The sequence below is a fragment of the Ambystoma mexicanum genome, chromosome 1p (assembly GCF_040938575.1).
Source record: "Ambystoma mexicanum isolate Mex_15411 chromosome 1p, UKY_AmexF1_1, whole genome shotgun sequence".
Lineage (NCBI taxonomy): Eukaryota > Metazoa > Chordata > Amphibia > Caudata > Ambystomatidae > Ambystoma > Ambystoma mexicanum.
Window position 1 is genome coordinate 1,429,204,572 of NC_090921.1, and position 72,089 is coordinate 1,429,276,660.

The window sequence follows — 72,089 nt, forward strand, 5'->3', positions numbered from 1 at the left end:
TCACTGGGAACCCTGATGTGTTCTATCCAATCAGTGACACCAGACACTCACTAGGAACCAAAGGTGGATGACGTTATAGGGGATACAGAATATTCCTTCTTAGTTGACACAGGTGCAACACGCTCGTGTATACGTGAAGGCAAGTTTTCCTTGTCCGGCGATGCTATAAACACTCAGGGCTTTACAGGAGCAACAAGTTGTGTTCCTTTTACAGATACACTTCCAGTCTCTATAGGAGAAAGTGATATGAATGTACCACTGTTATATTTGAGACAAACCCCAGTAAATATATTAGGACGAGACCTAATGACAAAGTTACACATGACAATCTTGTTCACGGAGAAGGGCATAATAAGTTCAACTCTAGGAATGCACTATTTGAACATATGCGAGATGGTTAGAGCACACACAGGACACACAGCTATGAGAGCTATCCTATTAGAGCCAGAAATATTTGTGTATGGAGTATGTGTGCTAATGGTGGGGCTACCAGGCCGTGCAGACAAAACCATGAGGACCCCAGATTAATTCCTATTTAGGCCAATAATACCTATGCACGAGGAAAAGGGACAAGTATTTCCCTTGACAATATACACAGCTATAGTGCGAGGGAAAATGACTTTGATCGATGGTTGCGATGATGAAGGCTGACAATGGTGCACAGTAATCGCCATTGAAGAAGGGTACAGATTGACTGACGTCACTGATGATGATCTGTTTGACGAGCAAGCAGATGGAGAAGAAACAACAGCTGAAGTAAATCTCAGTAAAATATTCAAAAGAGAAGTGCCTCAGAGAATGATGTTAGCACAGAAATCTCCTGAATATTTTGGGGACGACATGGCCCAGGTGCCTGTCTCAGTATGGACCACAGGCCCCTATGACGTAGGCTTATTGAAACGAGTCGGAGAAGTAAGAATTAAATTGAAACCAGGAGCAATTTTACCCAAAGTACGACAGTATCCCATGTCTAGGGAAGCAGATGAAGGAATTTTCAAGACAATTTCGGGTATGATGGAACAGGGCATCTCAGTGACATCAGAGTCGTCATGTAATACCGCAGTTTACCCTATCAAAAAATCAAAGGGAGGGTCTTGGAGACTAATTCAAGATTTATGCCTGATAAACGATATTGTAGAGGCCGAGTTCCCTTTAGTCCCTAACCCGGCCACAATCCTATGTAATATTCCTGTTGAGGCAAAATGTTTCACTGTAATTGACTTGAAAAATGCATTTTTCTCAATCCCATTGCACCAAGACTCACAGGATTTGATGTCATTTACATTCAGACAGATGCGTCTGAAAAGCAAGAGGTTGCCCCAGGGGTACTGTGAGTCTCCTTCAATTTTTAACAGAGTCCTGCAGATGGACTTAAGCAATATTGCATTAGAGAGTGTTGTCTTGCAATATGTGGATGACATCCTAATTTGCTGCACGACAGAGAAAAGATGCAGACGCAATTCTGTTCAGCTTTTGACCATATTGGCTGAGAAAGGATATAAAGTTGACAAAGAAAAGTTACAATATTGTCAGCGAGAAGTGCTGTACATAGGCCAACTGATCTCACATGAGGGAAAAAGGGTTACCCCGGAAAGGGCTGAAGCCATACTAAACACAGCTAAGCCACACACGATAAAGGAAATGCTTTCATAGGTCTTTGCAATTATGTCAGAGCTTGGGTCTTTGACTACAGCTCATATACCAAGCCCTTGCTACAGGCTCTAAAGAAGGCATAGGTGACAAAAGGAAAAATTTAATGGTCTGAAGCCATGGAAGAAGGGTTTACTGAACTCAAGAGAGCCATTTGCACAGCACCAGTTTTAGGGATTCCCAATTATGCAGAGGAATTCTACTCGTTTTCACACACAAATGGCAGCGTTATGACGGCAGTGCTCACACAGAGAACCACATTGGGCTACAAGCCTCTGGAATATTACAGTGGGAATTTGGACCCAGTGATGAGAGGCCACTTCCCCTGTGAACAAAGTTTAGCTGCAGCAGCGTTCACCATAGAGAAGGCTACAACCATTGTGATCGGATTCTCCATGATATTGTACGTCGAGCACGTGCTATTTGCCATTCTAGAGAAATCGAAACCACATTGACATCTCAGAGAGCTTCTGCTTATGAAGTGATCATATCAAAATCATCGATTAAGATAATTCGATCTAAGATAGTGAACCCAGCTATGTTTATAGCAGAGCCAGTCACTGAAGGAGAGCCAATACATGACTGCGTGAACTATGAAGAATTTTATGATGAGATTCCCAGAGCGAAAGAGAACACATTGGCAGAAGAAGAAATTGTCTTTCTTGACGGTTCCTCGAGAATCGATCAAAACGATGGGCAAAGATATACAGGCACTGCTGTGGTGAAGCACACAGCAAATGGAGAATTTTGAGTACTCATTAGTGCTCGATTACCATCTCATTATTCAGCACAAGCTGCAGAAATATTGGCGTTGATACTCGCGATTGAGAATCACGCAGACCAGGAAGTAACTGTGTACAGTCATTCCGCCTATGTGACGTCAACAGTGCACGCAGGCTTAGTGCACTGGAAAAGGAGGGGCTACCATCGAGCGGACGGCACGCCAGTGCAACACGCAGCCTTATTGGATAGACTCATTAAGGCACTAGAGCACCAAGTGGGCATAGCGGTTGTGAAATGCGCCACCCACACGAAGGAGACAGATTTTATCTCACGAGTTAATCAAGCAGAAGACACGGAGGCCAAGCGTATGGCATCCAAGGGCGAAACCATAATGGATGTGGAAATAACCGATGTAAATGAAAAAGATAGCTGCACGAAGTGAACCTGAGAGCTATATTAACATGGGGCAGACCCAGTTAATGGAACTCCAAGGGGAGGCACGACAGGAGGAGAAAAACCTCTGGAAGTGGCAAGGGTATTCTTTACACCCCTCCGAAAGCTTGCGGCGACAAGACAGAACTGCTAAACCAGTAATGCCTATAGCCCTGTTAAAATTACCCTTGGAACAGCTGCACTATCCAGCGCATATGACAAAAGAGAATCTTGCGGCAACGCTCGCTGAAGACTGGTTCATACCGAACTTAGCAGAGCACGTTGCATTTTTTATGGTGAACTGTATAATCTGCTAGCAGTTCACGACTGGGCATATACTAAAAGTAATTAGAGGAGTCATCCCAAGGCCCAATGGACCTTTTCAGCACTTGCATGTCGATTACGTCGATATGATTCAAGTATGTAACGGGTAAAGGTATCTAATTGTTGTGCTGTGTCCATTCTCTAGATGGATAGAAGCAGGTCCATGTATACACCCAGACTCTACCTGTGTGGCCACATTTCTGGTGAGAGAGCTGTTTCCCAGGTGGGGAGTATGCGAGGTTATCAGATCAGATAATGGGGCTCACTTTGTCAATGAAGTCTTTGAACAGATTAGCTTGCTGCTTGGTATAAAGCACAAGTTCTCGTCGGCGTATCACCTGCAAGGTAATAGGATATGTGAGAAGCTCAACGGCTTGTTAAAGAAAAGGATAGCCAAGTTGAAGCTTACTCTAAGAAAGGGATGCTTACACTGCCTTCCTTTGGCACTGTATGCATTCAGAAACCAGCCTGGTTCTGACCATCATCTAACGCTGCACGAAATAGCAACAGGCAGAAGGATGCACTCCCCTGGCACCCTGATACAGAGCTAGATGTGATGCCCAGCCAACAGGAGAAATCTTAGGGTCTAAAATGCAAAATTACTTGTATTGCATGACATCCAGTCTTACTGTAATTACAGGCCAGCTGCAGTGACGACGAAAAGGGTGCAGGGCAGCACAGAACACAGAAGGAAATACTACTGCACATAGTTCAGAGTTTGTGTTCCATCAATCTTCCCTGGAGACACGGTGCTGGTGAAGAATCATACAAGAAAGAAGTGGGAAGAGCCACGGTTTAACGGTCCCTTCACAGTAGAGAACGTCACTCCCTCTGCAGTCAAGCTGTCATGATCTCTGCTTCCAAAAGGTCAGGGTTTTCCCAACTCCCTTGGAAGCAGATCCATAACCCAGGTTCCGAGTGCCAACCAGTCCCAATTGGGACCTTTTGGACCCAGTCCTGGCGCCAGTGGCACCAGGCTCATAAATATGCCCAGTCCCAGCGCTGGAAGCGCCGGGCTCATAATGCTTGGGTGGACTTACCTTCAGCAGACCATGCTGCTTACTTGCCTGCCAGTTGAGCCTCTGATCCTCTTCTGTTTGGAACTACTTTTCCTGTTGGGTGGGGCTGGAGCCACTCCCTAGATTCAGAACACTGGAACTCTTCTGGAGGGCAGGAACTCTTTTCTTACCAGGAACTCTTTTCTTACTTAGGCGTGGCTGTGGAAGGAGACACCTAAGCACTACAGGAGGCTATTTAAACCACACCCGGTGGATGAATCTTGCTTTGCGTTATTCTGCAACCTCTGCAGCAGAACGCTCATCGTGTCTTCTGCATCCGGTCCTGGGCCTAAGGAAAAAGGCTTACCATCCTGAATCCAGTCTTCAGCAACACCTATAAAGACAAGAAAGAACAGGTTAGCATTCCGGCATCTGAAAGGCAAAGGCTTACCATCCTGAATCCAGTCTTCAGCAACACCTATAAAGACAAGAAAGAACAGGTTAGCATTCCGGCATCTGAAAGGCAAAGGCTTACCTACTCTTCGTGCGCTCCAGAGGTCTTCACACTGCATTCCGGCATCTGAAAGACAAAAGTTTACCAACTCTTCGCACGCTCCGGAGGCCTTCGGCGCTGCATCCCGCATCTGAAAGACAAAACAAGGTGCGTTTAAAGACATTGGGGAACTTTAATACTCACGTGCCATTACTCCTTTCCACATCTAATCCAGTGGGTATTCCGGCACCCTGCAGCCGCTCCGAACTCGTACCTGCAAAATAAAAAGACAGTTAGAGCGCATAGTGAAGCAGGCAACAAGCGCTTACTTACGTGCTTCCAGGCGCTTCTATTCATCACACGGGCTCCATCTTCAACTCACTTCAGCCCGTCATCCGCCATCGCCGGAACCCTGCAAAACAAGAGACATCATTACTAAAGACTTTAAAGACATTTGAATGACTCGAAACTTACAGTTCGTGCAGTAAACGACGGACAGCAGTCCTCTGAAGTCAAGAGGCCTGCGCTATCTATCCAGTGAAGAAACTGGTTACAGCACCCTGCCCCGAGGCAGATGGAGAGCTCGGCATTCACTTACCTAAGGTGAGAGCGTTAACCTTTGGGGGTCTACAGGAGAGGAGAAGAGGAAAGAGATAGGGACACCCCAATAACCCCAGTTCATTAACCCCATATTTTCTATCTGCAGACATCTTACTCTACACGTCAGGCATACAGTGCACAGAGGTCCAGCCCAAAGAGCCAACCGGGTGCTACACATCACCTTTGAAGATACGGTAGTCGCCCAGTCAAGACCGGCGCCTCTGCGAGAATCAGGTGAGCGTTACACAAGCTACAAGTAAGAAGAGCTTGGATCTTTTTGGGTGACATCAAGCCATACATTGGAGAAGGCCCCCGGCCCGCATCCCAATGCGTAGAGACTACAGACGACAGGGAAGAACCGCAGCACGTGCAGACGAGATCCATGATGAGGAAGAAGGACGCATGACCAGCAAGGACAAGAAACTTTTGTGCAAAGTTGTGGTTTAATTTTGGACATTTTCTCTGAGCCGAAAGGGGATAAGCACATAAAAATTGACACTCTGTGCATCCTAGTTTCAGGGTGAAGAAGGAAATTGCATGCACAAGCCACAACAGCGGTTATCAACTATGAACCTTGGACACTGAAGCCTTGATAAGAAAAGAATATGCCAAACTTTGATCGAGGACACACAAATTGGAAGAAAATACAGTATCCAGATTCTTTCCAAACGGAAATATTGTTCGGACTCACTTATGGTGTCCCACAGTAGCAACATCACCAAAGACGTCCTGATTTACTTTGACCTAGTCATAAGGTAACACCCGTCGTTGGTGGGAAGGCTCACCAGCGTAACTGAATTTCTTCAAGATCCTAAAAACAAAAAGACAATAAGGAGGCTGCTCACTGTGATCGCCAAGCAGTTCCTCCTGCTTCCGGAGTACAGAGAGGAAAAAAAACTGTCCCAAGCAGAGGAAGAAGTGAATAGGCTTATCAATGTACTTTCTCTTAATTGATGATTGTCAAGATCTTGTCGGGAGAAAAACAGACGTTTTCACATTTCTACGAGATCCAGCAAACACAAAACGTATGATCCTGAATGGAATTATCCAAAATGCTCTCCACACACATCGAGATTGCAGAAACTGCTCACAGTGGGTGATGGCCAAACAGTTCCAAACTCTAGTAAAGGCAGGACAAATGTCCCTGCCACCAGAAGATAGCAGATTGGCAATCAACGTCTTCTTTCGCCTAATTGAGGACTTTCCAGAACTCGTGGGGAGACCTGCCGATGTTGACGTCCTCACATTCATCAGAGACCCAGCTAACTCTACACAGATGGGCATGCTCTTGCATGGCATGGTGATGCAGGTTGAACTTTCCAACCATTAACAGAACTATCTGAAAAGATTTTAAACTTTCCGCTGAGGGACAGATCGAGAAGGTATTGCCAGAGACTTCACTCTTGTTATACTGACAAGGACAACATGTTGTCTGGAGTGAAACAGTTAAGAGGCATTGACTGGGAACTTGTGTACTTCGAACATGCATTACTTGGTTTTGACATTTTCTTATACAGAAAAGAGAACTATATTCAGAGACGATAGACAATCCAGTATCCAGGCAAAGAAGGACAAGAGTTTAATAACCTGCAACCCACAAGCAGAAACGGCAGCATCCAGAGATAATATTGTCTAAGAGTGTATTAAAAGTTAGTTTCTTTCCTCAGATGATCGAGATGGGAAGCCAAAGTAGTAATTTTACCGTCCCTCAGGAGGAGAGACACTCTCATTGCTCCAGAACTAAGTGTTGTAGATTAACCTATAGAGGAATCATGTACCTATGCATTGTATTCATCATTGTTTTACTGTCACTGATGATTAGAACTGCATTATTTTTTGGCGCACAAAGTGTTCCGATTCCAGTGCACCCACCTAATGATGTACGCATGAAAACCACAAAGACACCCAGACCTTACATAGTCATTCCAGTCCCTAGAAGGTCTGATAGCAGAATGAGTGAACTTGAGATGGATGTGATTAGCAATGACACACACACACACACGCTTGTGGTAACAAACAAATTGAAAAGCCGGAGACAGGGTTGGCAGAGTAAGAATGAAAGAAGGTTACTGACAACCACACGCATGCAAACGATGAATGCACACACACCAGTTCTAGTGTCAATAATTACAGAACAAATTGCCAAGGAAAACGGGAAGGTTGGACAGCCAACAATGAAAAGTTAAAAGCTAAATGAAGACAGCTGAGCTAGTGAAGAAACAAAAGGAGTTGGAGAAGAAACCAACTGAACCAACATTAATGAACACCCCTGATCCAGCACTGAAAGGGGTGAGTGCAAGCCCAGAGAAAATCTCACAAGCACAGATGATAGCAGAATCAATATGGTCGTTCATAACCAAAGCTAAGGAAAGACAAGAGGACAAGGAAAGAATTGACAGACTTTCATCTACTCGACTGGCACAGATGAAGATGCCTGCACCATGGATTGGGATACCTGAGAATCCTCTAGCAAGAAGAAGCCATACGGATGCATTCAAGGACGTAGTTATAGCAAACTACATGAAAACCTTAAGAATCAAGAGAAGCATACAAGGGGATGACAGTAAACTAAACAACTACTTGGACAGCAAAGCACATTTGGGAAATAACATACAGTACCAGCATATGAAAGAAGTTGGAAGACAGAGTTCAGAGGGGGAATGCTTTTTTGTGCACTCCTACCTTACAACATGGGGAAGTCAAAGATCTTTGTAGCTGTAGAAATTGATATCCAGACAGCACACTGTCTATCACACGTAGCAATGTGCAAGACCAGAGGTCTGTTCATGGGGAGTGATGCCTCACTGAAATGGGCAACTGAAGCCACTGATACAAACAAAGATGATTATGTCCGGGACATAAAGACAAGAAACAATGGAAAAACAAAACACATTGTGATCAGATACGAGAAGTCTAGAGTTAAAGGAGCAGAAATCAGAAGAGAAGTAAATCACCAACTAAACATTCAAGGGAAGACACCAGAAGAGGCTCGAAAGTGGAAGAACAGAGGCCAAATGCAAATTTGGGGAACAGTGTTTTCACCAGACAGATGGGAGAAAGGAGTAGTGATATGCAGAGCATGGATGGTCTTCGGTTACTACAAACCCACCATCAACATAGTGCGAAATGGATGCAAGCCATTGTGGCCAAAGCTTGCAAAACTGCTAACATGGGTCGAAGACAGAGGAGGACCCTTGCAGATTGTGCAATGGGAAAACCCAAAATTCTGCCTCAGGAATAATGGCACAAGGAAGATGGGAGAACTCTGTATGCGTTTTTGACGCTCCAGGAATGATACACGGTACTGCACTGATCATGGATCATTATTGGGCATGTGGATCGAAACATATATCAGACTGCTCAGAAACTGGGGAGGGATATGCACAATAGTGAATGTCCACATTCCAGCGTTGGTGATTCTGAAAAGTGACCTGAACATTGACAGTTTCCCGAAAGCAGATGCTCACCTGAGGAAGAAGAGATCTGTGGAAATGATGAACCGAATAAAGCGAGGGAACTACTTTTCTGCCAAATCCATAGAAGCTTTTGATGCTATCCCTTATGAACATAGGCTATGCAGCCAGACCTCATCAGTGTTCACAACGATCTTCATGCCGAGAATTCAAGTCGGAGCAAATACTGAATGGTTGCAGATAACCAGATGGGAGTTATTGCAGACCATCAACACAACCATAAAGGGATACAACGCAATCAAGGAAGAGTTAAGAGTGATACGACTAATGACTCTCCAGAATAGATCTGTCCTTGACATGATCACAGCTATGGATATAGGTGTTTGTGCAAAAATCTGAGAATCATGTTGCACATTTATACCTTCTCATGATGAGGTAAATGGAACTCTCACAGAGGCCATAGGTAAAAACTACAGAATCAAATGATTGATTAAACTGACGAAGTGGATGATGGCAGTTGGTTTGGAGCACTATTCTCATGGGTTCCGCAATGGATGGCAGACACATTCAAATTCCTAGGAGCCTTATTAGCGATGATATTGCTCGGATTCTGTGTTATCAAGATAATAATCTCTCAGTGTCAGAAAACTGCGAAAAAAGCCATAGGGATGAAGAGCATTATTGATGTCGAACCAGGGTGGAAGCTCAAAGACCTGATTGATGAAGAAATAAGAGACTTTGTGAAAGCCAGCGTTCATGCACCAGAAGGAACAAAGTTTTCGATATCCCAGATAGCATAGAATTTAAGTGGGAAGATGGATCTATTGCAGCCCAAATGGACAGTGTCAACTAATGATGTGGAACAAAGATTAACACGTAGGAACAGATGGAAGTCTACAAGGAGTCATAAAGATATGGACCACAGAGAGACATTTCTTCAGACCGTCATGTATAGACCCAGAAGATGAAGAGAAAATGGACCCAAAAGGTGCAGTAAAAGTAAATCGAAGGATCCAACGAAGATGGATACAAAGGAAGAATTTAAAGTGGTCGATGAATCGCCCAGAGCGGGGAGTGTAGTGGAGGTCCCAAGTACAGCCCACACTCCCAACCGTCCATTTTGAAGTACCAGGAACGTTCACGCTGAAGTATGTGACGTACAAGGAGCAAATAAACCAGCAGAGAGCTGCAGTGGGGCTCTGTCCAGTACCTATCAGAAGAACTGCACCCATTGAGGTACCTACACCTTAGAAAACTTGGACATTAAAGTACCCATTGAGAAAACCATATCAACAAATGAAACGGAATGAAGATTGTCTAAGTACAGTCCCTGAAGAAGCCAAAAAGGTCTTCATGGAATACGAATGGTGACGTCACAAGAACCCAGAATGACTCATATATAGAAGATATGGCAACCTGCGAGTGACAAGAGGAGACAAAACGCCATGGATAAGGGACATTGTGAACATAAAGTGAAAGGACAATGTCAAATGTAAGAAGCTTATGCCATGAGCACTGCAAAGAATTTCAGTTAGTTTATATGTGTACATCTGCTTGGAACCGCAATAAAGATAAGAAAATTGTGCGGCTTTCTATGCTTAGTAGTAAGATAGATTGCGGCAAGCGCCACCTATATATATCTACCTCAATAGAAGCACATTATATAAGTATACTTCCACTGTGTACAAGGAAGAATCAGCCAAAGGTTACTGGAGGCTGCATGAGGAGAATTTCAGAGTTAACAAATCAAGAATGAAAGACAGGGACAAATCATGCCAAGGTCGTATCAGCTAGAATAGACTTACAGTAGCTACAATTAATGAAGCAAGGAGCAGAATATCCTGCTCAGAAAGGCCAAGATAAGAAGCAGAAGGCGAGTGGTGGACAACACGAAAATCAAATAAACAAATTACATGGAGAATGAGGTGATTTTACGGTGTCTGAAACACGTGACCAGCCGAGCGAGAAGAAGGGGGACCTTCACACCTACGCATGGCGGAGTGCCATGCAAAGATATCAGAACTTTTCCAGACAGAGATGCAGTATGAAGGGCAACCACAGTGAAATAATTGACACATGACCACCAAAGTGATGATTGATTGTACCAATAATTGGAGAAAGGCTGGGGGAGCTGACATGCACCCTGCACCTGGCCGACCATTCTGCATGCTACTAGGCAAAGTGGAAAAGTATGAGTGGGGTTGGTGCCAACCCAATCATAGTGGACCAAGTAATCTAGGGTCCTATAGTTAGTAGAACCAATGGGATGTCGTACATTTAGTGATGTCTACAGTAGCCATTTTTAAAGTACGGCTTAGATGTGCCACCTGACAGTGTTTACCCAATCCCCTCACTCCGTTACCATATACAGATATAACACCTATATTAAAGTTACCTTCCTAGAACCAATAGAAGTGCATGCAACATTTTAAGAATTATACATCAGTGATGATGAGCTTTCAGTATAAATTATGTGTTTTTTATGATGTTTGTTGGAGTTGTGAAGTGAGAAGGAAGATCTAGCAACAGCTGATATTCATGAGACTTCCCGTTTTTTGTACTTGTCATTAAACAGACTCCCTTTGCCAAACCATTGAGTAGTCATTATTGATTTGATGCTATAGTATTAATCTGCATCCCCATCCATCTCACAGGTGCTGCTACTCATCTTAAAGTGCTATTGGGCAACCCACAGCTTTTATGGGCTCTTAGGGGTCCTAGTGCACACTATCATGGGAGTTTCTAAGAAAGGGCCTTCTGCACATTCCCAATGTTGTCTGTAATTAAATGTTCTAGCAGAATAGAGATCAACATATGTGAACAATTGCTCTAAAACCCCACCAGGAGCCCATCTGGCACAGGTGCTTTGCCTTTGGTGAAATTGTTAATGGCTGCAGCTATTTTCCTCGGGTAATATGGCATTTGAAATACTCAAAATGTCCATGGGAGAAGCAGGGTGGAGGACCTAAACAGTTTTAAGGAAATAAGAAGTTTTATAATTTGAAGATGACATTTCTGAGCTATGCAAGGACTTGTAGAAAGTGGCAAAGATGGTTGCAGCGTGGGAATCCAATGCTATAATGCTGGTGCTCCATTGTTAGTAGCAGACATTTTTGTTCTTTCTTTCCTGGCTTCCAATTAACACGCCAGTAGCTTGCCCCTTTCATTCCACCTACAATGGTACTTTGTATATCTATTTCTTATCAGAAATTGTAAATATTTAGTTAAAAGAGCATAAAGGTCAAACTTGGCTCTGTGTAAATTGGTAAGGATACCCTATCAGCTTTGGTAGCAAAGGACTTTACCAACGTTAATGTTATATTCTAAGTGAATTATTCATTTTTCCACCATCCTTTTGGAAGCCAATAACCCCTGCGCGCTGCTGCATTGTGCCTTAGGCTAACATTTCCAGAGGATATTTCAGAGAGTGTAGGTCAATAAAATGTGATGTGAAGGATTTCTTGCTCTGTGATTCCAACAATACCTTTGTATCAGAACACCACCCTCTACCTGAATTTTTTGAGGAGTGTTAAAAATGCAAGTTCGGCGCAGTAAAAAGGTGCAAACATATCAGCTGGGGGAGTAGCACCTTAGGAAGGGGGTTTCCTTGATAGCATCACAGTAATTTGCACTACGCTGGAGAATAACGTAAATAAGAGTGTTTCAAGTTAATAAAACATAGATGATAAAGATGGGTCAAAGGTAAGTATATAAGGTTTAGTATTAAGCTGAGGCACTGCGAATAGGCCTCCGAGCATCCTTTTAGAAACAAGTGCTAATTTCAATAATTTGCTTAGCAGCCGCAGCGGCTGGTACACATCGCAAATCTCATGTTCCCAGAATTGCACAGCACGAAGAGAACAATCTTTGTTAATTTCGAGGTCCTAAAACAGAGCTCATGGGTGCTGCAGGAAAACAATGATGCACAATCATATTATAATTCGGTATATTAAGCCTGATCTACTAAGCCTGATCTACTAATGGTTTCAGAAAGCCCATGGATGTTTCAAATTTTCCCTGCGTACATGTCTGCCTGGGAAGAAGGTCAAAGAGTTCCTAATATTCAACACTAAAGCAGTAACTTGTTCTTAGTTCAAGGCTCTGACAGTGTCATGGTAGAAGACTTTCTCATGAGAACATAGCTGGAGATTACCAGGGCAGTTGAATAAAGATCTACTGGTCATCTCAAATGTTTCAATGAATTGGCACTATGATGTTGGAATTAGGGGTTGGATTGGGATGTCACAAAGGAAAACTAGGGTCATGTGGTAAGGTTTTCGGAACCCAATCATAGAGCATAATGTATGCCCTTCTATAAGGGTATGATATGATTCGGCCAATCAGCTTTGTGTGGAGAGACATTTTGATGTTGCAAAGTGATTGATGCTAATTAGGTCTCAATGTTATAAAAGCTTTTGTTTTTGGGGTGTATCTTTGACAGCACATTTCATGCAGTTCTGTTCACATTCTGTTTGAATTGTGCTTTCCCAGCTGAGACTGGGTCCTGATTAAAGTTGTGTTACTTCTTGCCTGGCATACACACCGTTTTGGACTACTTTTGTAATTTCTAGGGATGAGTTCCGAGGCAACTACTGAACATTTTTGTGTCAGTGAGATTCATCAGCTTTCCTGACCAGGCGTGGGGATTCCAGCCGTATTCCTGGAGGAGAGTAAGATAGCGTTAGCTGACCAGTCCTAAGAGCTCAAACATCGAGAAGGCCTGCTGGCACGAGTTCCCAAAGGTACACCTGGTCAGAGTGCGGCCTTCTCTCCGAAGGGGTACTGACCTTTAAAGACCTAAAAAGAAATGGTGAGTGCACCCACGTATGACCATGCAAGGAGCGGACAGATTATTTTTAGGGTGTTTAGGATGCACCCTCAAGAGGTGTAGGGCCATTGGCTGCAGTAGTCTTAGATTTCAGGTCTACTCACCCGATAGGGAGAGGCAAGAGTTGCGCGTAGTGCAGGAAATTGATATAGTTGTGTCAATTTATTTTTAGTGGGTTAAGGATTATTGAGGGTTGTGAAGAAAAAGAGAAAAAGCATGTGCATTGATGTTGTGTTGGAGCAGTAGTAGTCCTAGTACGAATAGGTGTAGTTAGTATATGTTTAAGTTTATCGTGGCTGCAGAGGCTGTAGAAGAGCCAGGGCTGAATTAACTTGTAAATATTGGGAGAGCTGTAGCAGGTGCAAAGGGTGCTATTGAAGGGAGGAGGAGCAATCAAGCGTTATACATATTTACATAGAGGATATTTGTTACGCTGGTGGGCCTTTGGGGAGGGCCATTCAAGCATTAACTAAAACTAACAGTGTGGTCCTGTGGAGACGGCCATTGGGTGTCAGCAGTGTGAAAAGGCGGGCCTGTGGAGAAGGCCAATGCAAACCAGTTAGGGTGAATGAGTTAAAAGGATAAGTATGAGATTGAGTGGCTGTGTATGAGCAGGAATAGGGCTAAGTGTAACAGGAGGAATACTTAGGAGTAAGTTAGAGTAAAACCGGGTAGGAGAAGCATTTATAAAGGGAGGTTTTTTAAAAAGGGTATACAAATTTCAATCGGTTGCATGGATGCACCAATCATATGTGTAAAAAGTTGCCCCAATATCATGATAAAATAATAAAGTATCAATTCGAGTGGGTACACAATACAGTGGGGAAGTGTTAACAGGAATGACTCGGGGAGGCAACATTCGATAAGAGCATTATCAATAGTATGTATTCATACCTGTCAGTTACTTACAAAGGAGCCATGCTCAAAAAGAGGCAGGATATCTTTGGAATCTGGAAGCTGTACGAAGAAACTAAAAAAGAGACAGACAAGGGAGAAGGGGAAGAGGAGAAGTAGAGTGTGGCACCCCCTACCTATGCAATGTGCCCACCTTTGAAACCAGCTGCACGATATGCAAATCCTAGGTGAGTATCTCAAGACAAGGAGAGAATAAACAAAAAGAGGGACTAGTGTGAACCTTACTCTGGGAATAAGGATGAGAAGGGGAAAAGAAATATTTAGTGGACACTAAGAACAGCACACAACATCAACTTGACTTGTTGTTCAGAGAAGCAGAAAAAGCAATGGAAAGAGAGATAGAGAAAGAAGGGAATGAACAAGGAAAGACAGAAGACAAGCAGGGATGGACAGCGGGATGCATACAATCAAAAATTGATAATTGGGGACAGGACATGGACAACAGCAAATTAGATATGACAGAGGGTGATCACACTGTATCAGATTCGGAGGACAGCAGCGATGGCGACCATAAAGATGATGAATTCGACACATGCAATCTAACAAGTGTAAGCAGAGGGCGGAAAAGAAACGAAGGGGAAGAAGAGGAAAGAGAGGAATCATCTGGAGACTCTGGAAATAGGATTTGGAGCAGAAAGGCTAGAATTGCAGTAAGGAAAATACCACTGTGAAGGAATAAACACAGAACGCGAACGCAGATGCCCGCTTTACAAAAAGCAAAAGGTGAAATGCATTACGTACCTTGGCATACAATAGACAGGGATAATTTGGTCTACAGTTTACGTTTGCTAAAAGCGAGAGCGAATACGTGGATTTATGTTTTTGAGAAGGAGACAGCAGGGATTCCACTCGCCAAATGAGACATTACGGGTTTGCTGGCAGTATTGGTAGGGGAACAAAGTGACAACATTTGTCAACAAGCAGGATATGCTGGAGTACAGTTAAGCTCCAAAATACATGATGGAGCCACTTTAACAATTATCGAGCGCACATGTGGAAATCTCTGAGAGCGCTGTATCCAGATATGTCAGATATGGGTCAATATTGGCACGAAAAATGAAGCCAGATGAGGACCCCACAGAGTATATACGATCCATGCAAGAGATGTTGATGCAAGAAAATAAACAGTCCGGTGACGATAAAATACCTTTGTTATATCACATTTGGATGAGGGTACTCCCCACAGATGTGCCGGTCTCCCTAAAAGAAATTGTTGAGATAGAAGCAAAAGGATGGCCTGAGATACAGGCAACAATTGCGCACTATTGTAAAAGGAAGCAGGAGAAAGATAAAGAGACAGTAGATAACACAGTAAAAGCGGAAAAACAAATTAGTGCAGAAATAACTGGCCAAAATAAGCATGGAAGGAGCAGTGCTCACGGGACCAGTTGTCGTCCCACCCGCCCAACAAGGGGTCTTCCGGTACCAATGGTAACACAGCAAGGAGGATACACGCTGGTACCATATAATCAACAATGGGGGACAGTGCAGATGCAGCAAAAACATTTACAAACACACAACAGCCTGGGCTTTCATATACGGGAGGAGCAAACAATTAAATGGGACAGTATCAGACAGGAAGATGATATTACCCAAGGGGAAGGGGATTTGAGTCCAGGGGTATGGGGCTAACGTTTGGAGGGCATTGTTTTGTATGCAGCAACTTTGGTCATTTTGCCTGAAGGTGTCCACTTATTGCACAAGCAGGGCAGCAAAGAGTTCAGCAACAACAGGCAAATGTACAGGCACAGGGTATACATGCATTTCACTGCGGTATTTTTCATCGCGTGTTTCTACATCGCTGTTTTTATTTCGAAAAAAAACTCATTGTTTTTTTTTTTGGGGGGGTTAAAAAATGTAATATATGGTTGTGGGTGTAAGGGAATAACATTTTTTTTAAAAAGGTGGGCTTGGGGGGGTAACCCCACAAAAACAAAAAAAACAAGTTTTTCAAAAAAAAAAACAAGTTTTTCAAAAAAAAAAACGGCGATGAAAAAACCTGCAATGAAAAATACCGCAGCGAAATAACGTAGAACCAGGCACAGACACCCCAACAGATGCAAGTGATATCACAGCAGCAACTGCAATTGCTGCCCACACAAACACAGGTTGGACCAACACAAGGACACGTACAAGTGCAAGGAGGAGGCATGGCAAGAATGCATGATACTGTGAGCATACTTCAAGCACCAGCACAGACACAGGTACAAGAAAAAGTAACAATACTGGGACAGAATGCAGTGCCCCAATACACGGGAGTGACAATGGTGGGTGGCAATCCATTCATGTCTTCCGCTAACACATTTTCTCAATAGGGGAGCCCATAAGAAGTGCAAGTATGTCCTATCCTAGCAGTAACTGAAGACCCTGAAGACCCTGAAGAGGAGCATTAGGTAGCAGTTCAAATAGGACAAAGGGGATTTTTATTTCTCATGGATACTGGGGCGACCACATTATGTATAAAAGAAGAGGGATTCCCATTATCCAACAAAAAACTGGACACACACGTCTTTTAGGGGACACTTTTGAAGCATCCTCTGACTAAGGATTTGCCATTAACAATGGGGACGTAGCATATTGTAGCATCAATATTGTATTCAAAAGACACACCTATCAACATTCTCGGAAGAGCCCTGTTCAGAAAAAGAATGCCACAATTTCATCTTCAGAGAAGGGGATAGTGTGCACCACACCTGGGATCTACCCAGCCAGGATGGCAGTGTTGATACAGGCATTCAATGCACACAGCACAATGAGAGGGATACCTTGCACACACAGGTGTTTCTTTATGGGGTGCAGGTGCTCCTGGGATGGATCGCAGGAATTGAGGGGAAAGTGTTTTGATTGTCCATTGAATTCCTGTTCAGACCACGATGCTCCTCCACCATTACCTCAGACACACACACACTGCTGTACCTAGAGGAATAGTGGTGACAAAAGATGTGATTATATTAGTTGCTACAGATGACAACAACATGGAGTGGCGATCCATTTTATGTATCAATCCCATCCTGACCTTGACAGGAGTGACATAAACAGAGTTGTTCTCTACAAAAGACAATGAAGATGGAGAGGTAGTGTTTCAACTGAACATACCATGCCCAGTTCATATAAAAGAAAGAGCAGTGCCCCAGATGACACAATTGGTGAAGAAACAAATAAAATACATGACATAGAGATTGGAGGTGGGACCCATATTCTGGAGCTATTGGGAGTAGAAAGTTGAACTTGTGAGCTTTGCACCCCATGCAGGTGATTTGAGAGGGACAACATGGCAAACACCTATGCACCATCCTTTACCCAAATCCCTTTGTGAGCATTGGCTATACTTATATCTGTTGACTTATCAGTGATATGTAAGGGTGCAGAAGTAAGACTCTGACATGGAAGGATCTTGGTGATGGCTATAAACGTGTATTCAAAGGTAAGAAAAGAAAAGAATACCCTAACTTTCCCTAAAATGAGTTTCCCTGCCTCAACAGAAATAACTAGTGTCAGAATGTCCAAAGTAAAAGTCCCACTATCCAGTATCCTGTGTCAAAATACTGACTCTGTACCTTACAACTAAGCTAACTAAGCTAACTAAATTAAAGGTGATGTCTACTTGATCCAGAGGGCTGTATTCCCTTCCCTAGACAAAAGGCTTTTCTTGTCTACACCAGATTATCTTTATCTAACTACACCTACTTCTTGACTGTCAGAGAAATTACTTTCTTATCCCAGCCTTCCTCAGGCTTACCAATCAGTTCTTTGGGGTCCCAGAACCTGGTTGGTAACTTAAGCTTATCCTCACCAGCTATTGCACTGAAGAGGAACAGACTGAATACTCTTTCCAAGCTGTCATGTATCCTCAAACCTTGGGTGCAGACCTGATTCCCTCTCACCAAGTGCTGAGCTTCAAAAGCATTTCCTGGATGCTCTCTCCAAGCTGTGTGGGTCCCTGACCCTTGGATGCAGTCATGGTTCCCTCTCACCAAGTGTTGCACTGAAGAAGTGTTGCCTGAATGCTCTCTCCAAGCTGTAGGGGATCCTGACCGTTGGGTGTGGACGTGGGTCCCTCTCACCAAATGCTGCACTGACAAAGAGTTGACTGGATTCTCTCTTCAAGCTGTAGACTGGTTCACTCTTCTGGCAATCCTTGGTCAAATTCCATGTTCAATTGGATACGAGTCCCAGACTCACCTTTCAGGTTTTATTCTCTCTTTCTGAAGACCTGTTTCACTCTGCTGCCAAGCCTTGATACAGGTCATGTACGATTTGGATGTGAGCCCCAGTCTCACTGTCAAGGCGAGGTCCGTCCCAACGCAGAAGCAGCAAGAACTCCTACCTCCCCTTGACGGTCTTGGCGCCTGGATTAGACAAACACAGGACACCGCAACCCTCACAGGGAAAGAGGGTTAGGGTCCACGGATTGGATAGGTTCGGGGTGTAGGTAAACCGGATTGAGGATTAGGAAGTAGTTGTGGACAGGGAAGGGTTTGTGGGATAGGCATGCTCCTTGATTCCGACTGTTTCGAAGCACTTACAATATCTGAGTTTCTTACCATTCACTCAAACACACATGTTAATACATGCATTACCCAGGTTGACATTTGGCACTCTGTTTAACTTCTGCACAGAGTTATACTCCATAATGGTTTCATGCATGCATTACCCAGGTTGAGACTTGGCACTCTGTTTAACTTCTGCACAGAGTTATACTCCGTAATGGTTTCATGCCTGCATTACCCAGGTTGAGACTTGGCACTCTGTTTAACTTCTGCACAGAGTTATACTCCGTAATGGGTTATGCATGCATTACCCAGGTTGAGACTTGGCACTCTGTTTAACTTCTGCACAGAGTTATACTCCGTAATGGTTTCATGCATGCATTACCCAGGGTAGGATTTAGCACTCAGTTGAGACATTGAGTTTGTTCACTGATTGGCACTTCTTGTATACATTGCCCAAAGTACTCAATCTCGTTCTGACGAGAATCTTATGACTAGCTCAGTTAGCCTTCAAGGTTCTAAACTGTCACCGTACATAGCATTCAGCAAACGTTTTACATCTTAAGCATGCTTTTGACACTTAGCTCTGGTTTTCCAATGAGTTTTCGAATACATCTTCGCCCACCGGCTATGCCGTTTGTGGGCCCGTGAGTGACAGGTCCTGAATGCTGTCGGAATGCTCCTGACAAAAGAGGAAACAATTGGCCTTTGTTCGTGTGCTAATAGCACTCGCCGCCGGCGAGTATGCAGATACAAGCACCCACAACTGGCGAGTGTTAAGTTACAAACACCCGCAACAGACGAGCGTAATCACGGCATGCAGTTAGTACGAAGTTAGCCCAGGCCGTCTCCCCAGAACGTGGCTGACTCCGTTGGTTAATTCACTACAACCGGAGCCTCTGTACTCAGGTTACTGCCAAAAGGTACGTGACATGCTCCGTAACGTTAGAGTGAAAGAAAGCACTTATCTTTGGTGCCGCGGGGCAAGAGGATTATGTTTCAGCAGCGAGGGCGGCCCCGCGAGTGGCTTGGCCGGAGCTCAGACGAACGCGTCCTCTCGGTTGCAATGTAGAGCGCGAACAAGCATTCCAGGATCGCGCATGTGCAGTGCCCGCCTCGCGCATGCGCGTTGTTTTGGGCATTGGCTTCAGCGTTCCCTGAGCCGTTTGTAGGCTCCGTGTGCCTGATTTCTCTCCACACGAGATCCGGGCTGCCAGGGCTGTAGTCCAGGGGCATAAGGCTGCTGGGAGATGTAGTTTTCCTTGGGCCTTGCCTCCAGAATGTCTTTTCCCATTACACGTGGAGCATCTACAAAGAGGGCAGAGATGACACCTGCTCAGTGAAGTACCCCCACAGTACCTGCAACCACCTTACCCCTATTCCGTCCCTGAGGGCCTGGCTTTGGCTTTATGACACTCACCTTTCTGGCATTATTCTCTCTTTCTGTAGACTTGGTGCACTGTCCTGCAAGCATTAGTCTAAGTTCACGTACGACTTTGGTACAAATCCCTGACTCACCTTTCTGATTTTTGCAACAACCTCCTTGAGGTTTCTGAGCCCCTGTGGCTTCCTGCGTACCTTGTATTATGGCTTAGGTGAGTACGGGCTACCTCGAGTCAGCTGGGCTCACCTGCTGTACTCTGGTAACTTTCTCGATCTTCCTTCCCCCTGCAGCGGCTCTGCAGGATTCTTCTGCTCGGGGATGGTGTGCTGGTGTGCTTCCATGCCCCCTGGTCTGTGAGTCATCTGGATTCTTGGTCCACTTCTGGGCTGCATGGTCCCCACGTCTTGGACCAGCCCCGGACTCTATCTCCTTCTGCACAGCATCCTCATCAGTGCCCGTCTGTACGTTAGGCTTGTCTGGTCTCTCGCAGGTCCTCCTGGGAGGGCTTGAAAAACTGTCAAGTCCTTCTTTGGTTCTTATCTTACTTCTGCCTATCACTGTTTGTGAACCGCTATACTGTTGAAATTGGTTCCAATGGTTGCTCAGTATTTTATTTATTGTATTGTATCACGTTGTAGGCATTTTACTGGTGCTTTTATATCACTTAAAAAATCATTTTATTTACTTGCTTAGATTTTAGCTTGGTGCTGCATTTTACAGTGCTTTGCTTGATATTGGATTGACTGCCCTAGTAATCTGCTATACCCGGCAGAACTGTAGTTTTCTGATGCTACTTGTTTGCTAACCGGAGCGTGAGCGCCGGCACATGGCGCCAAGCCAGGTTTGTTCCGTATTTAAGGAAGGGCTTCAGCTAGCCTCCTTTTAGTGATTGTACTGTGTTTAATTGTGTTTTAACGTTGCTAGCTTGTTAACCAAATCTTTCCAGCAGTTAGCATTTGTTTTCTCAAATCATATTGTAGGCATTTTACTGGTGCTTTAATATTGATTGATCATATATCCGAGTCTATGTGCAAGTGCTAAAGGAATCATTACATCTCGGTCTAACTCCTTCTTTGTGCATAACGTGTGCCCAGTAATAATCTTTTTACTCACAAAACATTTTACTATACAAAATGCAACATATTCTACTATATGAAAAAACCCAACCAATCCTTTGCACTTGTTACAGTAAGGTTTTTTCCTAATGACGTGCACAAGGTAGTGTTGCTATTCCAAAGCCACCCTTAATAGGGCTACAGGCATCACTGGTTTACAAGTACTGTCTTGTCGCCACAATGTTTTAGAGGGGTTTAAAGAACACCCTCTCCGCGTCCACACATTTTTCTCCTTAAGTCTTTATTCATTTAAAATTTAAACATTTATCACAATAATTCAACATACTCAACATTATCATACTTCCATCCACTTCTAAATATTTCAACTAACCTACCTAGTTAAATACATACAACACATTCCCTTTCTTCTCTGCTTTCCTAATTTCCATAAAAACCAAAATCTACCCTTTTAATGTGAACTGCGCATGTTACAACTGCAATTGCTATTGGGAGTTGTAGTTCTCTAAGGAGTCTGCCCAATAAGAATACGTCCCGCACCAGAGAGCCGCCCTCTTAGAGATGGGCCCTTCTCTTTTTCCAATGTGCTAACCCTACATGCACCATCGACGTCATAAAGGCAGAGTCACTGTACACCGTTACTGCCTGGTCTGCATACTCTAGCGCGAAAATCAGCATCACTAATTCTGCAGCCTGTGCTGAAAAGTGAGACGGTAGTCTTACACTGGACACTAAATCAAACTTTCCATTGGCCATGCGCTTTACCCTAGTGGATCCCCAATATCTTTGCCCATTCATCAATTCTAAACGATTCTTCAAATAAAAAGCATGTTCCTCAGCTATCAATGCATTTCCTTTCACCCTTGGGATAAAGTTCCGAACTCTATCATATGAGTGGTCACCCTCTGCCGGTGATTTAAATACAAAGATGGCAGGGTCCATTATTCTACGGTCGATCTTTTTAATCACTAGACACAATATAACCTCCCCATAAGCAAAGCCTTCTGAGATGTCACCGCACCTTTAGGTTCTTCCTTCATGGCAAATAATACATATTCAATAATTAACGTCAAAAAAACATTCCATTACTGCACTTACAGTCCTAATGGCGAAGGCAGTGATCGTCAAAAATTGTTCAAGCTGAACATGACCCCATACTTCTGGATCTAAAATTCTTTCAAAAATATACAAAAACAATATAAATCCTTTATAATAAAACATTTTAATTATATCAATACTCCTCATATAGCCATCCTTATTAAACATACCATAATACATTCATTGGCCCTCATTAGGACCCTGGCGGTAAGGGGTTTATGCTAGCGTTAGCTGCGCCGACCCCTTACCGCCAATTCCGAGTTCCCAGAGCGCCATGGTCATTTTTCCGCCCGCTTTTTGCGGGCGTAAAAATCCATGGCGCTATGGGACCTTGGTGTTAATTACGCCACCGTAATTTACGGTGGCGTAATTAACTCCTTCCCCACTCCCATTATACCCTATGGGGCCGAAATGGGAATGGGGAAGGGTAAATGGGTCAATGGGGACTTACCGCCCCGCCGACCTCGGAATGGGGCGGTAAGTCCACCATCCGCCATGGCGTAAACGGACTTTACGCCATGGCGGAAAAGTCCGTCGATGGCGGAAAAAATCCGCCAGGGTCCTAATGAGGGCCATTGTCATTTAATCAATACATTCCTCATAAAACATTCTGTGCCTTTCTTCAATCACAAAAGAAATCGTCATACTTAATTTTGTCCTTTAATTTCACACCAATATATAAATCTTCATATGTCTTAAATACAACAAAAAATAACCCAAACATGTCTCTCTCCTATTCATGGGCATGTTAAATCTGTGTTTATGCTCTTTCATGTCTTCATAAGTGACTTATTGTGTATGAAAGTTTTTACTGCACTCTCAGCACTCGTCCACTGCACCTTCTGATTCTAGACAAACTCAGCTTCTTTTTACTGCTAATGCACAGGCGGGTTTTTCATTCCCCCCTCTGACCATGGGACTGCTATTTTTAAGGTCGATTTAGCTGTGTCACTACGTTTGACGCCCGAAATATTGGGAGGTCTAAATCCGACTGTCTTGCTTTCTTACTTGTTGAAAGCTTTCTACAAGGCTACATGTATTACCTATCTCCTCATAAATATGCTCTCTCTCCCCTTTTGCCATATTTTATTCTCATCATGCATAACCCTTTGTTTCATCATCTCTTAGTCAGAGTAAGTCTGTTTTGAAAGACAGCTGCTCAGGTTTTACACTGCGTGAGGCTTTCTTCATGCCATATACTTGTGTACTGTTGAATCAATCATCTTTACCCTTCCCCTATGGGACTTCCTTAGCTCTCGTGTAATGATAGACTTTGTCAGTCTCAACCCCAGTGCTTTTTGAGTCTACCTCATCCTCCAAATTTGTTCTAAACAGATCTACTTTTCAACTCATTTGTCAGGAAGAGCTCTTCTAAGCCGTCCCTTGTCACTGCTGAGTTTAGGATTCATTACTTCCTTTTCCATACAATCAGTGCCGTGTGCTCTCATGTCTTCAATGCTCTTATCATGAGTCTGTGAAAAACTCTGACCACCCATTAATTCGTTCTATATATGCAGTAGCCCATCAGTTTTGTCTTTTTCCTTCTTACTATCCCTTTTATATTTAAAGATATAATCAGCTATTGCTCCTTTGTCGTTGCTTCTCTCCTTGTCTTTTGGGACCTTAGAGATCACATCTTTCTCCCAGTATGTTTCTCCATGCCCTCATTGCTGCTTGCGCAGACGACTCATTATGCCGTTCTACTATATGCTATTACTGCCTTGAGCTCCCTTAATGGGTATAAGCCCATCCTTCTATTCGTTATCACCGTCTGTTTCAGGCGCAGCGGGTGGAGCAGATGGCTCCTCACCCCCCACTGTGCATATATTAACCATAAGATCGCTAGGAGGCGACTCATCTTTTACCTCTTGATCTATATATTGAAAAGGGCTAGCTCGCTAGTCACTTGTCTAACTTTTCTCTTGCATATGCGTCATGCAAATATGTCATCATGCACTGCAGAACTGCCTTTAAATGGCGATCCTTCTTGTGGTTATGACATGCATCTTTCGTCTGGAGTTCCTCTACCTTATTCCTCTGTGTACTATCTATGCTCAAATGTGTGCGTTTTCAGCAATGTATAAGCAGAGTAATATCCTCCATATGTTACACGTCACTCCTTGACTGTCCATACTCACCATTTACTCTTTGCAAAATGTCAACATTACTTTTTCAATGGAAAACAACATAACATGAGCTGCACCATCCTTGCAGGCACTAAACCCTCTATTTGGCACATTTTTTACTTTAATCTGCTAAAAGCATCATCAATACAAATACATTTTTTAAATACATGCTTAGTTCCTCAAGCTCTCACGCGTTTCTCCTCTTTATTTTTATCGACTTCATCTACTATTTCATCATCATTACACAATCACATAAAACAAACAAACAAACAGACATACTATGCCGGCCACATGCATTTTGTCTTCTCTCATAAGATTCATTTTACTCCTAAAAAATACCCCATACAGAGTGTCAACAGGCCTCATTAGGTTCGCCTTTAATCAAACACGTCTCCAATGGATTCCTCTATGGGATTTTAGGTGCTGTTTCTTCTGTTAGGCTCTTTAAAGTGCAGGCACTGGGTATACTGTTTACTGTGACTCCTCCTCACGATACTTCTTAAATTGCTTGGCCTCCCCTCATGTACATTTCTACTTTAATGCTAATCATTCCTCAAGTTACATCATCCCTACCTACCTACATTACATACTTTACCCTTATCGTTCTCTTTACCCACTGCCCATTCAATCTTTTGCCACCTCGCTCAATTTTTACTCACCATTCGTGTTTTTTTAACTTCCGATTCTAAGTATCGCACGCCTCTTCACTAGCCTCTTTTAACCTTCCGTACGTTCAGCCGAGAGGGGTTTTCGTGGAAACCGGGGAACCCATTTTACCCAGGCTTGTACAAGTCTTACCTTACTCTGCAGGGAGCTTCACATCCTTCCAGCCGAATGGCAGAGGTTGTGTGATATTGCCAGGACCCCAAAGCTTACTTTTCTCAATGGATATATATAACCATCCAATCTCTGCTATCACGTGAACTGAGGTTCCTTCCCAGCCCTTTAAGATGTGTTAGAAATACCTTAGAGACGGACGGTGGATGCAGAGTATACTCAAACATAAATAATAGAAACAACTCAGGTAGTTTGCAAAAGATACTGGGGGTCATTCCGAGTATCGCGGTAGGTGGTTAACAGCACCTGTAAGGATGCCAGTGCCTTTAACCCCCTACCACCGCATTCTGAGGTCCCTTATCGGGTCCCACTAGGGCCGGCTGGTTTTACCAGCCGCCCTTAGCGGGACCCATTAAGGGACCATGGAGCTAATAATGGGCCCGCAATTTGTGGGCCCATTATTAGCTCCTTCCCCATTCCAATTGAGCCCTATGGGGACTCAAATGGGAATTAGGAAGGGTTTTCGAAATGGGGATTTACCGGGTCCGCATAGGTCGGAATGTCCCGGTAAGTCCCCATTCTGACTACCCGGACCCGAGTTTGGAGGCAGCCATGGAATGACCACCACTGTTTTAATATCAATTATCTAAAACAGGGACTACAACGGATATCAACAGACATCCCTCATCATGATCTCTCTCGAGACTTCTCAAAGCATTTCATAAAAAATTACATCTTTATAGTAAAAAATCATCATAGGTGACGTTTTACCTGCATACTACTAACGTCATCCTACGTGGCAAAAAACCTAATGGTGAGTGTGATAGGTTCTACAAGGATCATCTAGATAAATGATCCATATTTGTTTAGAGCTGTGGAAGAAAATGATTTGTTTCTTAATAGCAGGTGGGGCAACTAAGCCCTTCCCTTAAAATATGTCACTATGAATGTCACTAAATATACAACGTCTAATTGGCTACAAAACTATAGGATCCTAAATCATGCGGTCCTCTATCATTGGTTACTTTCCAACCTCCATCAGTACCCTCCCAACCTACGTTGGCGGTACGCAGGCTGCACGTCCAGGTGCAGATGAGCTCATCTTCACCATAGCTTCCCACCAATTAGCATATCCATCATCACCACAGTGGTCTACTTTCAAGTAGGTATTTGAACTCAGCCTTGAACATGTTCTTTGCTCTGGGGAATTCAGGGGAGTGAAGGCACGCTCTGGCCTCATGAGTAGGTGTGACCATCATGCTCTTCCAACTTCATCTACCCACATGACTAAAGAACACAAAATTGAGCTTTCAGTGTATTAAAACACTATTCTTTAATAGACCTCTGATGTCTTCTTGTTTCCGTCCATGCCTTCTGAACAGGAGCTTAGGTCTTTCACACAATTTGTATCCAATGTCAGCTCATCCCAGTCAAATATGGCCTTGGCTCATCCATACTCACCTTTCTGAGTTTCACCCTTGTTAATTCACTTGTTTTCTAACTGCGCCACACTTGGAAACTGGAAAAAGCGGCCTTCCTTCTTTTGCTCAGTACTGCTATTGTACTTAATGAAAACATCATCTTCTACTAACTTCAATATATATATATCTAAGTGCGTGTTGGCGCATGCTGCAATCTATTCACTATTTAGCTAGCCTTTAAGAATACTTCATCTGCTTGCGTTTCTTTGCATGTGTATACACGTGAAATAGCTTGATCTCTTCATTATGTCTGCAGCATAAGTTTCTTCATCTTGATCCTAAGATGTCATTCATCTCGATACTTTCTTGATGCCTTATAGAATCGTCTACATTCTCTAGTCCCTGCATCTGTTCCCTATACATCAGCTTTGCTCTGTATGACGGTGATGGTGATGACATCACCATTCTTCTTTGTCATTCCACCGTCCTGTTTCTTCTGGAATTTCATTCAGATGACCATCGTATTGTCTCGTAGGCATATATGGTTTCCTCAATGGGAACCTTGCTTCCCAGATTCTCCTTGGTATCAGTATTTTCACTGGTACTGCACGTGTTTCACACTCCTGCATCCAACATACAGGTGCTGTGGGCAAGATGGTTGAGGTGACAGTACTTCGCTCCTTCTCTACAATCCCTTTGGTTTGCTGGCTGGCGCGCTGGTGGTTGCGCTCAACGTATTCACAGAAGAAGAAGGCTTAAGGTGCCAGGTAAGCATCCAACTCCAGTTACTTCACTGGGAGTAGTGGTCCAGTTCAGCTCTGACTCACAAGATGCCAAGGACGCTGAGGTAAGTCTTTGTATAGCATTGCTTTGTGTTCTGACTAGAGTTCTAGCAGCTTGCGATGCAAGGCGCAGCTTGTTTTGTATTGTTCGTTCTTGCCTGATGGCGCGATGCGCTTTATCAAGTCTCTTTCTTCTTGCAGGTGTGTATTATGCGAACAGCCATTTCTGGATCGGGCTGCTGCATGGAGAATGATTGGAGCGGCCACCAAGCAGGAATCCAGCCAGCTGACAGCTAGTTCTGGTAAGTACGTTTTCAATGGGGAATTCGCATGGGTCTTGTCTTGACACTTCAGGCTCTTACTGTAGTTTTCTCTGTTGCAGGAGCTGCTGTTGCCATGGGACCTAATTGGTGAAATCCAAGAACTGAAATGCTAGAGATCTCATTCGATTAAGTCTTCAGGTAATTATGGATGCAAAGACAGATTCCATCAAGCACAAATGAATTTGGGCGTGCACCGGCAAGGAAAGAGTCTCTGTGCACAATGAAACAGGAGCGGTACGCCTTACATTGCTCTGGAAGGGAGCAGAAGAAACACTATGCACAGGGTGTGGCCCGGGGTGTGGATTTATAGCCTCTGGCTGCACCCTGTAACACTAGATCCCCAGGGATGTCAGTCCTTTGGGTCTGCTGCAGGCCATCTTGAGTTCCACAGCAGGGCCTAACTTGGTGGCAGTGTTGGTGTGGGTAGTAGCAGCTCCTAATAAAATGCCTGCGCCAGCCAGCCATCCTACATGTCCTGTCTCTTTCTACACTACCATATGAGGGTGTGCCTTGTGTTCCCATGAATGTGCCTTGTGTTCTCACTGGATTCATGACAGTGACCTCCTTTCTCCTGGACTGTCCCTCCCAGGTCCAATGTGGTCCTTTCTCTCTGCCACCTCTCTCTCCACCTCTGGCATTCCCCAGGGCTCTGTCCTCTGACCCTGGTTCTTCAATTTGGCCCCTTTGGCCCACCTGATCTCAACCTTCCCATCTAACATTTTGTGTTATGCAGATGACACTCAGCTCGCCTTCAGACTCCCCTCAGCCTCCTTTCTTGCTCATTCCTGACTGTCTATCTGCGATTGAGCATTGGTGCACCTCCACTGATCTCTGCCTTAATGCCAGTAAGATGTAGATCCTCCTCATTGGGACTTCTGCTCTTGCTTTCCCTCTCTCACGCTGGTTGCCCTCCTTGGACCCTCTTCCATCCCTTCCTGTGAAGCTAAAAACCTTGGTGTCATCTTCAAACTCACTCTCTCCTACTCTGCTCACATCTCGGACCTTGCCAAGAGGGCCCACTACCAGATGCACCCCCTCAAAGGTTCTTGTAGAGGAGCAGATGTGTACATCCACAGGAGATCCCGCCTCCTACCTCCTTTGTATTGGATACATGAGACCGGATCTTCTCTGACGCCAGTTATCTTACCAATACTGAAGCGAGTATTTGGAAGGCGATATTCATTGAGACAACCCTATCGAATGCACCCTTGAGTTGATGACAGCCTACTGGAGGAACTCCCTGAAGGAATATGAGAAAGAGTTAAGAAAATTAAAATTAACTGATGATGTCATAAAAAAGTGTGTATGACATCCCGAGATACTGAAAAAAGATGATGTATGGATCCTAGAGGAGAAATGACATACAGAATCGAGTGGACTATCAAAGTGGAAAAGAAGATTACACGTTAACAAAGTGCTGCAGGAAACAGAAGTTCAATGAATGTACAGATGCTGAAACGCAAGGTAGATCAAGTAATCATATATGCCAGCTATGAGTAGTGAATGGAATGCAGGAGAAGCCGCCATTATACAGAAACTGGACATTGGTATCATGAAATAAATTAGCCAGAAACCATGAAGGGTTGAATGAAAAGCTGTGTCACAGTAGAATAACAGGTTGCTGAAGATGGGTGGCAAGGCTGGCAGGCCTGAAGTCAAGATCCTAGAAATCAAGGTCAGGTATGAGTTTGCAGAGGATGAATCTTCTCACGTTAAGGTACAAGAAAGAACACAACGAATGGGCAGTTTTAATTCATTTAAAGCATTTAAAACATTTGACCCCATCCCAAATTGACATCCCACGAAGCAATGAAACATGACCTTTCACCCCGTGACAAAACAGGAAGTGGCATCAAATAGCATTGTTCCTAAGTATACTAAATTACTGTTATTCCAAGCTACATTCCCTCCCCAGCCCCAATTTTCAGATGTCTGTAGCTGTCCAAAAGGTGCAAGCATGAAATAGATCATAGAGAAGTTAAAATGGCGAAGAGTAAATCAGAAGGCGCAGGTGCATCAAGAAACCTGTGAAAGGATACCCAAAGCCATAGAAGGGCAGGAACAAAATCTGTGTGCCAAAGGTACACACTGTTTCACAGCTATAAAGGTGTCCCGTAAAGATAACCATTCAGCCATCTTTCCAGAAACTTCTCAGTGCTAAGTAGGCAAATGGCATCCCTGCTGGGTTTATCATGTGTCATTGATGACATTCTGCTGCACGCTCAGTACTACCAGAAGAACCAACTGCAAAGTATGTCACCTATTGCAGAACTGTGATGCTTATTAGTAATCTTTACATTCATTATATTTTAAATACAAGGTAGTACTTTTACTGTGAAACAGTACTTCAAACAGACAGTGGGACATCTATATCTAGATCCATTATGTATTGTATAGCCCAACTAACTCTACAGAGTTAATAAACATTTTAAATTACCTTAAACACAAGCTGACAAGACAAAACCACCACCAAAAAGGTAATATTGTGCTGGAATGGTAGATACATTGCTAAATTTTACTCTTGGAGAGTTGAGTATTTTGAACAATTGCACAAACAGCAATGATGTAAACAGTATGTAGCACTCAATTTGGTATAACAGGTGCCTGTATTGTGCAGCTACGAGGAGAATGCTCAGCCAAAGATTCCAAGGACCTCCTTCAACTGTCTTTACTGTACTGTGGTGTGTATGCAAAGACAGATTTCTGCAGCTGGTAACTTGCTTCCTGTCCTTTTTACACCCTGCTAACACCAGAGCTTTAACCATGAGAAGGGGGTGTGAGCTCTTTTTATTGAACATTTTTATAAAATATGCCTGTACCACTTGCATATATTTAATATGTAAACGTTACCATTTGGCAAGACTGTATGCAGAAATGTAGTTATGTTCCATTAATATTACAGACCAGTCTTGGTGCTTCTCGTAGTGACAGCAGGCAATTTGTGAGAGAAACCAGATATTAGCATTGAATCCAAAATGCCTTCTCTCACTTGTGGTAGACAGCATATTTTCTTATCACTATGTTTTTTTGGACCTAACCGAAAGTAGACAATTAGCTCAAAAAATTACCTCTAGTGCACTCAAATATAGAGCACACTGCCATCTCCAAATCCTGGGCAGCAGAGACCTGATGACACTCTTTAAATTAACATAACATAGAAGAGGACAGGCTTGAATCAATAGAGACGAAGCAATAACTTTCTAATACCTGCAACCTCAAAAACATCCTTATAATGTTATGGAGCAATTAGGGGGGAACATGGAGGTGAAGGGGCATAGTTTGGACAACAGAGACAGAGTTTGTTGAAGGGGCAGAATCTGCCAGAGGTAAAGTAAAGTTGGGGGGAGAGCGCATGCACTTTTTTTGGTCTAGGGCAGCAGAAAGCCTAAATATATCACCGCCTAGAAACACTTGTGTACAGGGGCGTTATAAATGACTTATCATATCCTATCATACTGGATATCCCTGTGTATCACACTGTATAAAGACATACATTGGGAAGTTAAGGGCAACCTTCCTTTCATAATTTTTGGTATTCCCAATAAATGTGAATTCTTTGAGAAAAGCGATCTTTTGCTTGATTGCCCTACAACATTTGTCCTGTTTGATTTATTTTCCTGCTAGTGGATGCGGGCAGTACTGGTGGGTGGTTGCTCTCTCACCCACCTTAATGGTCCACAATTCTATTAGTACCTGCAGAAGTGTGCATTTCCAAAATAAACCAAAAAACAAACCAAAATAACATATGTTAGAATGTGTGGCAGAGTGCGCCATTATGGAAAGGGAATAGCATTGTCTGTACTCTGGAAGACATTAGGGGACCAATTCATGGAATAATCTGTTCGGGAAAAACAGCAGTTGCACAGGAAATCACATTCAACTCCCTGTTCATCGATTCATGTAAAACAATGCGCGGGGCTTACCCGGGACTTACGAGGAATCTGAGCCAGTCCACCACCTCACTGCGAGCCAATGACCGCTTTGCACGAGACTCCCAGAGAAGGGCCGGCCGGGCGTGCTCAGCCAGCTAAAAAGGGGGTGGAACACGTGGAATGAGGATGAACAAGCAAACATTTTGGCGTTACGAGGAATGTTACACCATCAAACAATCGCACCACCCATACGCGTGCAAAACTAACATATTCATGGAAATGAACAGAGAACTATGAGTTGCGAGAAAGCAAGCGCAAATCCAGAAACACCTACGCCACACGATAGCAGGCATAAACGTCAATGCGCACACTAACAAATGCATAAAAAGTACACATGCTCAACAAACGCTCGGATACAACCACGATGAATGCACCATTTGTTGCAGCAATCATCCTTGCACACTGCAGGAGGATGAGGACGCCAATGCCTGGATCTTCTACCCCAGGACCAGCCTTTTTGGGATGCCTGATGACCAGGTCTATGGCAGGTGTAGGCCCTCCTCCATATCATCCTAGACCTGGTCACGGAGTGGGAAGATGACCGCCCATCATCCACCATATGCTCCCAAGCACTGAGCCCCTTGCAAAAGTTGCTCCCTGCTCTGCATTTTGTGGCCACTGACTCATTCCAGCAGACCACCGCCATAGTAGGTGTCATCTCCCAGGTCACGCAGTCTTGCTGCTTACACCAGTTGTTGGCAATCATAACAGCACGTCCTTCTATTCACTGACATATCTATATGCCAGAACACCGGCAGAAAAGCAAGCAGTGGTCCAGGATTTGTATGGGCTGGCGCACTTCCCAAAAGTGCTAGGTGCTATTGATTACACCCATGTTGCTCTATGTCAAGCTAGAGCAACAGAGCACATCTACAGCAACCAGAAACATTGGGAATCCATCAATGTTCAGGTTGTGTCTGATGCCAAGGTCATCATTACTGAAGTGTATGCTGACCATCCTGGTAGCACACATGATAGTTACATCTTCAGGATGTCCCGCTACATCAGGCCCTGGAATTTGGGAAGTATGGCAACGCATGGCTCATTGGTGAGTATGAATGTCCATGCACATGCATGCATGTTGAGCACAGACCAATAGACACTGGCCCTCATTACAAGTCAGGCGTTAAGGGTTTAACGGCACCGTCGGCGCCGTTAACCCTTAACGCCTGATTCACACTTTAACGCCTGCTTTTTGCAGGCGTTAAAGTCCAAGGCGCTAAGCAACCTTGGTGCTAATTACGGCACCGTAATTTACGGTGCCGTAATTAGCGCCTTCCCCATCCCCACTATGCCCCATGGGGCAAAAATGGGAATGGGGAAGGACAAATGGTGAATGGGGAATTACCGCCCCACTCACCTTGGAATGGGGCGGTAATTCCGCCGTCCACCATGGCGGAATCCGGTATGGACCATGGTGCTAATAGCACCATGGTCCACCGCCTGACTTGTAATGAGGGCCACTGTCAACAAATTACAATGACAACCATTCTCACCTCTACACGGGACAGTGCATACCCTCTGAGCACAAACATGATCATACCGATACGCAACCCCAACACACATGTCGAGGTAAGGTACAAAACTGCCCACATTGCGACTCGGGGCATAGTGGAGAACACATTCAGAGTGCTCAAGTCACGTTTCCGCTCCTTTGACCAATCTGGTGGTGTATTGCTAGATGCATCACCAGTAGTCTGCAGGATCATTGTGGCAGCATGTGTCCTGCACAATGTTGTGACACAGTGTGGCGTCCTGGTGGACATGGTAGTGGCACACCATCCACACCCACAGGCACACTGCTTGCGTATGGCTGAGCAAAGGGCACATGGAGAGGCTGCAATTACCCAGCTTGTGCAATATTTTTTCACATAAAATCCTTCACCTGTGGAGTGCACACAATCCCACAAAATCTCAGGTGCCATTGAATGATAACACTGGGCCAAACCAACCTTTGAAAGTGGTCTTGGAAGTGCAAATTTGTGTGCATCCCTTAGAACGAACATGACATTTAATTTTGTGTTTTCAAAAGAAACACATTGAAGAGGGAGGACATCAATACCACCATGCCAACCATTTAATGAAATCACCCCTTTGGCACCTAAAACATCCCATATGACTAATTTACATACCTGTCAAATGTGTAAGCAGCGATAAATCCTGAAACATCATGTCTGAGCTGCAAGCCATACATGGCCTAAAAGATTTATATGGACAAAAAATACAAGAAGCACAATGGCATATAGCTGCATACATGTCTTAGAATGGGCATGATGCACACAAACATGTCCCTATTGTGGGGTGTAGAAAAGCAGCGCAGTAACGATACACAATTGACACAATCTGCCAACATGACCACAATAAACCCCATCCCAAAAACACACATTAACAAGAGCTAATTTACAATTGTGACAAAGAGGGCAACACGCCAGAATGGCCACATCCAGACATGAAGCAACTAATGTAGCCATTCCATAAAGATCAAGATAAATGCACATCTTGCCTCTCCCCTTGGCATACAGTCGACAGTCAAATTGTATCCCATGAAATTGCCATCATTTCCTGACAAAAGGATTGGCAGACAATTAACAGAATGAAACAGAGTGCAGCCAACACATCTATCACCCAAAAACTCAAGACCCACAGGCCCCCTCAGTGACATACAACACATGAAAACAACACCTCACAAGACCTCCATCAACATGTGTCCCAGCCCATATGCCGCAACACTGTCACACTGAATGCAAATCAAACACACAAAACACACACACTGAAAAACAACAACAACCCCCACACTGCCTGTTTCCCTGAATGACATGCAGCAAATGTGCATGTCACATATCCCCATTCCCAAGACGATGGCACATATACAAAGCACACATCAGTCAACATGTTGCATGAAAATTAGAAGACATCACATATCCCCCTCCAAAAAGCAGGGAAATCCCTGGAAGACTATCAATGACATGACAAGGCATGCCATTACATGTGTAATATTGGGACAGTGCAGTGAATAGGGTCATGGGAGACATAAGCGGACAAGACAAAGCTATATGATACTGAAAGCAACGATAAATGCATGCTAAACGTAGGATGCAAAGTAAAAGTGCAAGGTCAATGCAGACTTCATTGTGACAGCATACAAATGGTCCAATTGTTTATTCAGTTGAATGCAACAGTACCATGCAACCAGCTGCGGTCAACTTGAAGCTGCAAACACCATGGTCCAGCATGCATGGGAACAAAGTAATGTGCTAGTTCACAACATAGCATCCGAAAAATGTGCATCAATGGTTCCATGGTTGTGGATCATAACTGGGGGACATAATTGTGGATTTCTAAGCAAGAGAAGCCTAATGTGCCCTTGAACCATTACCCCACAAACATTACAAGGGATGTGAAGTGTACACATGGTTAAAATGCAATGAGACACACACCAGCACAACCATCAACAGCTGTCACAGGCCACAAACAGCCAGACCTGCCACTCACTCCCAACCACCCAAGAAAGGGCCACACAGTTGGAACTCCCACCATTTTCAATATGAAAGCAGTGGCCCCACTAATCCATAGAAACAACACCATGCCCATACCTATCGCCAGAACCACACCCTGTGAAACATGCACCCATGAAGTAGTACTGGGGTCCCACAAGACAAGTAAATCCAAAGTGATCACACACAGTGCAAGACTCCCAGCCAAACACCACACACATGTCTGCAAATGCCCTTCACTTACCTGCACATGGTACCCACCTGCCTTGCATACAATGCAACCCATTGCGAGACACATCCCCTAAATGCAATGACATGCATAGTAACAACAGAAAGAAAATGCACATCCATGACAACACATGAATGGACCCTGAAAATATACAGAGAGCACCCACTGCAGAAGCACCACAGGGTGCAAGAGGTGACAGGACATAGATAATGATCTGCCCATGAGTGCAGCGTAGCACAAGAGCGTCAGGGGACCACTCCAGTGGTGATAGTGCGTGGTACAAATATCCTTTAACATTGACATTAACATTAACAACAGAGAGAGGGAGAGAGAATAACAGTGAGAGGGAAGGCCAAGTCAAACACACATCAAGGAGGACACTGCCTGGATTTGAGATGGCCAATGACATGCACCATACCACAGTAGGTGCGGGTATAGATGAGTTGACCAAGGGAGGTTACATAGCGACACGGGTACTGCTTAAAAATAATTCTGGCATGGTAGCATGCAAAGCACATATAAGTAAAGTTACACATGCAGCAAACATGGGGAACAATGACGCATGCTCAACATGCAAGACAGTGCTCATGCTTACCCGCTGACTGCACCGGCATGGTGTGAATCCCGCATCAGCTTCACCAGGAACTGTGTCTCTGAATTAGTGACAGTAGGGCCAGTGCCTGGTGGCGGGCATGGGAAGCAGGGAGTCTCCCCAGGACAGTAGTCACTGCCACATCACGGATTACTGAAACAACATGGGAGAAGACATTACAACATTCATAGTGAAGTACCTTTCACACAGCACACACATGCAAATATACACTGGACCCATAGTTACCTGCACATGCCATCCTGCACACCACCATGCAAACATGCAAGTTGACCTCACTATGCATGCTTGCATGTCCACCACTGCAAATGTCGTGGCCTTGAGAGAACAACTGCACAACTCAAGGTAAAAATAAAAACAAACATTTTAAAAAAAACTGGAAAGGGCAACTCAAAAATAACATGCCACCATCTGTGCCTGGGGTCTACAAAAATAACCAATAAAATGAAGACAAAATAAATGTCCATCATGGAAAGGGGGGTGCTTGCGGGGGTCCACCCTGGAGGGGGGAGTGGCAGGGGGAGTGGCAGTGTTCATGTCAACATCCACAAGGGTGGACGTCCCGACAAAAAAAAAGAAATCCCCTCCATGGGCTCACGGACCACACATCTATGGTGGACCGGGAGGCATGTCTGTGCTGGCACCACATCATGCATTGAATAGGAAAGTGGAAGTGGTGCTGGAGGCTCACCACGCAGTGCCCTAGCCTGGTCTTCAATGGCAACCGCCATGTATGGCACTGATGAATGCACCAGCAGACTGAGGGCTTAGAGGTCACTATGCACATATAGAGATATAGAAGTAAACCCAGTTGACACTGTGTAAGCACCTGCTAATAGTGTCAGTTCTATCTGTTCCCGGAGGGAATAGACTTTGGGAGTAGGGAAATAGAACTTGAAGGGACAGGTTACAAGTACAAATATTATAACAACATCTGTCATCAAAAAGAATTGTTGCAACATATAGCCATTCAGTGGCTAACTTACAAAATGGAGCATAGAAAAAAGGCAGGAAATGATAAATCATTAATTGATGTTTTGAATGTATGTTAAATGATTTAATACTTGTTTTATGAATGTCTTAAATAATTACAAATTATATTTTTTGTTATAATATCTTTTTTTATTTTTGCACAGTAAAAATTAAATAGTGGGGAATCACGAGCTAGTGACTCTTTGTTGACAAACACTAGTGGACACCAAAATGGCAGAGGATAGAACTTTGACATACAGCCACGACTATGCGTCTGCAATCATGAAAGCCATCTCGATTCTTAAACACTCTGATATCGAGAACCTCACACCCCAACCTGACGAATGGGATGAGCTCATACAACTCAAGAAAAGATTAATACGCACAGAATTACACGGAGCAATAATGCTGGAGTATCTCACCGTACTAAATGAACCTTGTCTATTTTTAGATAATGAGAAATTCCGTGTACAGAGGAGCTACATTGCAAATCGATATGGGCGCGATGGTTGATCTTGATAAAAGACACGGCAAAAGAAACCTCTGAGAAAATCGAAATAGATCTAAAGAAAATACAAGATAGAATGAAACAACGTTTATCACTTTACAATTTCAAGAAAAGAATCGAAGAAATAGAAAAGGAGATCAAAGATTTCAAAATCAATAACACACAGGAACGGATCCAGAGGATGAAAAAAGATTTGGCCCGATTCACACATGAATGGCATTTCCTTATATCAATGCCTCATATCAAAATAGATCACTACAACAACAAGGCCCCTCCAAGACTAACACAAGGATCCGTTTTCGCAACACTTCGTACAGAACTAGCAATGACAGTAGTGATCCAGATGAAGTAAGTGAATGGACATCAGCAGCAGCACAACAAACTCCGGCCAGAGGTCGAGGACAATTCAATAAACGGAGAGGAAGTGGCGGACGCCGAGCTAATACCAGGCCTTTTTTATACCAAGGCCAGAACCGGAGCACCTGGAATACGGAACCAAACATCTAAGGTGTGGGAATCGCTCCTAGTTACCCTTTCAGACTATCACATTACCCAAATTGAAGAACAAGTACTAAATAAAGGTCTAGGGTTTGTCATTATTTCCAAGCAACACGATCCTTCGAATTTCATATTGATTCCAACAAATTCCTCAGAAAAATCCACCTCAAAGAGTTTTTCGAGTCAGAAGAAACTCGAACTACTGGCAAGATCAAAAATGCTACGGGCCTGTGCAATCCCTCCACTTTTTGCCCCCCTAGCTATAGCCACTCCCCAGAATCTCTGGTTTTCGAACGAAAAGTGTTGGCGGACATTGGGAAACTTGCAAAAACACAACTGAAACCTTTTCAAAACCTGAGCAGACTTGAACTGGATACAATTGCAATCTTTGGCGTTCAATCCTCAAATAGTGATTAAAAAGGCAGACAAGGGTGGTGCCATTTTCATGCTCAACAAGCCAGATTACATCGGGGAATGCGAGAGACAATTGGCGGATACTTGTCACTACATTCAACTTGTAGAAGACCCGACCAAACATCTACAACAGCTTATTGCTAATAAAGTCTCTAAAGCTGAAGGACACGGCTGGATATCCAAACAGGAAGCGGAATTCCTTATCAATACCAAACCCACTATCCCTACCTTTTACTGCCTCTCCAAAATTCACAAGACATTGGTGGACCCACCAGGAAGACCAATCGTGGCAGGGATGAATTTGGTCTTAGAACCGTTATCCAAGAATGCCGACCATTACTTGAAGGGATATGTGAAAAACATGCAGTCCTATCTTAAAGACTCCAGGGACACAATTAACCATTTTAAGAATACCCGGTTCAACACGGCTACATCTACACTACTTGGCCTGGATGTGATTTCGCTCTACACTAGCATTCGAAAACAGGCGACCCTAGAAACCATCAAAGAGATTCTCCTCGCCAGAAAAGATAGGGACCCAGTCCCGACTTCCTTTCTGATGTGGTGTATTGAACTAGCTTTGACGAAGAATTACTTCAAATTCAATGGTACATTTTACCAGCAGATCGAAGGGACGGCTGTGGGGGCTACCATGGCACCCAGCCTGGCAAATCTGTATGTGGACATTTTTGAGAAATCTACAGCAAAACCAATCCCTTCATACAACACATCATCAAATGGACATGTTATATTGATGACATTTTGGTTATCTGGACTGGCTCCCTTGAAACTGCCCAGCTTTTCTTTAACTGGCTCAACATCTTCAACAGACATTTACAATTCACGATGACTAGTGATCAATATACCACCAACTTTTTGGACCCTACTATTTTCCATCACCAAGGAGTTCTAAAGGTCAAACCATTTCACAAACCTACTGATAGGAATTCTCTCCTGGAGTATTCCAGCCACCACGTCAAGCACCTCAGGGACAATCTCCCGTTCGGGCAATTTTTACACCTCAAATGAAACAGCTCCAGTTAATAAATTTACGAAACAGAAGCTGCAGCCTTGACTATCATACAAAAAAAATGGAGAGTGTTTGAGACCACGGACACCTACATGCCACAACCTATTTTTGCTTTCAAGAAGAGTACCTCGATCGGAAATAGAGTAAGCAACAGTAGACTTAAAACTAATTGGACCCAACAACCCAGCCTTACCTCTGCTTGTGGGTTGAATCCAATTGTTGCCCACTACCTTTGCGGCTCCTGTGGTGTGTGCAAACTTACATCTAAGACTACAGAGGTGGACATTGGCATAGATAGACCATGGAAACCAAAAATGATGACGACTTGCAACACTGACCATGTGGTGTACCTCATTCTCTGTAAATGCGGGCTCCCGTACGTTGGAAAAACTATCAGAAAAGTTAAAAAAAGAATTATGGAGGATAGAAGATGCTTGAAGACTAGAACAGAAAACGCACCAATGATTCACCACTTTGGCCCTCATTCCGAGTAGGCCGATAAAGGATACCGGGCACCGGTAAGGAGATCGGTGCTGTTAATCCCTTACTGCCCTACTACGAGGTCCATTAGCGGGTCCCTTCCTTAACGCCTGGTCTGACCAGGTGTTAAGGACGGGACCCGTTAAGGGACCTGGGCGCAAATAACAGGCTTGGCATACACCGGCCCGTTATTTGCACCCTCCCCATTCCCATTGAGCCCTATGGGGGAATGGTTTGGTAAATGGGGACTTACCGGTCCCTCCAAGGTCGGAATGGACCGGTAAATCCCCATTGTAGTAGCAAATAGCGCCATGACTACCAACATGCTCTGAATGAGGGCCTTTATCTCCATGAAACATGGTCATGAAGATTTTGCACGGACAATTCTCCAGACACTCAAAAAGAGTCCTAACACTATGGCTGACTCCAAACTACTTAAACTGGAACAAGAAATGATCTTCAGAACGAGAAGTGATCTACATGGCCTCAACAAATCAATTGAGTGGAACAAAATAAGAAACTTGGGTTTCATGACTGCTTGAGGATTCTTGGGCGAGCACAGCAGCAAGCCTATTAACTTCTCTGCATCTGCACCCTCATACATGTATAGGTCAAAATAGGGCACCATTGGATTTGCTCCCTAGTCGTCACCAGGGTTCACCCTGAGCCCCTCAAGGTGGCACTATTGCACTACCTGTCACCTATGGGCAACCGAATTGGGTTACAATAGGCTTATGTAAACCACTATACTTGCAATTTGGCACAACACTGTGGCACTCTAAGCGGCACAACACTTTGGTACTCTAAGTAACAAATGGCAGCCATCACCCTACACTAGATGTGATAATGTATAGAGGGACTCTGTAAGAAATGTATCTCTAGTCTGTGTAACTATGGAATACCAGATACGTAACTGTGAGTAACCCAATGTTGTATACAAAATCGGTCACAATTAAGACATCCTAGGCATTATAACATCCCTAAGACCATATTGTAACTCTGAGTAATGAACTATGGGGTTTTCTTGCAAAATATGTCTGCTTTGCATGATACGTGTGTTTTTGAAAATAATCAAAAATGTTTTTTTAAATAATTGAATTTTTTGTTCAAAAGAAGGATGAGTAATTGTGAGACCTTTCTTGTAGTCCGGAGACCACGATGCGCAGGCATAGAGTCGTTAGGCACACCACCCCACACAGAGAGCAGGTCTGCTAGAAGACCTCACGGTTCTCATTGTCCCACTCCAACATGGCGCTCAGGATAGTTCCACTATGGCTAGGCGAGTGGCTGCCTACCAACAGAGAAGTAGGACTTGTTCCTGTGCATGGTAACCATAGTTACCTCCACGCTTCCTCTGCGGTATTTCCATCTGTAGTTGCGAGCCACTTGCGATCGAGACAGATACTCGAGAGTGCTGCAATAGTGGAGAGATAGGCTCTTCACCGTTCCAGTATATGGACGGCTTAGAGGTAAACGTACTCCATGTACCAGACAACACGGGGCGTAGGACAACGTGCATCAAGATGCCGTTCCCCCAAGGCCACATTGCAAGTACACTTAGATACATCAGTGTGTTTTTTCTCGACAGGAGGGTTCTTCGGCACAGTGTACTCTGACACCAGATTCCAATTTGGAAACTGGGTTACTAACTCGGAGAGCGTGTATGAGAAGTATCCAAAGGTACGTGTTCATTTTTTTACATTTAATTCATACATAGAAAAAAGGAGACGCCGATGGACTATTAGATTCCGGGTCCGGGCTCAGTGATGGTTATTTTCTTCGGTGTATACATATATATTTATATATTTATTCATATATGTATGTTTTTCTGAGCCTGCTCATACAACGAGCCTGTTAATGAAGATTTTATCGTACTCTTGATTATAGGCAGACACAGTGCCGTGTAGCACATATGAGACGAGGCCACGTAAGTGAATGGCTATATGTTACAACAATTCTTTTTGATGACAGATGTTTTGAATTTATGTTTAATGATTTAATACTTGTTTTATGAATGTCTTAAATAATTAAAAATTATATTTTTGTTATAATATTTGTACCTGTGACCTGTCCCCTCAAGTTCTATTTCCCTACTCCCAAGGTCACTATGCACAACCTCACGGGTTGCACAGAGTTCCTCCGAGATTATCGGCCTCAATGCTAACATCTCCTGACGAAACAGTCTTCTGCTGGCTGCATCTTCCTCATGGATTGTAGCTTTGTGAGCCAACAACTCATGCATCAGGGCATCCCTCTGTGCATGAACCTCTGCACGCATGTATGCCTGCAGACACTGCAGATCCGCCCATCGGCCCCTGATGTTGGCCTCCTTGGACAGTCTGTGAGAGCGGCATGTGGACCGCATGGCCTGCAGCTGTTGCTCCACCTGTGTTGCTGGCGGGATCATAGAAGTGGCCACTTTATCCATGCCCTCAGCCAAACTTTCATAGGCAGCACCCGGTCAGTGTGCGGAATGCAACATCTGCTGCTCCAAATCGTCTGCCCACCCTGCACATGTCCCCCATGTATGCAGGGCCCACGCCAGCCTGATCCAAGGGAGCATGGCCCTTGCTGTGATGCCCCTGTCTTTGGCTGCAGGACTGCAACACTCCCTTCGACATCTGTCACAGGACCAGAAATGAATACATGGGAGCGTGTTGTAGAGGAACGAGTCAAATACCCCCACCAGAAGCTCTGCCCCCATGTTGCCTATATGTTGGGAACGGGAAATAGCGACACGTGCAGTACCAGTGAGAATGCCTGTACCACAAATAATCCTTGAAACAAGGTATCCATTCAGAAAACCTTATATGCATGCACAAAGAAATAACGTTCTTCTGGAAGAAGTCCCAGAAGAAGTGTGAAAATGAGTGAGAAAGAAGACTGGTGACATCACGCGAGGCAGGACTGACACACCCTGAAAAGATAAGAAAAACGAAAGAACATAAACATTCTATAAGATCTGAAGATGAGGTGTCAAAGATGAGCAACATTTCGGGCTTCAGATGAAGATGCTCATGAAAAGAAACCCTGAAGAAAATGCAAAATCAGTTTACATTTGATTAGATGTAGTAACGCAAGTAGACAAAGTGATCTTAAGGCTGGCTACGTAGTGAATAGTTTGCAGCGATGCGCCAATGTATACACATAGGAATGTATAGAACCTGATGTTCCAAAATTCACTTTAGCAAGGTTTGAAAACCCGCGATTGGAAAGGGTTTTTAGTGTGACACAGTTGGAAAACAGCTACTGGTGAAGGAGAAATTCCAGAAAGGCTTGGCTGGCCCAGCACCAAGAATTGAGGCCACCGTGAGCCTGGTGGTCCATCAAGTAGTTACATGAAAGTGAGAAAGAAACAAACTTCTGTTTGAGAAGGAATGGAAAAACACTGAGTTCATCATTTTATAGTATTATATGCTGCAAAGAGCTCGAAAACGTGGTCTCCAGTCACACGGTGTGATGAAAATAGACATTGGGTCGGGCTACACCAAAACCAGAAGATAAGCATGTCATACTGACTTTTATTATTCAGACCCATAGACCCTCTGCCAGGCCAGATTCAAAGCCTTAATTGAATGGCAAATGGCAAGAGTGATGATAGATGTTTGGCTAATTGGGTGGAAAGGCATGACCACCGTGACCCTCCCTGCACCTGGAGTGGAGCTGCGTGCGGCTAGCATGTGGAATATTCCGGAAGGGTACAAGCGTGCCAACCAATTATAAAGGGCCACATATTAAGAGTGCCCTATAGTTTGTGTAACCAATGAATCGTTGTGTATTTTATGACGATGAAGATAACTTGTATTAGAGGAGGGCTTAGTTGTCCACCTGATGTTAGAGACTCAATCACTACCCCCGTTAGTATGGACTGTATACTTAGATGTTCCATGAAAGCCTATCATATCCCCAAGTAGGTTTTTGTAGTTTGCCACATAGTGTGATGTCATTGGTGATGAGTTTTGACTATAAAAGTTATGTTTTTTTCTGAAATGCATTGAGAGCTTGCGTGAACGTTGAAAGATGTCCATTGTAACCTCCCTGTTTTAGATAATTGCATATAAAACAGAACAACGTTTTGCCAACTTCCTGAGCCGGTTTTGATTATTGATGTTTGAGTAAATTCTGAATCCCCATCCATCTCTAAGTATTGCTATCTCGTGTTAAAGGGCCCTAGGTCTATAGGTTCACGTGGTAGCAGAGGTAGGATGGTTCAAGATCTGTCCACCGAATAAGCTTTTAAGGGTCTCGGAAATATCATATGTCCTCTGCCATTTAGCTGGAGGACCGTGAGGCTTCCTGTGGATAGTGGCCAAAACAATATCTTGCAAGGCACAATGAGACAGGTGGGATGGGTTCCTCTTTCATGGAATTCCCCTCCTAGTTTCTACAGGCAGGTGAGTGGTCCGAAAGCTAAGATGAGCGGTTGAGGAGGAGACGACCCCGAGGGTCAGCTGCTGAAAAGCGAATGGTGAGTAGATTGAGAAATGTGGCAACAATAATTGTGTATTAAATGTGGAAAGTGATAATGGGTAGAAAGTATCAGAGGGTTGGTTGGGTATTTGAGTTAATGATGAAGAGCATCAAGTAAAGATATATGGACGAGGAGCGATCCATAAAATAAACCCAGAATCCTACGTCCAGGGATGTCTAGAAGGAGTTGTTTCAAAATCCAAGTGCATATTTAGGATACAAACAGATAGTCTGTTAAAAGAAACAATTCACACTCCCCACAAGGGATGAGAGTAGCTATGAGGAGCTTTGGCACACATGTGGGGCCGACCAATCTGTCTGTTAGTGTTTGTGTCTGTCTGTTTGTGTAATGTATATGTTATATGTGTTGAGGAATGATGAAATGTCAAAGAGTGACAAATAATAGATTATGGTAAAAATCTGGGAATCGATTATGTATCTATTTAGTTTTTTAATGGTGTCAATTGAAAAGGTGGATTGAAGTAAATTGAGACATAGAGGTTTGGAGCGGCGACGATTGGTGCATGTTCACATTGTATTGTTTTTCTGAAAAGTATTTTCTGTGTAAAATAACGGCATTGACAGTCGATTGAAACTTGTCAGTATGGAGGATGTTACTCCACTCATGCACTTGTGCAAACAGCTGCCAAAGCATGCATCCAAGCTTAAACAATATAGTGCAGAATGGGTTAAGGGCACAGCAGATAAGATGTTCATGCCATGGCCACAAGGGGGATCACTGTCAAAACCAGTTTTACAACATATGACTACATATTTGCATGCTGCGTACACGGGAAACACATTGGAAAAGGCTAGCTAGTTTAGAGATTTGGAAGATGTACCAGGAGGATTGGAAAACCCACCTCATGAAGACAGGATGTTTAACCCGTGTAAAGAGGGGGGTGCAGAGCCTTCTGCTCCCACCACCGTGCCTGAAGTAGATGACAGTAGTACGAAAGATGACGGAGTGCATCCGTTAAGAGAGCTTAAAGCAGCGGCAGGATGCAGTAATTCCACACATGAGCTGCTGGCTTGTAGCAGTGACGAGAGTTCAGAGAAAGCTCCAGAAAAGGATGTGATCTCTAAAGTCTTACGGGACAAAGAGAGAAGTGAACAGCCAAGTATGAATCTAGATATAGAATGAGAAATTAAGAGATGGGAGGGAGTAAAGGAAGCTGACGAGATAGCGAATGGATGGGTGGTCAGATATTACTCAAACTTGATGGGAAAGGCATCAAAGAAGTATGGCATGAGGATAATCAAGATGAGCAAGATAAAAGACAGGGAATGAGAGAAGCGATTGAAAGAAGACGAGTCCAAAAGAAAGAGCAGACAGAGATGAGAGTAAATGTATCAAGAAGAACAGTTAAGAAAAGAAGAAAGAACAGAGAAAATATGACAATAGGCAGAGAGCAATCGTAGAACAAGACAGGCTAGAAAAGAAAAGAGAAGAAGAAGAAGGACAGAAATTATGAGATAAAAGAATACAAAGATGCAGAGATGACGAGGTGCATAGGGCAAATGGGAGAAGAGAAGCGAAAAGACAGGAAGAGGAAAGGATTAGGGGGAAGCAAGGAAACAAAGAGAATTTGATGATGAAATGGAACGAAAGAGAAGGCAGAGGGCATGCAACATTGATCGCAGTGAGAAAGAGCTATGGAACCAAATCCAGTAGTGGGATGGGAGGACATTGCGGAGTTCCTCCCATCACAGGAACCTATGCCATGAGTCTCTCGAGTAAATCTAAAGGATGATTTTGAGCTAGGAAGCATTGGAGACAGAATTGAAAAAGACTATCAGGAGATCAGAACGAAAAGTGAATCAAGAAATAAAGGGAAAGACGATCGATCTGAAAGTGTCCAGTTACGAGGCAAGGAGGGAGGCCTGTTTAGCCTCGAGCATAGAGCCCTGTCTTTGGACAGGCTAACTTTAAACAGAGATGAGAAAGATGACAGTCATACTAGTTGGGGAAAAGATATGTCAGACAAACACAGGGAAATATTTCTGTGGGCAGGAGGGAGCTAGCGCATGCAGTCCTGAGGGATGCTTTAAGACAGACAAGGAAGTGAGATGGTCAGGAACTGCCTAAATAAAGGAAACCAGAGCCTATAGCGTGGCCAGAGTGACCTAAATGATGACCTCTTAGTGAGAGGGGGGAATCTCCACCATATGTGAACAGACTGGGGTCATTACCAGGAAGAAAATGATCAGGAACCATTGTCCTTGCTATTAACAGGCAGACGATGGGAGACGATTGCGATTTTGAGATTTCGCAATTTCCCTTATTAGAAAAAGGAGGGGCCAGACCATTGTATATCCTGTGGCCCCAGATGGATAAGGATAATTTAAGGTGTAAGCTGCCCAGTTTGACTTCGGGTGCTGGGAAATAGGTTCATGAATTATACAAAATGACAGGAAGAAACACGTTAGCTATAGGGGACAATAAGGGTCTTCTAGCAGCTATTCTTGGGTAACTGGCTGATGACATTTGGACAAGAGCAGGATACACAAGTGTCGCAGCACAAAACACAGTGCATGATGGAGCACCATATAATAATTGTAGAGCGGCAGTCTGGAAAGTGCTTAGAGTACAGTATCCTGATATGTCAGATATGGGCGCAATAATGGCATGTAAGATGCAGGAGGGTGAAGTTCTGCTTCCTTACATTCAGAATTTTCAAGAGCAGTAGTCTTTGGAAACTCAAGAGCCGTGGGAGAAATCGATACCTGTATTTTATTATATTTTATGTCAGGGGTTGCCACAACAGGTACAGAGACAGCTCAAGAAGCTGGTGGGTATGGAGGCAAAGCCATGGCCGGAAATACAGCTGACCATTATGCACCATTGCCGATTGTTGCAAGAGAAAAATCAAAAGCGAGAAGATGCTAGGAAGCTGGAGGAATCTAAACTAGTGTAGAAGAAACTGTTGAAATATGCTATAGAAGGGGCGATGTTGACCAGTGGGGAAGGGCTAGGATCGCAAAAGACAGCCGGTATGCCACAGGTGAATAACCAAGAGCAGTCAGATCAAGGAGAGAACTGATTTATGCTGAGAGGCATAGGAGGCTTCCGTGGAAGATGGCTTTCAGAATAACCAAGGTGGTAATCCAGGCATGCTGCAAGTGCAGATTAGGAGATTCCCTCCCGTGTGTTGGACATGTGGAATGACAGGACAAATTGTGCGAACATGTGGAATCCAAGGGTATGTGCAAAATGGGCAATTCTCAAGAGGGGGGACAGTTTATCCTCTAGCGTATAGCCCACAATGTAGGGATGGGTTAGCCCAAGTTCAGACAGTGTATCAAGCTCAAGTGCCTCAAACGCAACAGGCTTTACAACCACAGCAAGCACTATTGAATTCACCACAAGGGCAGTCACACCACGCACCCAAAAGGGGCAATTCTCAAGAGGGGGGACAGTTTATCCTCTAGCGTATAGCCCACAATGTAGGGATGGGTTAGCCCAAGTTCAGACAGTGTATCAAGCTCAAGTGCCTCAAACGCAACAGGCTTTACAACCACAGCAAGCACTATTGAATTCACCACAAGGGCAGTCACAGCACGCACCCATGCAGATATGGCAGAGCACACATACAGGACAGCTACTGACTCCTAGAGTAGGGGTGTCACTGTCACGGGAGGGAATCCTTTTACAGGTACAGGAATACGTTTGTACCTACAATAGGGCAGCTCACAGGGTGACTTGATGTGTTCAGTACTATCGGGGATGCCCAATCCTCAAGAGGAACCAAGGATTGATGTTACCATAGCAGTCAAATCCTTTTTTTTTTATAGACACAGGGGCAACTCGCTCATGTATACGAGAGGGAAAATGTTTGTTATCGGGAAATGCCATGAATGCTCAAGGGTTCTCTGGAGCTATAAGTAGAGATCTTTTTACTGAGAAATTGCCAGTCTCTATAGGAGAATGCAATATGTCTGTCCCATTGATGTATTCAGGACAGACACCAGTTAATATACTGGGCCGAGATTTAATAATGAAGTCAAATATGATGATTTCTTTCACTAATGAAGGCATAGTGTGTTCCATGCCAGGAATACATTATGTAAACATGGCTGAATTTATTATGGCATTTTCTGGCAAATAGATCTTCGGGGACCACTGTTAGAGCCAGAGTTTTTTCACTATGTGGTACGCATTTTGTTAACATGGCTACCCAGTTTAGTGGGCAAGATTATGAGAATACCTGATGAATTTCTGTTCAGGCCACAGATACCCATGGACAAAGAAGGGTGATGGTTGCATAAGATTGCATGGTCCACCAAGTCGAACGCTGCCGACAAGTCCAGTAGGAGTAGTGGATCTGTTTTTCCGTTATCCTTTAATTCTTCAATTTGTGTCTTAAGGTCTAGCAGCGCTGTTTCAGTGCCATGGAGAGGGCGCAAGCCCGATTGTCGTGAGCCAAGTAAGTGGTTAGCTTCCAGGTAGTCCTGGATTTGTATGTAGGCCGCTCTGGCTAGAATGTTGAGTAGAAATGGCATGGTGGTGATTGGTCTGTAATTGGTCGGGATCGCAGGGTCCAAAGTTTGTTTTTTAAGTAACGGGAGGACCCATGATTCTTTAAGGTTGGCCAGTACTGTATTATATTAAAATGAAGAGTTTATAAGCTTAAATATGAAGGGGGCTAGATCTCTAGCTGCATCCTGTATTATCTGTGCTGGGCAGGTGTCTCCTTTGCAGTTAGAAGGTTTAAGGGAAAGTATTATTTTTTCTTTTTCAATTATGGAGAATACCTGATGAATTTCTGTTCAGGCCACAGATACCCATGGGCAAAGAGGGGTGACAGGTTTTTCCCTTGGAGATACAGGCAGCCATAGTATGAGGGGAATTGGCCATGCTCGAAGGTTGGGATAAGGGCAGGCCGTGGAGAACAGTAATTGCTATTGGGGAAGGATGTAGATTGACTGATCTCACTGATGAGGATATGTGTAGAGACAACCTGTCTGATGACGAAGTAGTGGTCGGAATGAGCATTACATATTGGATCAGCACAGAAAAATGAGAGGTCTCACCGAAAATTATGATAGTATAGCAGCGTCCTGCATTTTTTAATGAAGATATGGAGAAAGTACCAATTTCTTTATGGACCACAGACCCCCTATGACGTAGACCTGTTAACAGGAGTGGGAGAAGTTAAGATTAAGCTGAAACCAGGAGAAATTTTACCTTGAGCAAGTCAGTGTCCCATGTCTCAAGAAGTAGACAAAGATATTTTTAAAACTTTATCAGCCATGATGGATCAAGGCATCTTAGTGACATGAGAGTCAGCATGTAATACTGCAGTGTATCCTATCAAGAAATCAAAGGGTGGGTTGTGGCGTTTAATTCAAGATATGAGGCCAATTGGTGGATCCACCACGGGGCGCACGGATGCTCTCCTCTTTCATGTGAGCTCTGCGCCTCAGGCCCCATACAGCAGCAAGAGCCCCCACTGCTTGACCTCCCCTGAGGCTGCAAAGCGCTGATACCAAGATCAGAAGAAGCCCCCAACAACCGGGTGAAATCCACATGAAAACCGGACCCGATTTCACAAAGAAAAGTGCTTTCCCCCACCAGACCCGTGGCTATGGCATAAGAGGCCCCTGCTCCCGGCAGCCCAGGAATTCACAGCCCCTCCCCGCATAGCACCAAGCCCCAGGACCGTGTTGCGGGCCGCCACGACCCGACCCATATAGAGAGAACCGGATCAGGATCAGCAGAGGGCAGCGGAGGGCAGCAATTGATCCTGCAAGCACAGGGTGAGTGGAAATCTCACAAAGATCCGCAGCGAAGCAGAAGCCTGTGTATAGCGGGTCTGCGCCACGCACGCCTCCTCCTCAACCCAGAGGCTGAAGGCCCCCCAGTGGTTCCCACACCAATGCATCCCAGTGGGCCATTGCCAGACGGAGAGGGCGGCCCCCCGCTGAACCCCCAGGGAGAAACGGGACAGCGTATGTGCGGGCACAACCCACATGCTCACACACCTAGTCATCGAGCACATAGGCTCCAGCGGCACGTGTGAAGGTCCGCCGCACCAAAAGCAGAGGCGGACAATAGAAATCAACTAACAGGCCCCTGAGAGACCCGAAAGCCACAGGAGCCAGGTCACCCTGAGCGTGGGGTACAACGCCAGCGGAAAGACCCATGGAAACAGCAAACACGGAAGCAAACCCCTACTAACTGTACATTATTATTGGACACTCATTGCAAACGCTGGCATCCCAGCACACACAGCTTCACCCACCACAAGGTAGACGCACACGATGTGTCACTGCATACCTGTGAGAAGTAATGGCCACACAGTAGGCCTACGAACCCATACAACCCTATCCCTATCTCCTGGAATCACACTGGGGCCATCTGAGATCGGCGTCACTTTTGTGAAACACTGTACTGATAAAGGTTATTGTGCAAAGGGCTAAGGAATCAATACACCCCCAAAAGGGTCACCTGGAGAGAGTGCAGATACCAGGCACTAACCTCTGTGCCACTGAAACACTGACCACCTCTCTCCTAACTTAACATAACTTACCCTCCACCACACCCAGAGCCCTAAATCAGCCAACAAGTGAATCTACAAGCAGCTGGCTGGGGGCCAGAGCCGATTCCCGTGCATGGCGAACGGATCATCCCGCCATCTCCTCACATGAATGGGAACCATTTAGCTGGTCTCACTCTTCCCTAAGAACGTAATCAAGAGGGTCATAGCTGTACCTCTGCAAATCCCTTTGCTCCCTCCTCCCTTTACCCCGCTGTGATCTGCCTTCATTCGTGATTGTAAAGGCCCAGCATTGAGCAACATAAGGACATTTCAAGCTAGTATTCACTGTGGAAACAGCGTGGAACAGCGCCCCCAGCAGGCCCACTTCCTGTGCAATTTGGGAGGTGTAATCTGGATGGGCAAATTGCGGCCCACTACACAGTGGGGGCAACACCTTGACACTGCCTCTCCGGACGCTCACACCACTATAAACTGTCCCACGTACTTGTTAAACGCACCACCCAAGGCCGCTTACCCGGTGCAGAACACTGCCGGAGATCCAGTACAAACATAACTGAACCTTAAACAAGGGAGTATATACATGATGATATGATATGATATGGCATTTGTAACGCACCTATACACAAGTGTTTCAAGGCGCGACGAGGCAGGGAGGGGGGAACAAGGGGAAGACAGACAACGATCCTACTAGGCCAGGTGACATTCAGATCGCGCAAGTGTAGGGGTAGGGGGGAAGGGAAAAAGGGGAAGGGGAGGGGGGGAGTTGCTGAACAGGGTAAGTAGAATAAAAATAAATAAATAAATAAATAAATAAATAGGGCCAGCTGGTGGCAAATGCAAGGTAAGTGCAGACAAGTGCTGGGAGGGGGGAGCTGTAGGGATGCAGAGACAGTCCCGCAGTGCAGGGGTTGCCAGGGAGGCAGTGCAAGTGGAGGGTGGCTTGGCCAAGGACTGAGGTCGGGGAGAGTGGCCCAGGTGCAGGTTCAGTGCAGTTTCAGTGAAGAATTTAGCAGGGGAGAGGGAGAGAGAAAGCAGAAGCAAAGAGGAAGGTTTTGAGGTGCTTCCGGAACCGAAGATGGTTCTCCTCAAGTTTCAGGGAGGCAGGAAGGCTGTTCCAGAGGGAGGCCCCTGCCGCAGAGCGAGATCTACCCCCAGCTCGTTGCTTCTAGAAACGGCTGACCCTGAGGGAGTTGGAGACAGATAAGCGAAGGGCTCGGGAAGGAAGATATTTAGGAAGAGAGAGTTGAAGGTATTTAGGCCCCGGGGTCCCAGAAGGCCTTGTGGACAATGCAGAGGGTTTTGAACTTAATCCTCGCAGCCACTGGGAGCCAAGGTAGAGATTTCAGTCCTGGAGAGATATGGTCCCTGGGCTTGAGGCCAAGGACAAGTCTCGCAGTCCTGTTCTGGATGAGTTGCAGAGGGCGGAGAGTGGAGGCAGGCAGATTAAGATAGAGGCTGTTACAGTAGTCCAGCTTCGAGAGAACCAGGGCTCTGGAGACCGTGAGCTTCTGGGGGAAGGAGAGGAAGGGAAGAATACCTCTGAGGAGGTGCAGCTGGTAGTGTGACTTCTTAGAGACGTCAGATATATGAGGAGAGAAGGAGAGTGTTGAGTCGAAGATGACCCCGAGGTTTTTTGCCTTGCAAGTAGGAGCAGGAAGCGGGCCAACTCCAACGCAAGGACTTGATTAGGTGTGCATGTAGATTGGCCCTGACCTATCCAGGCGAGACCTTCCAGCCTCAAATCCTCTCTTCAGGACAGAAGAGAAGAGACAGAACCCTGGATCAGATGCCGGGCACCAGAACCAAAAGCACCCCACCGAGAGCGAAAGGCTCGCCAAAGAGTCAGGGAAATCAACTGGCCAAGTACTGGGGACAAGCGAAGCCGCAGGATCAGACACCCCTGCAAGCACAACCGGAACCAACTGAGCTATCCCCGAAATCACTTCCGACAGCCATGGAAACGGACAAAGAAGAATTGTTGGCCTGTCTGAAGGGCATGGAGGCCAGAATGACAACAGCATTCCAGGCCCAAATAAGTCAGCTACGGGAAGACATAAAAGGCTTCCTACAGGAGATCCGAAAGGAGGTAAATTAACTTGAAGACCGAGTTGACATAGCATACTTGCCAACCCTACCGATTTAGGCAGTAGGATATCCTACCGCCTACCGATTTGGTGGCAACAAATACCGATTTTTTAAATATTTTTGAAACTTTACGAATTCTATAGATTTTTGCTTAAAGAATGTTGGCATGTATGTGGTATATATGTCCTGTAATTTACAGACATTTCTTTATTAGGGTGAATGTTGTGACTAATCAAAACAAAAGAGTCCATTATACACTTAAAAGCGCTTCTTACTGAATCACTATAAGACATGTTTAACATTTTGAATTGTACACATTATCATGTTCCCATAATGCTCTTTGCTTTTATGCAAATCGCTAGGATTGGGTTCTATGAAGAGATACTGTGGCACACTACCTGGCAGGGGACCATGCCTTTTGTCCTCACCACTTCCTTCGAAAAGCCTCGCCCCTCCAAAGAGGTGACAGTTCCCCCATACATGTTTTCCATTTCCAGAACTGACCACAGTAGTACAGCGCTTTAACAATGCTCAGGTAACACGCGTGTAGAATGCTGAACTCTCTCCCACAGTTAGGGATTGTTGAATGGCAAGGATTAGAATTGTGATTGTGTACAAGTGCCAGACTCAGTCATTCTCTCTCTTTGCTCCTTCCTTGCCCTCTTGCACAGCCCTTCCTAATCCTGGGGAGGAATGGGTAGAGTCCTGCCTCCTCCACGTCTCCTTAATACTCCCAAATACTACCAGTGACCTTGACGGACACAGCCGTCAGTCCAAGTGAGTCTCTGTGGTTTAGCCTCCAAGCCGCTTAGGGTCAGGACTGTGGCTCTGCAAGCTGGCCTGGCCACCTTGGACCAGAAGAGTGTTAAGCCTGTCCCTTAGAGGGCAGGAGTGGCAGCAATAATTCAGTCTAGTTTAACATGGCAATGATTTTTTATGGCCATAGAGGAACATGTTGCCGAATAACTTTTCATGTTGAATGCTACACTATGAAGACCCTAAGCATTCATATTTGTTTTGATATTTTTTGGAGACTATAGAAAACCCACATCGTGGGCGCTGCACTGCAACACGAACCAAGAGAAAATGGTCCCATTTTTAGGATGCATATAGTTCTTTTAGCGAAAACGTTTTAAAATTCACTTCCAATGTTGCAATTTAAGTCCACTGAGTGGCAGTTGGATTCAGTGATTTGTTATGTTATGCTGGGTGTCTTTTAAAATATATATATATATATATGCCGCCAGATCTGAGCCACAACAGCAAGGCATTGTGGGTATGCAAATTAGCCCAAATACAAATCTTTTTCTCCAGGAAATTGCTTTGTCTAAGTGCAGTGCTACTTTATAAATGGCTTAATCAACCCAAGAAAGACATCTTGAAAGGCTGACAGGACAACTAGATAATTGGATTCCCCCTTATTAGGGAGCATCAGTGCAGTATAGTCCTGACAGTGCCTGCTTTTTCTCCCCGCACCCGCATCTGGAGAGACGATGTTCGCTGTTTGTCTCCCTTGTCAGTCATGCAACTCTGCTAAAGCTCCTCCCACTTCCCAGTGTCCCTGATATATTGAAGGAGGAACTTTGTAGTTGGAGTATTTGGCCATGTTTTTAGCAACACCAACAAAGTTATGGTGGGTTTAAAAAGGTTTGGAAAAAAATAACCTTTTACCTGAAATGTGAAAATAGGAAAATCCATAAGAGCCAAGTCACACGCTCCACAGCGCCCCTAGTAGCCATCGCCGGAATTTCACCTCCAGTTCTGAGCCATATCAGCAATGGATTGTGGGTATATAAATTAGCCCAATTGAAAACCTTTTTCTCCAGCAAATTGTCTTTGTCCAAGAGGGCAGTGCTACTTTATCCATAGCTTAATCAACCCAAGACAGACATTTTGCAAGGCTGTCAGGACAACCACATACCTGGGATCGTACAGTGAAGGAAAGAAGAGAGAGAGACACACACCCCCCAACACCTACCTCGTTGGCACAAATATATTCCTGTGAAGGTTTTGAAAGACTTCAGAGAGGAGTGCTTTAGAAATTAGTGAACCATGGATGCATGATGGACCCAACAAGTGCTTGGGCGTTCCCTATTTGAGTGTGTGTTGGCCAAGTGTATCAGGTTGGGTTGAGGGGCGACCAATGCTGTCCCATATATGTAAGCTGGTGTCTGCCAGGCCATATGTCGGGGGTGTCACAGGCAAGAATTGGCTGAGTGAAAGGTGACTGGAGGGAAAACATGGAGAGGAAAGGGTTGTGCTCATTAACGCACCACCCCATCCTACATACTTGCCAACCCTACCGATTTTTAAGCAGCCCTACCATCTACCGATTTTTGAAACTTTACGATTCCTACAGATTTTTGGTCACAGAATGTTGGCATGTATGACATAGTAGAAAACGGCCTCTCCACCTTAACTGAGGAGTCCAAGCAGTCTAGCCTCTTATTGGATCAAATAGCAGCCGCCACAAACAATCTTGAGCTACAGGCAGAGGACCTTGAAAACAGGTCGAGACGATCCAACATATGGGTCAAGGGCCCATCCGAATCGATCCCAGAAAGCGACCTTCGTGACCCTCTACAACAGGCCTTTAGCAACATTTTACAGAATCCAGCGCCAGAATCAATAGGATTCGACACGATACACCGAAATGGTCCCAAAAGGAACGACCCAGGCGCCCGCCACAGAGATGTACTAGTCTCTCTCACCTCATACACTACAAAAGAAAACATCCTGAGGGCGGCCAGATCCATCACTGACCTGACTATCAACGGCAATACGATCAAATTGTTCCAGGATCTCATGCTATCTGCGCTCCACAAGCGCAGACTCATGTGCCCAGTGACAAAAGCCCTCCAGGAGAAACAAATCCCCTACAGATGAGCACACCCTTTCGGCCTGCTGTTCAACTGGGAGGGCAAACAGACGTGAATCAATACATGCAAGGAAGGTCAGACCTTACTAAATTTGGAAGAAGATCCGAGCCGTCTAGACAATGGCACAGCACGAAACTCCCAGGCCACAGGGCCCAACCCATGGGAATGGACTATGGCGCGCAGAAGCAGACCCAGGAGAGAACCAAAGGTAAGAGGTCCACAAATGGTCCAATGCCACCAGGAGAAATAGCAGCACTACACCGTATCCTAGTATGCACTCATACTGTGAACTGTGGAGTTAAACATCACAATTGTAACGCTCACCTGATTCCCACGGAGGCGCTGATCCCGGCTGGGCTGCTATCGTTTCTTCAATGGATAAGCGTAGAGCTCGGACGACTCTCAGAACTGAGCTTCCTCTTATCGAATGTATGACTTGCAGGGTAAGTTTTCTGCAGGTGGAAGAAAAAGGGTTAATCACCGTTTGATGGGATTCCTTCTCCCACCAATCGCCAGTTTCTCCCACAGCTTAGCTTTCTACTTGTCTCGGCGTGCTCTCACCTTAGGCGTATAAATGCTGAGCTCTCCATCCTTCGTCTGGTGCAGGGGTGCGTGGATTTCAGTTACGTCACTGGATGAGTTCAGTGTTGAGGCTCAAGTCTTTTGCGGCCTTAGTTGTGGCACTGGTGCTGGGATGCCGAAGAGCGATGCCGCCGTTACTGCACGAGCGGATGCCTGTAAGTATACTGTAGTCTTTAGGCTTTAAAAGATGGGCACCTCAATAATGTCCCTTTTCCTTTGTTTCAGGCCTCGGGATGCTGTGGGCGTAGTTTTCCGTTGCCGCTGCATGTGCCGATGCACGTAAGTATAATGTTCGTTGGCCGCTTTTAATGGCACCTCTAATAATGTCCTTTTTCTAGTTTTCAGGTGCCGGGATGCTGCGGGCTTTATATCCGTTGCCACTGCACGTGCCGATGCACGTAAGTATAATGATCGTTGGCCGCTTTTAATGGCACCTCTAATAATGTCCTTTTTCTAGTTTTCAGGTGCCGGGATGCTGCGGTTGATGCGGCGGCTTCTGCGTGTGCAAAAACTGGTAAGTTAAGATGAATGCGACTGCCTTCACCTGAACCCCTTTTTAATTATGTCCTTTGCCTTTCAGGTGCAGAGAAGCTGCCGAAGAGAAGGCCGCGGTTAGCTCCGTTGCAATCACGGATGGATCAGGTAAGCGGGCGCGGCTGCGAGCGAGTTGCACTTTTCTAACCTTATGTTTATTCTTTGCAGGTTTTGCCGGTGACTGGATTCCGGGATCTGGTAAGTATTGTTCTGTGTCTTTCTTCATCCATAGGTTGCTGCGCGGAAGCTGAAGATGACTCTGGACCTGGAATGCAGAGGCCGACTCGGTGAGCGTCCTGCTGCTGCTGCAGAATAACGCGAAGCACGTGTTTTCCATCGGGCGTGGTTTAAATAGCAGAGAAGTGCTTCCAGTGTGTGTTCTTCCACCGGTTCCACCCAGGTAAGAAAAGAGTTCCTGAATGGAGGGAATAGTTCCTCCCAGCCCTGATGGCTGGGGACTTCAACCAGACTGGATTGTTCTGGGTAAATATGCAGCATGGTGAGCCCGGCCTATGGTGCCGGGACTGAAACCCTTCATGAGCCTGGCGCCAAAGGCGCCAGGACACGGTCCAAAGGGCCCCTGTAGGGGTCTGCTGGGTCCGGAGTAGTGGAAGACGGGTCTGCTTCCGAGGGTGCTGGGCCAGTCCTGGTCCCTCGGGAGTAGCGCCCATGACAGCACCCCCCCTCAAGGCCCCTCCCAAACTTGTCCTCCCCGGGGTTTTTGGTTTATTGGGAAAGGTTCGGTGAAATTTCTGGACTAGACGAGGAGCATGGACGTGGTCATAGGGTTCCCATGCCCTTTCCTGAGGTCCGTAGCTTTTCCAGTCGATTAGGTAGAATAGCTTCGATCTGATGATTTTAGAGTCCAAAATGTCTTTTACTTCAAATTCGGGCTCCCCATTCACTTGAATGGGCTCTGGAGGATTGGTCAATCTGGTTCCAGGTTGCATGGGTTTCAAAAGAGATACGTGAAATACAGGATGTATTCTCATATGGGTTGGCAATTCTAATTTAACGGCCACTGGATTAATTATGGGCGTAATTGGATATGGTCCCAGGTATTTGGGGTTGAAGGTGCCCTTTAAGCGATAAATGTTTGGTGGACAGCCAGACTTGATCCCCAACCTGGTATTGAGGGGCATTGCTTCGGTGTTGATCTGCTCCTTTTTTGTACCTCTCTTTAGCTTGTTTTAGATGTGCAGTCGCTTCCTTAAAAGCTTGAGTAATAACGGTGTGCAATTGATCCACGGCGGGTGTTCCAAGATCTTGAGGTGGATCAAGGTTGGAGGTTCGAGGATGAATCCCATACAAGATGTAGAAGGGACTCTTCCCGGTACCCGAATGAACTGAATTGTTGTAAGCATATTCAGCTATCCAAAGGATGTCCTTCCAGTTACTCTCCGACTGTTGTAGCATGCATCGTAAATATTGCTTGAGAGTCTGGTTTGTTCTCTCGGTTTGCCCGTCGGTCTGGGGATGATGGCTGGTCGAAAGTCTTACATCGATTTGAGCTAATCGACAACAGCTACGCCAAAAGTGGGAAATAAACTGGCTCCCCCTATCTGAGATTAGTACTGACGGGAAGCCGTGTAGCCGGACGATGTTTTCAAGAAATACTTTGGCTAGGACTGATGCTGAAGGTAAGCCTTTTAGCGGAATGAAGTGGGCCATTTTAGAAAACAGGTCCACAATAACAAGAATGGTGTTGTACCCGGAACAGGAGGGTAAGTCTGTGATGAAGTCCATGGAAAGGGTATGCCAGGGACACAGTGGGATGTCTAATGGTTGCAGAAGACCAGCCGGCCTCTTCTTCTGACCCTTGTTTTGAGCGCACACACCGCAGGACATCACCAATTCCTTTATGTCTTTTCTCCACGAAGGCCACCAGAAGTGTCTCTTCACCTTTTCTGTGGTTTTGGCAATGCCAGGGTGACCCTCAATTAATGAATCATGATAGCAGGAGATTACCTGTCTTTGTAAATCGGCATGTGGTAGGAACAATCGTCCTTGGAAATAAGGCAAGTCATTGCTTATGGTGAAATCTTTTCCTTTTTGTAACCAGTTCAGTAAGTCTGGTGAGGTTACAAGTTGTTTAGTTTTTTCTTCAATATCCTCAATGGATTGTGAAGAAATCAGACCCACCATCCTTTGTTCAGGAATTATTGGTACAGGTTCTGGATTGGCAACGTTATCTCCCATTCCAATTCGGGAAAGAGCATCCGCTTTGCCGTTCTTGTTGCCGGGGCGATAAGTGATCACAAAGTCAAATTCAGCAAAGAATAGAGCCCAGCGAAGCTGTCTGGAGGATTGAGCCTTGGCGGTTTTCAGATACTGCAGATTTCGATGATCGGTGATCACTGTGACGGTGTGTCTGGCCCCGAGGAGATACTGCTGCCATGCCTTAAAGGCTGATTTAATCTCTAGAAGCTCTTTGTCTGTGATGGTGTAGTTGATCTCAGGCGCCGAGAACTTCCGAGACCAGAATGCCACAGGATTCAGTTGGTTAGTCTCTGGATCTCTTTGTGATAGGACTGCTCCCATTGCTAAGCTGGAGGCGTCGGTTTCAACGATGTAAGGGAGGTCCGGGCATGGGTGTTTCAGTATTGGCGCCGAGGTGAATTTAGCCTTTAGCTCTTGGAAGGCTTGTTCTGCTTCTGCGGACCATTCAAAGCGTTTATTTTTTCTTAAGAGGGCGGTGATGGGTTGTACCACTCGTGAAAACTCTGGAATAAATCTACAGTAAAAATTGGCAAAGCCTAGCATGCTTTGAACGCCTTTCACAGAAGTAGGAGACGGCCATTTGAGGATAGCGTCTACTTTTCTCGAGTCCATGTGGACTCCTTTGTGTGTCAGAATAAATCCCGAAAATTCGACCTCAGTGACATGAAAAACACATTTTTCGAGCTTGGCAAAAAGTTTATGTTGGCGAAGTTTTTCAAGGACCGCCCTAACATGATTTCGATGGTCAGCTTCTGAAGATGAGTACACAAGAATGTCATCTATGTAGACGACAACGCAGACATCAATGAGCTCTCTGAGGACATCATTCATAAAATATTGGAAGGCGGCCGGTGCATTGCATAGTCCAAAGGGCATCACTTGGTATTCAAATAGCCCATACTTAGTGCGAAAGGCCGTCTTCCAATCATCTCCTTCCTTGACCCGTACCAAGTGATAAGCTCCCCAGAGATTAAGCTTAGTATAAATACAGGCGTTTTTTACCTGGTCAAGGAGTTCCGGGATCAGAGGTAAGGGGTACCGTTTTTTTACTGTTATCTGGTTCAGAGCACGATAATCTATACAGGTTCTGAGGTCACCTTCTTTTTTTGGTACGAAGAACAGAGCCGAGGATGCAGGGGACTTCGACGGACGGATAAAGCCATTGGCCAGGTACTGGTCTAAATACTGTCGCAGATGAAGGTTCTCAGGCTCGGTAAGGGCATAAATCCTACTGCAAGGGGGAGTTGCACCGGGTAGCAAATCTATCTGACAATCGTATGATCTGTGGGGTGGCAAGGTGTTAGCCTGTTCCTTTTGAAAAACATCTTGGAACTCTCGATGCTCTAGAGGTAATTGTGGACCGTCAGCCGTTACTGACGCTAGGCCAATGTTGGGTCGTGGATAACAAGTTGGTGTGCACTCTGGGAACTTTATCGTCTTTGCTCGCTAATCAATCTGAGGATTGTGTTTCTCAAACCAAGGAATCCCTAGAATTACTTGGAATTGAGGAGCCTTGATCACGTCAAACACAATTACCTCCTGATGCCCGTCTTGGCCTAGTATCGTCACTTCAGTGGTGGTATGGGTCACTGGTCCGGAGGCGATTTCCATCCCATCCACTGTGGTAATGACGTCTTTAACCACCTTTGGACAAAGAGGTAAGTTCATCCTGGAAGCCAATTCGCGGTCCACATAATTTCCAACTGCTCCGCTATCAATGTATGCCTTAATTGCATGCAAACGATCCGGTTGCTCTGGGTTTACGAGGACCATTGGCATTATGAAGTGCGAGGTCAAAGAACTGGTTTTTACGCTCGGCAAGCGGACCTCTACACTTGTCGGGCAAGGTCGTTTCCCGGCTCAGGCTTTTCAGAACTCTTATCAGAAGCTCCCACTGTCTTTTTAGGTGGTTTCACCAGGCAATCTCGAAGAAAATGTCCTGAATTTCCACAATAGAGACATAGTTGCATTTGTCGTCTCCTGTCGCGTTCTTTCTGGGTTAGGGGACCCTTTACAACCCCAATTTGCATAGGTTCGACGGCTTCAACTCCTTTGGTGTGACTTTGAGGCTTAGGGAACACTCGTGTTTCAAACCTGGATCGATCCGCCTTTCTGTTTTGTAGTCTGTGATCCAATTGGACCATCAAATCAATGTACTCTGAACAATCCTGAGGAGGATTCACTACCTGGGCAAGGACGTCTTTGAGTTCGCTATGCAAACCCCTGTGAAAAAGCGTGATTCTTTTGTCCTCAGGCCATCTGGTTTCCACGATTAGCCTATTGAATGATGCAATGTAGGCCAAAAGATCTTGATTGCCCTGTCATAGGGAAAGGAGTTCGTTGTCCAGGGCCTGCCCCTGGGAATGCCTTGCAAAAAGTCTTTCCATATTTGCCTGGAAGGTCGGGAAATCACGAAGGATCAGGTCATCCTGTGTAACCACTCAGCGGCACTGCCGCTAAAATACGAAAGCACAAAGGCTACCTTAGTCTGGTCAGTCGGAAAGGCTGCAGGTCTACAAAGACAGTGTAATCGGCATTGATTTATAAACACCGCAAACCTTTTAGGGTCACTAGAGAAACGTTCAGGCGGTGCCAATGGCACATTTCTGGGTAGGTTGATTTGAACAGGATTAACTGAAGCCGCTGGGATATAGCTCCCTCCTGAATTAGGTAGCGGGGTTTGCCCCGCTTGTATCTTTAATAACTGTCTGGCGAGATCATCAGTTCGTTCTTTTGATATTATCAATTCCCTCCTAAGGACATTCGTTTCCTGGCGGGCAGCATGAACTTCAGCTCTTAATTCCCCTAATAACTGGGCCAGTTGGTCTGTGTTGGAAGTTTATATAGCGCCTGGGTAGGAGGTTATTGGTGGGCTTCGCGTTCTGTAACGCTCACCTGATTCCCACGGAGGCGCTGATCCCGGCTGGGCTGCTATCGTTTCTTCAATGGAGAAGCATAGAGCTCGGACGACTCTCAGGACTGGGCTTCCTCTTATCGAATGTCTGACTTGCAGGGTAAATTTTCTGCAGGTGGAAGAAAAAGGGTTAATCACCGTTTGATGGGATTCCTTCTCCCACCAATCCCCTGTTTCTCCCACAGCCTAGCTTTCTACTTGTCTCGGCGAGCTCTCATCTTAGGCGTATAAATGCTGAGCTCTCCATCCTGCGTCTGGTGCAGGGGTGCGTGGATTCCAGTTACGTCACTGGATGAGTTCAGTGTTGAGGCTCAAGTCTTTTGCGGCCTTAGTTGTGGCACTGGTGCTGGGATGCCGAAGAGCGATGCCGCCGTTACTGCACGAGCGGATGCCTGTAAGTATAATGTAGTCTTTAGGCTTTAAAAGATGGGCACCTCAATAATGTCCCTTTTCCTTTGTTTCAGGCCTCGGGATGCTGTGGGCGTAGTTTTCCGTTGCCGCTGCACGTGCCGATGCACGTAAGTATAATGTTCATTGGCCGCTTTTAATGGCACCTCTAATAATCTTGTTTTTCCAGTTTTCAGGTGCTGGGATGCTGCGGGCTTTATATCCGTTGCCACTGCACGTGCCGATGCACGTAAGTATAATGATCGTTGGCCGCTTTTAATGGCACCTCTAATAATGTCCTTTTTCTAGTTTTCAGGTGCCAGGATGCTGCGGTTGATGCGGCCGCTTCTGCACGTGCAAAAACTGGTAAGTTAAGATGAATGCGACTGCCTTCACCCGAACCCCTTTTTAATTATGTCATTTGCCTTTCAGGTGCAGAGAAGCTGCCGAAGAGAAGGCCGCGGTTAGCTCCGTTGCAATCACAGATGGATCAGGTAAGCGGGAGCGGCTGCGAGCGAGTTGCACTTTTCTAACCTTATGTTTATTCTTTGCAGGTTTTGCCGGTGACTGGATTCCGGGATCTGGTAAGTATTGTTCTGTGTCTTTCTTCATCCACAGGTTGCTGCGCGGAAGCTGAAGATGACTCTGGACCTGGAATGCAGGAGCCGACTCGGTGAGCGTCCTGCTGCTCCTGCAGAATAACGCGAAGCACGTGTTTTCCATCAGGCGTGGTTTAAATAGCAGAGAAGTGCTTCCAGTGTGTGTTCTTCCACTGGTTCCACCCAGGTAAGAAAAGAGTTCCTGAATGGAGGGAATAGTTCCTCCCAGCCCTGATGGGTGGGGACTTCAACCAGACTGGATTGTTCTGGGTAAATATGCAGCATGGTCTGCCTCAGGTAAGTCCACCCAAGCATTTTTACACTGTTTATCATTATGAACCCGGCCTATGGCGCCGGGACTGAAACCCTTCATGAGCCTGGCACCAAAGGCGCCAGGACACGGTCCAAAGGGCCCCTGTAGGGGTCTGCTGGGTCCGGAGTAGTGGAAGACGGGTCTGCTTCCGAGGGCGCTGGGCCAGTCCTGGCCCCTCGGGAGTAGCGCCCATTCAACAATATATGTAAACTTCTAAAAGCAACTGGTGCGAAGAGAGGCAACGCCAATCTATGGAATACAATCCGAGACCCGGAAATTTTGGGCTTCTCGACCCCTGTGAATTGTTGGACGACCCGACGCCCCGAGTGGGGAAAGGGGGAATTCTAGGGAATCCGGGTCGATGGGAACACAGGATTGGGAGGGGAGGGGCGAGGAGAGAAAAAGGGGGCGGGTGGGATGTGAGGGGAGTTGGGAAAGTTATAGGAGATTGACACATGAAAGTGAGACTAAAAGGGCCCAGTAGATCAGGAGAAGGCGACACCAGTTAAATCTACCATAACACTAAAAAAGGCAAATTCCCTCCCCCAGAATAAAAATGGCTGAATCAAAGATTGTTTCCTTGAATGAACAGGGGCTGAACTCTCCAATTAAACGTTGGGTCATTCTTGATAGGCTGAAAACGATGCAGGCAGAAATAGGGATCCTACAAGAGGCACATCTCCTCCCTAAAGATGAAAAGCACATGGCTCACCAGACCTTCCCGCAGCAATACTTTGCATCTAGCGGAGGGAAAAAGAGGGGGGTAGCCATACTAATCGGTAAGGCCCTAGCTTTTAAAAAACAGCAACTCTGTAGAGACAAGGAGGGACGATACCTGGGTCTAAAGGGGTCGATCAAAGGTAGAGTGTACACAATACTGGCCATATACGCACCTAACGAACGTCAAGATGTGTTCATAACAAACTTACTGGGCAAATTGGGTAGCTGGTGCAAAGGCCAACTAATTATTGATGGAGACTTTAACTGTGTTATGGACCCACTGTTGGATAAAACACTCCACCCCACGAATGCAGATCAGAAAAATAGACAGGCTCTGGTTCGGTTCTTCGGGGAAATGGGGGTCATTGAGACTTGGCGATTCTTTCAAGGGGATAACAGAGAGTATACCCACTTTTCGGCGGTACACCTGGGATATTCCAGAATAGATATGGTCCTTGTCTCAGCTACATTAATCCCACAAATAACCGGGCTAGAAATAGGGGTGGAATATCACTCAGACCATGCGCCAGTTTTGGTGGGAGTAGTCTGGAGGGAGGGAGAACACAAGAGTAAACCACCTTGGAGACTAAATGAAATTCTACTAAAAGACATAGCACTCAGAGCACACATCGAGACCTCCATAAACAACTACTTTAATGAGAACGATAATGGGAAAACTAGTTGGGGGACGATATGGGACGCAGGGAAGGTGGTAATCATGGGAGAATTAATGTTACAGGCAGCGGCATATTACAGAGAAAGAGCAATAGTGACACACAGACTAGAAACAGAGGTGAAAAATGCGGAAACGTAACACAAAGCCTGCCATTCGAGGAAATCCCTACGAGCACTTCGGAAAATCGAAGCCCAGCTCGAGAACCATATAGCGGACCAGATGGCCCAGTCAATACTCCATACAAAACAGTCCTACTACATCCACGGGGGTAAGGCAAACCGATTTATAGCCGTAAGATTAAAGAAATGTAAAGCCCGTAATTACATAGTACAACTGAACAACGAACACGGAAAACCACACACAGCAGAGCCAGATAAAATAAAGATAATGAAACGCTTCCACAAGGCACTCCTAAGTAATGAGAAGCTGGATCCAGCGCAGCAAATCGCTTATCCCCTTTCCCCAGATAACAGAACAAGACACAATCAGCCTTGGAAGTCCAATCCAAGCGCAAGAGGTCAGCAACGCCATTACAACTTTACCGTCAAATAAAACACCTGGCCCAGATGGCTTTAGCCATGAATACTACAAGACTTTTCGCACTCAATTACTTGGACCATTGACAAAGCTATTCAACACTATCAGAGAAGAGGGGAGAGTAACACCTGACATGGAAAGGTCCACAACAATACTACCCTTGAAGCCTGGAAAGGATTCCTACAACTGTGAGAGCTACCACCCCATAGCGCTACTCAACACTGATGCAAAAATCTATGCGAAGATCCTCGCCACCCAACTGACGAAAATCCTCCCATACATAATACACGATGATCAAGCAGGATTAATCACGGACCGCCACACAGAGGACTATATTAGGCGGACAATAGACGTTATAGATGCGGGGCGAAAGACACAACAAGAGTTTGCTGTGGCTGCCTTGGATGCTTCCCGGGCATTTGATAGTATGAATTGGAGATACCTGACTCTAATCCTGGAATGCTTCGGTTGTGGCCCGGAGTTCACCAAGATGGTGCTAGCCAATGATCAAACCCCCTCAACATGTTTCATGATCAATGGTCAGAAAACGGAACCCATGGAGATTAGAAGAGGCACGAGACAGGGGTGCCCCTTCTCTCCTCTAATATTCGCGATTGCGATGGATCCATGCGCTACGCTGTTCCGACAAGAAGCCAACATCAAAGGAGTGACCTTAGGTTCGGAATCCCATAAAATCGCCTCATACGCGGATGACATCATTCTTTACATGAGCGATCCATGCGACACAATGCCAAGAGCGATGGCACGACTGGAGGAATTCAGGCAGGTTTCAGGATTCTCCATAAACTTCTCCAAATCAAAGGCTATAAACATCACGACAAAGAGGGAAGTGATTGAAATGCTAGAGAAGTCATTCCCACTAACCTGGGTGTAAGACTCTCCCTTCATAACTGGGAATACGACTCACCAAAGAACCAAGCAAGTTATACAGGACGACCATCACCCCACTATGGAAGCAACTGCAGGATGATATGCTCAAATGGGAGTCTCAGGAACTGTCGTGGCTCGCTCGCATTACAGCCGTCAAGATGACCATCCTCCCACGTCTCCTTTATGTGCTGGGCTCAATTCCGGTGCCCATACCTCCAACCAAGATTAGAGAGCTGCAAAACGCAGTCCTCAAATTCATATGGCAAGGCAAAAAACCTAGGATCCAGAAGTGTATCTTAATGTGTCCCCCACTCCTAGGGGGCCTGGGAGTACCAGATGTGGAAAGATACACATTAGCTGCACGACTAGCTCCTATGCTGCGCTGGGCCAGACCGGAGGATTAGAAAGGATGGTGCAGAATAGAACAATCAGTCACGTCGACCCCTCTGATCACATTGCTAGCCCTGAACACAGAGGACGAGGTGGCGCTCTCCTGGAATCAACAAAATGGTCACTACAGAGTTGGGATACGGCCAGGAAAAAGAAACGCACCCCACAAGGTCTGGGCCCATACTCACCCATACTGCAAAACCCGTATTTCGCCCCGGGCCTCCAGGGAAAAGACTGGGAGGGCTGGACCAGAGCCGAGACCCTGACCCTTACAGAGATGTACAAAGAGGGTTCCCCTCTTCTTTTCACAGACTGTCAGAAGAAGTTTGGCATAGGGGAAAGAGAGCGCTACAGATATGCGCAAATAAGGCATTGGATAACCCATCCGACGGTGAAAAGGGCGGGCACACGACCGCCGTCCGGTCTAGAGCTAACTCTGCAGGAGGGTCAGACAAAAAAAGGGGTCACCAGGCTCTACAAACTCCTCTCAAACTCCCAAACGTCAGACCGCCTCCCATACCAAGTGAACTGGGAAAAAGACCTGCAAGAGTCTATAACGGAAGAAGAATGGTACAAAATATGGTCACGGGCACATGGTACCTCCAGATGCACCTCGATTAAAGAATCTGCCTATAAACTGTGTTTCAGGTGGTACATGTCCCATACCGCTTACACAAGATCAGTAAGACGTATTTGCCAAATTGCTGGAGAAATTGTGGATAGAGAGGAGACTTAATTCACATGTGGTGGACATGCCCTAAAGCAGTGGCCTATTGGAAAGAAATACTGGGCCCCATAAAAGACATCTCCGGCCTCGAACCTTAGAGGTCCCCGAAAACCATCCTGCTAGGTGGCCCTATAGACGGCAAATATGCTATGTCAGGGGCGACAGCCACTCTCATCACTCACCTGCAAACAGCGGCAAGAATGACCTTAGCGCAGAACTGGAAAAACGAAGAGGGCCCCATAACAGCATGATGGTGGGTTAAGGTCTATTGAGTGATGGCCATGGAGAAATGATGCACACTAAGTGCCGGAAAGTATCTAAAATTCCTGATGGTCTGGACCCCTTTCCATGAATGGATGTGCGATAGAGAGGCCCAATACTTCAAACCCTGCCTTCTCAGGAACACACATGTCTTATAAGTTCCACCAACAGAAAGAGGGGACGAACACAAATCAATCCCTAATCGTGGACCTCACACATGTCGATCTCTGTATTTTTGAAGTTATGGTTAAAGCAGGGAGAGAGGTGGGTATGGGGGGGGGGAGGTGGGAAATGGGTGAAGGAACTGAAAAATGAAAAACAAGATCATTCAAAGGCTAAGAGACCTTGACCATTTTTGAACAATATCAGAATGAGAGAGAGGCAGTGCAGTAACTATAACTTAATTATACTATACTGTTTACCTTTGTGGTATCTGTATGCCTTTGATCCAAAAATAAAGTGTTTTAAAAAAAAAAGATATGAGGCTGATTAACCAGATTGTAGAGGCAGAGCTTCCTCTAGTTCTAAATCCGGCGACAATACTATCTAGTATCCCTGTTGAGGCACGATATTTCACAGTGATTGACTTGAAAAATGTGTTTTTCTCAATCCTGTTGCATTAAGGTTCCCAAGATCTTACGTCATTTACATTTCATCAGACTAAGCTGAAAAGTACACGTTTGCCCAAGGGGTATTGTGAGTCTCCATCAATTTTCAATAGGGTCCTGCAGATGGACCTAAGAAATAATAATTTTCCAGGGGTTGTGCTGCAATAAGTAGATGATATTTTGGTCTGCAGCACATCAGAAGAAGAGTGTAGACAAGACTCAATTCAGCTAATGATTATTTTAGCAGACAAAGGATATACAGTGGATAAAGAGAAACTGCTGTATTGCTAGGAAGAGGTGTTGTACATGGGTCAGTTAATCTCCAATGAAAGAAAAAAGGTTACACCTGATAAAGCTGAGGCGATCTTGAAAACATCAAAACTGCACACGATTAAGCAAATGCAATAGTTTTTAGGACTGTGTAATTATGTCAGAACATGGGTAATTGATTAAAGTTCATATACAAGGCCTTTGTTGCAGGTCCTGAAGAAGCCACAGTTGAATCAGGAAAAAAATGAATGGATTGAGGAGATGGAAGAGGGGTTTAATGAACTGAAAAAGGCAATTTGCACAGCTCCAGTTTTAGTAATTCCCAATTATTTGGAGGAATTCTTTTTATTTTCGCACAAGAATGGAACAGTCCTGACAGCAGTGCTTACACAGAGAACTAAATTGGGATATAACCCCTTAGCATATTACGGTAGGATTATGGACCCAGTAATGAGGGGTCACTTGCCTTGTGAATAATCACTGGCAGCGGCTGCGTTTGCTATCGAGAAATCTACAAGCATAGTGATGGGGTGTTCCATGACTTTATTTGTTGAGCATGCTTTGTTTTCCATTTTGGAGAAACCTAAGGGTACACTGACGTCTCAAAGATCTTCCGCTTATGAGGTGGTCATATCAAATCAAGCGATCAAACTAGTCAGGTGTAAAATGGTGAACCCTGCCACGTTTGTAGCCAAACCACTGGCAGAAGATGAGCAAGTGCATGATTGCTCGAACTATGAGGAATTCTATGACGAGATCCTGAAAGTAAAGGAAAATGCTTTAGTAGCTGGGAGGTTCTCTTTATTGATGGTTCTTCAAAGATCGATCAAACTGATGGAGAAAGGCATTCAGGCTCTGCTCTGGTAAAATACAGAGGAAATGGGGAATTTGAATTGGTAGCAAGTGCAAGACTACCGTCTCATTTCTCAGCACAGGATGCCGAATTGGTAGCGCTTATTGTTGTGCTCGAGAAACACACAGATCAGGAAGTAACAGTGTTCAGTGACTCTGCCAACATGACATCAACTGTGCACGCAGGATTAGCATGTTGGAAAAGGAGGGGCTACCTTCGAGCGGACGGCACTCCAGTGCAACAAGCCACATTATTGGATAGACTTATTAAAGCACTAAAACTTGCAGTAGCCATCGCCATAGTTAAATGCACAGCACATACTAAGAGAACTAGCTTTATTTCATGCGGAAACCAAGCCGCAGACGAGGAGTCAAAAAGGGTTGCATATTCACCTGATATAATGAGTTTTGATGTTCCTGATGTGAAAGAGAAAATGGTTGTGATGATGGTTGTGAAGGAAAGCTTTAATCACTTATCACAAACACAGCTAATGGAAATTCAAGGTGGAGCTCCACAGAAAGAGAACGAACTGTGGATGCGGTGGGGGTGTTCTTTATCCCCTTCCAAAGCATTGTGGCGACAAGACAGCACTGGTAAACTGGTGATGCCTGTAGCCTTAAAAAGTGTGGCGTTAGAACAGTTACACTACCCTGCACATGTCACTAGAGAGAGCCTTGCACCATCCATTGCTTTTTATGTAGTAAATTGCATCATATGACAAAGGTTTACTGCTGGGGACATGCTGCGAACAGTTAGAGGAGTAACTCCTCGACCAAATGGTCCTTTTCAGCATTTACATATCGATTATGTTGATATGCTGCTGGTCTGTAATGGATACAGGTATATGATAGTGGTAGTGTGACCCTTCTCAAGGTGGATTGAAGCTGGTCCATGCACACACCCTGATGCAACTTGTGCTGTGAAGTTTTTAGTCCCAGAAATATTTCCTAGATGGGGAGTATGTGAGATGTTGAGATCAGACATTGGCCCCCATTTTGTGAATGTGGTAGTTGAACAGATTAGCCTATAGCTTGGCATTAAACACATTTTTTCTTCTGCTTACACCCACAAGCAAATGGGATATGTGAGAGAATCAATTGTCTGCTCAAAGAGAGAATAGCTAATTTGAAATTAACACTGAAACCTGCCCCTTGCATTATATGCATTGAGAAATAAGCCCAGCTCTGACCATCACCTCACACCCCACAAGTTAGTTACAGGGAGGCGAATGAGAACGCCTCTGACTCCTCCATCGAGGACTAGAATTGATGCCAAGACAACTGCAGAATCGTTAGGTGATGAGCTACGTGCGTACTTAACATGTATGATGGCTAGTATCTCTGTCATTTCAGATCAATTCAAGCGGGCGGGGTGTCGGTCTCAGAACACAGACGAAGACCATACAGCACCCATAGTTCAAGAACTATGTTTACCAAAATGATTTGCTGGAGATAAGGTTTTAATGAGGAATTTCACAAGAAAGAGGCACAAGCCCTGTTTCACCAGCCCTTTCATTGTGGAGGATATTATTCCATAAGCAGTCAAGGTCCTAGGGAGACAAACTTGGATACACCAAGGAGATGTGAAAGTCTATACTGTAGAGGCCAACATACCTCTAACCCATTTGGAAGCAAGCCAAGGAGAAGAAGTTCAGCACGTGCAAACTAGATCGATGACGAGGAAGAAGGATGCAGAGACTGTCCAGTAGACAGATAAAAGTGTACATTTGGACTGTGGCACCCCTGGAACACTCTTTGTAGCTGCTAAGAAAGGAGTGAACAAGCTACTGTTCTTGAGCCGCAGGAGTTTGCTGACATTGGACTGCAAAGTGTGGAAGTAAACAAACATGCTAGATTTGGACTTTCTGTTTGATGACTGGAAGAGGAAGCAGTTCCCCGACTCGTTTCTCACTGAATTTCTCTTTGGAGGTGCCCATGGTGTTAACCAATGTTGATGTGCCCAGAGTACTTCTTACTGTCTTTATATTTACACTAAGAGATTACCCTGCTCTTGTTGGGAGGAACACTTATATATGTGCTTTTACCCAGGATACCAAGAATGGCCCAGTGATTAGATGTTTATTGGCAGCAATTATAGAGCAGATCAGACTATTACCTGAACATATTTTCGAGCACATGAATGGTCCTATCTAATGATGATGCCCACAATCTACTTGCAATGATCTTGTATTATCTGCTCCAAGTTCATCCTTATCTTGTTTGGTGAGACACCAATACTTTTGTGTTTATGCGAGATCCTATAAATCAACCAGCAATTAGCCGGTTACTTGTGGAGATCGTAGAACACATTCAACAACTACCGGAGCCTGTAATGAGATTGCCTGAATAAAACAAGTTTTTCCTTCCTTAAAAGTAATTCCAGGCATCATGTGGTCCAATGAGCACATAGCAGTTCCAGAAAGTGAGCAAGGTCAACAACGTATGGAGAGACATCGATGGTGGAGCCTAATGTATTGCTGAATAATCTATGCCTGTTACACATTTATCATTGTTTTTCTGATTCTGATAATCCACAGTGTGTATTTTATTGATCCTAAGAAGGAAAGTGTTCCGTTGATCCTTCCCACTCCAGTCACCTTGGCATAATTACAAATTGTGAGACAGCCAAGACTTATGCGATTGTCCCTACTCCA